We start from the raw sequence: 71,152 nt of genomic DNA, 5'->3' as shown, positions 1-71,152 counted from the left end.
GTAGTGATCTATTTAGACCAGAGGGACTGAACTAGTGGTGTCTGGTATAGGGGGATAGAACTAGTGGTGTATAGTATAGGGGGATAGAACTAGTGGTGTATAGTATAGGGGGATAGAACTAGTGGTGTCTGGTATAGGGGGATATAACTAGTGGTGTCTGGCATAGGGGGATAGAACTAGTGGTGTCTAGTATAGGGGGATATAACTAGTGGTGTCTGGCATAGGGGGATAGAACGAGTGGTGTATAGGGGGATAGAACGAGTGGTGTCTAGTATAGGGGGATAGAACTAGTGGTGTCTGGTATAGGGGGATAGAACTAGTGGTGTCTGGTATAGGGGGATAGAACTAGTGGTGTCTAGTATAGGGGGATAGAACTAGTGGTGTCTGGTATAGGGGGATAGAACTAGTGGTGTCTAGTATAGGGGGATATAACTAGTGGTGTCTGGCATAGGGGGATAGAACGAGTGGTTTATAGGGGGATAGAACTAGTGGTGTCTAGTATAGGGGGATAGAACTAGTGGTGTCTGGCATAGGGGGATAGAACTAGTGGTGTCTAGTATAGGGGGATATAACTAGTGGTGTCTGGTATAGGGGGATAGAACTAGTGGTGTCTAGTATAGGGGGATAGAACTAGTGGTGTCTGGTATAGGGGGATAGAACTAGTGGTGTCTGGTATAGGGGGATAGAACTAGTGGTGTCTGGTGTAGGGGGATAGAACTAGTGGTGTCTGGTGTAGGGGGATAGAACTAGTGGTGTCTGGTGTAGGGGGATAGAACTAGTGGTGTCTGGTGTAGGGGGACTGAACTAGTGGTGTCTGGTATAGGGGGATAGAACTAGTGGTGTCTGGTGTAGGGGGATAGAACTAGTGGTGTATAGGGGGATAGAACTAGTGATGTATAGGGGGATAGAACTAGTGGTGTATAGGGGGATAGAACTAGTGATGTATAGGGGGATAGAAGTAGTGGTGTCTGGTATAGGGGGATAGAACGAGTGGTGTCTGGTATAGGGGGATAGAACTATTGGTGTCTGGTTTAGGGGGATAGAACTAGTGGAGTCTAAGGGGATAGAACTAGTGGCGTATAGTGGGATAGAACTGGTGGTGTCTGGTATAGGGGGATAGAACTAGTGGTGTCTGGTATAGGGGGATAGAACTAGTGGTGTATAGGGGGATAGAACTATTGGTGTCTGGTATAGGGGGATAGAACTAGTGGTGTCTGGTATAGGGGGATAGAACTAGTGGTGTCTGGTGTAGGGGGATAGAACTAGTGGTGTCTGGTATAGGGGGATAGAACGAGTGATGTATAGGGGGATAGAACTAGTGGTGTCTGGTATAGGGGGATAGAACTAGTGGTGTATAGGGGGATAGAACTATTGGTGTCTGGTATAGGGGGATAGAACTAGTGGTGTCTGGTATAGGGGGATAGAACTAGTGGTGTCTGGTGTAGGGGGATAGAACTAGTGGTGTCTGGTATAGGGGGATAGAACGAGTGATGTATAGGGGGATAGAACTAGTGGTGTATAGGGGAATAGAACTAGTGGTGTATAGGGGGATAGAACTAGTGGTGTCTGGTATAGCGGGATAGAACTAGTGGTGTCTGGTATAGGGGGACAGAACTAGTGGTGTCTAGTATAGGGGGACAGAACTAGTGGTGTCTAGTATAGGGGGATAGAACTAGTAGTGTCTGGTATAGGGGGATAGAACTAGTGGTGTCTAGTATAGGGGGATAGAACTAGTGGTGTCTGGTATAGGGGGATAGAACTAGTGGTGTCTGGTATAGGGGATAGAACTAGTAGTGTCTGGTATAGGGGGATAGAACTAGTAGTGTCTGGTATAGGGGGATAGAACTAGTGGTGTCTAGTATAGGGGGATAGAACTAGTGGTGTCTGGTATAGGGGGATAGAACGAGTGGTGTATAGGGGGATAGAACTAGTGGTGTCTGGTATAGCGGGATAGAACTAGTGGTGTCTGGTATAGGGGGATAGAACTAGTGGTGTCTGGTATAGCGGGATAGAACTAGTAGTGTCTGGTATAGGGGGATAGAACTAGTGGTGTCTGGTATAGGGGGATAGAACTAGTGGTGTCTGGTATAGGGGGATAGAACTCGTGGTGTCTGGTATAGGGGGATAGAACTATTGGTGTCTGGTATAGGGGGACAGAACAAGTAGTGTCTGGTATACGGGGATAGAACTAGTGGTGTCTGGTATAGGGGGATAGAACTATTGGTGTCTGGTATAGGGGGATAGAACTAGTGGTGTCTGGTATAGGGGGACAGAACTAGTGGTGTCTGGTATAGGGGGATAGAACTAGTGGTGTCTGGTATAGGGGGATAGAACTAGTGGTGTCTGGTATAGGGGGATAGAACTAGTGGTGTCTGGTATAGGTTGATAGAACTAGTGGTGCCTGGTATAGGGGGATAGAACTAGTGGTGTATAGGGGGACAGAACTAGAGGAGTCTGGTATAGGGGGATAGAACTAGTGGTGTCTAGTATAGGGGGATAGAACTAGTGGTGTCTAGTATAGGGGGATAGAACTAGTGGTGTCTGGTATAGGGGGATAGAACTAGTGGTGTATAGGGGGATAGAACTAGTGGTGTCTGGTATAGGGGGATAGAACTAGTGGTGTCTAGTATAGGGGGATATAACTAGTGGTGTCTGGTTTAGGGGGATAGAACTAGTGGGGTCTGGTGTAGGGGGATAGAACTAGTGGTGTATAGGGGGATAGAACTAGTGGTGTCTGGTGTAGGGGGATAGAACTTGTGGTGTCTGGTATAGGGGGATAGAACTAGTGGTGTATAGGGGGATAGAACTAGTGGTGTATAGGGGGATAGAACGAGTGGTGTATAGGGGGATAGAACTAGTGGTGTCTGGTATAGGGGGATAGAACTCGTGGTGTATGGTATAGGGGGATAGAACTACTGGTGTCATGTATAGGGGGATAGAATTAGTGGTGTCTGGTATAGGGGGATAGAACTAGTGGTGTCTGGTATAGGGGGATAGAACTTGTGGTGTCTGGTATAGGGGGATAGAACTTGTGGTGTCTGGTATAGGGGGATAGAACTAGTGGTGTATAGGGGGATAGAACGAGTGGTGTATAGGGGGATAGAACTAGTGGTGTCTAGTATAGGGGGATAGAACTAGTTGTGTATGGTATAGGGGTATAGAACTAGTGGTGTATAGGGGGATAGAACTGGTGGTGTCTGGTATAGGGGGATAGAACGAGTGGTGTATAGGGGGATAGAACTAGTGGTGTCTGGTATAGGGGGATAGAACGAGTGGTGTATAGGGGGATAGAACTAGTGGTGTCTAGTATAGGGGGATAGAACTAGTTGTGTATGGTATAGTAGGATAGAACTAGTGGTGTATAGGGGGATAGAACTGGTGGTGTCTGGTATAGGGGGATAGAACTAGTGGTGTCTGGTATAGGGGGATAGAACTAGTGGTGTCTGGTATAGGGGGACAGAACTAGTGGTGTCTGGTATAGGGGGATAGAACTAGTGGTGTATAGGAGGACAGAACTAGTGGTGTCTAGTATAGGGGACAGAACTAGTGGTGTATTGGGGGATAGAACTAGTGGTGTCTAGTATAGGGGGACAGAACTAGTGGTGCATTGGGGGATAGAACTAGTAGTGTCTGGTATAGTGGGATAGAACTAGTGGTGTCTAGTATAAGGGGATAGAACTAGTGGTGTCTGGTATAGGGGGATAGAACTCGTGGTGTCTAGTCTAGGGGGATAGAACTAGTGGTGTCTGGTATAGGGGGATAGAACTAGTGGTGTCTTGTATAGGGGGATAGAACTAGTGGTGTCTGGTATTGGGGGATAGAACAAGTCGTGTCTGGTATAGGGGGATAGAACTAGTGGTGTCTGGTATAGGGGATAGAACTAGTGGTGTCTGGTATTGGGGGATAGAACTAGTGGTGTCTGGTATAGGCGGATAGAACTAGTGGTGTCTGGTATAGGGGGATAGAACTAGTGGTGTCTGGTATAGGCGGATAGAACTAGTGGTGTCTGGTATATGGGATGGAACTAGTGGTGTCTATTATAGGGGGATAGAACTAGTGGTGTCTGGTATAGGCGGATAGAACTAGTGGTGTCTGGTATAGGGGGATAGAACTAGTGGTGTCTGGTATAAGGGGAGTGAACTAGTGATGTCTGGTATAGGGGTATATAACTAGTGGTGTATAGGGGGATAGAACTGGTGGTGTCTGGTATAGGGGGATAGAACTAGTGGTGTATAGGGGGATAGAACTAGTGGTGTCTGGTATAGGCGGATAGAACTAGTGGTGTCTGGTATAGGGGGATAGAACTAGTGGTGTATAGGGGGATAGAACTAGTGGTGTCTGGTATAGGCGGATAGAACTAGTGGTGTCTGGTATAGCGGGATAGAACTAGTGGTGTCTGGTATAGGGGGATAGAACTAGTGGTGTCTGGTGTAGGGGGATAGAACTAGTGGTGTCTGGTATAGGGGGATAGAACTAGTGGTGTCTGGTATAGGCGGATAGAACTAGTGGTGTCTGGTATAGGGGGATAGAACTAGTGGTGTATAGGGGGATAGAACTAGTGGTGTCTGGTATAGGCGGATAGAACTAGTGGTGTCTGGTATAGCGGGATAGAACTAGTGGTGTCTGGTATAGGGGGATAGAACTAGTGGTGTCTGGTATAGGGGGATAGAACTAGTGGTGTATAGGGGGATAGAACTAGTGGTGTATAGGGGGATAGAACTAGTGGCGTATAGTGGGATAGAACTGGTGGTGTCTGGTATAGGGGGATAGAACGAGTGGTGTCTGGTATAGGGGGACAGAACTAGTGGTGTCTAGTATAGGGGGACAGAACTAGTGGTGTCTAGTATAGGGGGATAGAACTAGTAGTGTCTGGTATAGGGGGATAGAACTAGTGGTGTCTAGTATAGGGGGATAGAACTAGTGGTGTCTGGTATAGGGGGATAGAACTAGTGGTGTCTGGTATAGGGGGATAGAACTAGTGGTGTCTGGTATAGGCGGATAGAACTAGTGGTGTCTGGTATAGGGGGATAGAACTAGTGGTGTATAGGGGGATAGAACTAGTGGTGTCTGGTATAGGGGGATAGAACTAGTGGTGTATAGGGGGATAGAACTAGTGGTGTATAGGGGGATAGAACTAGTGGCGTATAGTGGGATAGAACTGGTGGTGTCTGGTATAGGGGGATAGAACGAGTGGTGTCTGGTATAGGGGGACAGAACTAGTGGTGTCTAGTATAGGGGGATAGAACTAGTAGTGTCTGGTATAGGGGGATAGAACTAGTGGTGTCTAGTATAGGGGGATAGAACTAGTGGTGTCTGGTATAGGGGGATAGAACTAGTGGTGTCTGGTATAGGGGGATAGAACTAGTAGTGTCTGGTATAGGGGGATAGAACTAGTGGTGTCTGGTATAGGGGGATAGAACGAGTGGTGTATAGGGGGATAGAACTAGTGGTGTCTGGTATAGCGGGATAGAACTAGTGGTGTATAGGGGGATAGAACTATTGGTGTCTGGTATAGGGGGACAGAACAAGTAGTGTCTGGTATAGGGGGATAGAACTAGTGGTGTCTGGTATAGGGGGATAGAACTATTGGTGTCTGGTATAGGGGGATAGAACTAGTGGTGTCTGGTATAGGGGGACAGAACTAGTGGTGTCTGGTATAGGGGGATAGAACTAGTGGTGTCTGGTATAGGGGGATAGAACTAGTGGTGTCTGGTATAGGGGGATAGAACTAGTGGTGTCTGGTATAGGGGGATAGAACTAGTGGTGTCTGGTATAGGTTGATAGAACTAGTGGTGCCTGGTATAGGGGGATAGAACTAGTGGTGTATAGGGGGACAGAACTAGAGGAGTCTGGTATAGGGGGATAGAACTAGTGGTGTCTAGTATAGGGGGATAGAACTAGTGGTGTCTAGTATAGGGGGATAGAACTAGTGGTGTCTGGTATAGGGGGATAGAACTAGTGGTGTATAGGGGGATAGAACTAGTGGTGTCTGGTATAGGGGGATAGAACTAGTGGTGTCTGGTTTAGGGGGATAGAACTAGTGGGGTCTGGTGTAGGGGGATAGAACTAGTGGTGTATAGGGGGATAGAACTAGTGGTGTCTGGTGTAGGGGGATAGAACTTGTGGTGTCTGGTATAGGGGGATAGAACTAGTGGTGTATAGGGGGATAGAACTAGTGGTGTATAGGGGGATAGAACGAGTGGTGTATAGGGGGATAGAACTAGTGGTGTCTGGTATAGGGGGATAGAACTCGTGGTGTATGGTATAGGGGGATAGAACTACTGGTGTCATGTATAGGGGGATAGAACGAGTGGTGTATAGGGGGATAGAACTAGTGGTGTCTGGTATAGAGGGATAGAACTAGTGGTGTCTGGTATAGGGGGATAGAACTAGTGGTGTCTGGTATAGGGGGATAGAACTAGTGGTGTCTAGTATAGGGGGATATAACTAGTGGTGTCTGGTATAGGGGGATAGAACTAGTGGTGTCTGGTATAGGGGGATAGAACTTGTGGTGTCTGGTATAGGGGGATAGAACTAGTGGTGTATAGGGGGATAGAACTAGTGGTGTATAGGGGGATAGAACTAGTGGTGTCTGGTATAGGGGGATAGAACTAGTTGTGTCTGGTATAGGGTGACTGAACTAGTTGTGTCTGGTATAGGGGGATAGAACTAGTGGTGTATTGAGGGATAGAACTAGTTGTGTCTGGTATAGGGGGATAGAACTAGTGGTGTATAGGGGGACAGAACTAGTGGTGTCTGGTATAGGGGGATAGAACTAGTGGTGTCTGGTATAGGTTGATAGAACTAGTGGTGCCTGGTATAGGGGGATAGAACTAGTGGTGTATAGGGGGACAGAACTAGAGGAGTCTGGTATAGGGGGATAGAACTAGTGGTGTCTAGTATAGGGGGATAGAACTAGTGGTGTCTAGTATAGGGGGATAGAACTAGTGGTGTCTGGTATAGGGGGATAGAACTAGTGGTGTATAGGGGGATAGAACTAGTGGTGTCTGGTATAGGGGGATAGAACTAGTGGTGTCTAGTATAGGGGGACAGAACTAGTGGTGTATAGGAGGACAGAACTGGTGGTGTCTGGTATAGGGGGATAGAACTAGTTGTGTATGGTATAGTAGGATAGAACTAGTGGTGTATAGGGGGATAGAACTGGTGGTGTCTGGTATAGGGGGATAGAACTAGTGGTGTCTGGTATAGGGGGATAGAACTAGTGGTGTCTGGTATAGGGGGACAGAACTAGTGGTGTCTGGTATAGGGGGATAGAACTAGTGGTGTATAGGAGGACAGAACTAGTGGTGTCTAGTATAGGGGGACAGAACTAGTGGTGTATTGGGGGATAGAACTAGTGGTGTCTAGTATAGGGGGACAGAACTAGTGGTGCATTGGGGGATAGAACTAGTAGTGTCTGGTATAGTGGGATAGAACTAGTGGTGTCTAGTATAAGGGGATAGAACTAGTGGTGTCTGGTATAGGGGGATAGAACTCGTGGTGTCTAGTATAGGGGGATAGAACTAGTGGTGTCTGGTATAGGAGGATAGAACTAGTGGTGTCTTGTATAGGGGATAGAACTAGTGGTGTCTGGTATTGGGGGATAGAACAAGTCGTGTCTGGTATAGGGGGATAGAACTAGTGGTGTCTGGTATAGGGGGATAGAACTAGTGGTGTCTGGTATTGGGGGATAGAACTAGTGGTGTCTGGTATAGGCGGATAGAACTAGTGGTGTCTGGTATAGGGGGATAGAACTAGTGGTGTCTGGTATAGGCGGATAGAACTAGTGGTGTCTGGTATATGGGATGGAACTAGTGGTGTCTATTATAGGGGGATAGAACTAGTGGTGTCTGGTATAGGCGGATAGAACTAGTGGTGTCTGGTATAGGGGGATAGAACTAGTGGTGTATAGGGGGATAGAACTAGTGGTGTCTGGTATAGGGGGATAGAACTAGTGGTGTCTAGTATAGGGGGACAGAACTAGTGGTGTATAGGAGGACAGAACTGGTGGTGTCTGGTATAGGGGGATAGAACTAGTTGTGTATGGTATAGTAGGATAGAACTAGTGGTGTATAGGGGGATAGAACTGGTGGTGTCTGGTATAGGGGATAGAACTAGTGGTGTCTGGTATAGGGGGATAGAACTAGTGGTGTCTGGTATAGGGGGACAGAACTAGTGGTGTCTGGTATAGGGGGATAGAACTAGTGGTGTATAGGAGGACAGAACTAGTGGTGTCTAGTATAGGGGGACAGAACTAGTGGTGTATTGGGGGATAGAACTAGTGGTGTCTAGTATAGGGGGACAGAACTAGTGGTGCATTGGGGGATAGAACTAGTAGTGTCTGGTATAGTGGGATAGAACTAGTGGTGTCTAGTATAAGGGGATAGAACTAGTGGTGTCTGGTATAGGGGGATAGAACTCGTGGTGTCTAGTCTAGGGGGATAGAACTAGTGGTGTCTGGTATAGGGGGATAGAACTAGTGGTGTCTTGTATAGGGGGATAGAACTAGTGGTGTCTGGTATTGGGGGATAGAACAAGTCGTGTCTGGTATAGGGGGATAGAACTAGTGGTGTCTGGTATAGGGGGATAGAACTAGTGGTGTCTGGTATTGGGGGATAGAACTAGTGGTGTCTGGTATAGGCGGATAGAACTAGTGGTGTCTGGTATAGGGGGATAGAACTAGTGGTGTCTGGTATAGGCGGATAGAACTAGTGGTGTCTGGTATATGGGATGGAACTAGTGGTGTCTATTATAGGGGATAGAACTAGTGGTGTCTGGTATAGGTGGATAGAACTAGTGGTGTCTGGTATAGGGGGATAGAACTAGTGGTGTCTGGTATAAGGGGAGTGAACTAGTGATGTCTGGTATAGGGGTATATAACTAGTGGTGTATAGGGGGATAGAACTGGTGGTGTCTGGTATAGGGGGATAGAACTAGTGGTGTATAGGGGGATAGAACTAGTGGTGTCTGGTATAGGCGGATAGAACTAGTGGTGTCTGGTATAGGGGGATAGAACTAGTGGTGTATAGGGGGATAGAACTAGTGGTGTCTGGTATAGGCGGATAGAACTAGTGGTGTCTGGTATAGCGGGATAGAACTAGTGGTGTCTGGTATAGGGGGATAGAACTAGTGGTGTCTGGTGTAGGGGGATAGAACTAGTGGTGTCTGGTATAGGGGGATAGAACTAGTGGTGTCTGGTATAGGCGGATAGAACTAGTGGTGTCTGGTATAGGGGGATAGAACTAGTGGTGTATAGGGGGATAGAACTAGTGGTGTCTGGTATAGCGGGATAGAACTAGTGGTGTCTGGTATAGGGGTATAGAACTAGTGGTGTCTGGTGTAGGGGGATAGAACTAGTGGTGTCTGGTATAGGGGGATAGAACTAGTGGTGTATAGGGGGATAGAACTAGTGGTGTCTGGTATAGGCGGATAGAACTAGTGGTGTCTGGTATAGGGGGATAGAACTAGTGGTGTATAGGGGGATAGAACTAGTGGTGTCTGGTATAGGGGGATAGAACTAGTGGTGTATAGGGGGATAGAACTAGTGGTGTATAGGGGGATAGAACTAGTGGTGTCTGGTATAGGGGGATAGAACTAGTGGTGTATAGGGGGATAGAACTAGTGGTGTCTGGTATAGGCGGATAGAACTAGTGGTGTCTGGTATAGGGGATAGAACTAGTGGTGTATAGGGGATAGAACTAGTGGTGTCTGGTATAGGCGGATAGAACTAGTGGTGTCTGGTATAGGGGGATAGAACTAGTGGTGTATAGGGGGATAGAACTAGTGGTGTCTGGTATAGGCGGATAGAACTAGTGGTGTCTGGTATAGGGGGATAGAACTAGTGGTGTCTGGTATAGGGGATAGAACTAGTGGTGTCTGGTGTAGGGGGACTGAACTAGTGGTGTCTGGTATAGGGGGATAGAACTAGTGGTGTATAGGCGGATAGAACTAGTGGTGTCTGGTATAGGCGGATAGAACTAGTGGTGTCTGGTATAGGGGGATAGAACTAGTGGTGTCTGGTATAGGGGGATAGAACTAGTGGTGTCTGGTGTAGGGGGATAGAACTAGTGGTGTCTGGTATAGGGGAACTTAACTAGTGGCGTCTGGTATAGGGGGATAGAACTAGTGGTGTCTGGTATAGGGGGATAGAACTAGTGGTGTCTAGTATAGGGGGATATAACTAGTGGTGTCTGGTATAGGGGGATATAACTAGTGGTGTCTAGTATAGGGGGATAGAACTAGTGGTGTCTGGTATAGGGGAACTTAACTAGTGGTGTCTGGTATAGGGGGATAGAACTAGTGGTGTCTGGTATAGGGGGATAGAACTAGTGGTGTCTGGTATAGGGGGATAGAACTAGTGGTGTCTGGTATAGGGGGATAGAACTAGTGGTGTCTGGTATAGGCGGATAGAACTAGTGGTGTCTGGTATAGGGGGATAGAACTAGTGGTGTCTGGTATAGGGGGATAGAACTAGTGGTGTCTGGTATAGGGGGATAGAACTAGTGGTGTCTGGTATAGGCGGATAGAACTAGTGGTGTCTTGTATAGGGGGATAGAACTAGTGGTGTCTGGTATAGGGGAACTTAACTAGTGGTGTCTAGTATAGGGGGGCAGAACTAGTGGTGTCTGGTATAGGGGGACAGAACTAGTGGTGTCTGGTATAGGGGAACTTAACTAGTGGTGTCTAGTATAGGGGGGCAGAACTAGCGGTGTCTGGTATAGGGGGATAGAACTAGTGGTGTCTGGTATAGGGGGACAGAACTAGTGGTGTCTGGTATAGGGGAACTTAGCTAGTGGTGTCTAGTATAGGGGGGCAGAACTAGTGGTGTCTGGTATAGGGGGATAGAACTAGTGATGTCTGGTATAGGGGGATAGAACTAGTGGTGTTTGTGGTATAGGGGGATAGAACTAGTGGTGTCTGGTATAGGGGGATAGAACTAGTGGTGTCTGGTATTGGGGGATAGAACAAGTCGTGTCTGGTATAGGCGGCTAGAACTAGTGGTGTCTGGTATAGGGGGATAGAACTAGTGGTGTCTGGTATAGGCGGATAGAACTAGTGGTGTCTGGTATATGGGATGGAACTAGTGGTGTCTGGTATAGGGGGATAGAACTAGTGGTGTCTGGTATAGGCGGATAGAACTAGTGGTGTCTGGTATAGGGGGATAGAACTAGTGGTGTCTGGTATAGGGGGACTGAACTAGTGATGTCTGGCATAGGGGGATAGAACTGGTGGTGTCTGGTATAGGGGGATAGAACTAGTGGTGTCTGGTATAGGGGGATAGAACTAGTGGTGTATAGGGGGATAGAACTAGTGGTGTCTGGTATAGGCGGATAGAACTAGTGGTGTCTGGTATAGGGGGATAGAACTAGTGGTGTATAGGGGGATAGAACTAGTGGTGTCTGGTATAGGCGGATAGAACTAGTGGTGTCTGGTATAGCGGGATAGAACTAGTGGTGTCTGGTATAGGGGGATAGAACTAGTGGTGTCTGGTGTAGGGGGATAGAACTAGTGGTGTATAGGGGGATAGAACTAGTGGTGTCTGGTATAGGCGGATAGAACTAGTGGTGTCTGGTATAGGGGGATAGAACTAGTGGTGTATAGGGGGATAGAACTAGTGGTGTCTGGTATAGGGGGATAGAACTAGTGGTGTCTGGTATAGGGGGATAGAACTAGTGGTGTATAGGGGGATAGAACTAGTGGTGTCTGGTATAGGCGGATAGAACTAGTGGTGTCTGGTATAGGGGGATAGAACTAGTGGTGTATAGGGGGATAGAACTAGTGGTGTCTGGTATAGGCGGATAGAACTAGTGGTGTCTGGTATAGGGGGATAGAACTAGTGGTGTCTGGTATAGGGGGATAGAACTAGTGGTGTCTGGTGTAGGGGGACTGAACTAGTGGTGTCTGGTATAGGGGGATAGAACTAGTGGTGTATAGGCGGATAGAACTAGTGGTGTCTGGTATAGGCGGATAGAACTAGTGGTGTCTGGTATAGGGGGATAGAACTAGTGGTGTCTGGTATAGGGGGATAGAATTAGTGGTGTCTGGTATAGGGGGATAGAACTAGTGGTGTCTAGTATAGGGGGATAGAACTAGTGGTGTCTGGTGTAGGGGGATAGAACTAGTGGTGTCTGGTATAGGGGAACTTAACTAGTGGTGTCTGGTATAGGGGGATAGAACTAGTGGTGTCTGGTATAGGGGGATAGAACTAGTGGTGTCTGGTATAGGGGGATAGAACTAGTGGTGTCTGGTATAGGCGGATAGAACTAGTGGTGTCTTGTATAGGGGGATAGAACTAGTGGTGTCTGGTATAGGGGAACTTAACTAGTGGTGTCTAGTATAGGGGGGCAGAACTAGTGGTGTCTGGTATAGTGGGACAGAACTAGTGGTGTCTGGTATAGGGGAACTTAACTAGTGGTGTCTAGTATAGGGGGGCAGAACTAGTGGTGTCTGGTATAGTGGGACAGAACTAGTGATGTCTGGTATAGGGGGATAGAACTAGTGGTGTTTGTGGTATAGGGGGATAGAACTAGTGGTGTCTGGTATAGGGGGATAGAACTAGTGGTGTCTGGTATAGGGGGATAGAACTAGTGGTGTCTGGTATAGGGGGATAGAACGTGTGGTGCCTGGTATAGAGGGATAGAACTAGTGGTGTCTAGTATAGGGAGACTGAACTAGTGGTGTCTGGTATAGGGGGACTGAACTAGTGATGTCTGGTATAGGGGTATATAACTAGTGGTGTATAGTGGGATAGAACTAGTGGTGTCTGGTATAGTGGGATAGAACTAGTGGTGTCTGGTATAGGGGTATATAACTAGTGGTGTATAGTGGGATAGAACTAGTGGTGTCTGGTATAGTGGGATAGAACTAGTGGTGTCTGGTATAGGGGGATAGATTTAGTGGTGTATAGTGGGATAGAACTAGTAGTGTCTGGTATAGTGGGATAGAACTAGTGGTGTCTGGTATAGGGGGATAGAACTAGTGGTGTCTGGTATAGGGGGACTGAACTAGTGGTGTCTGGTATAGGGGGATAGATTTGGTATGGTCATCCCAAACCCACCAATGATAGATCATCTTTCACTGTTGAACACTCCCCCATACTGTTAAACCACGCCCCAGACGTAATAAGTCAATCAGTCAGAGTCCATCTCTATATCGTTTCCACACACACGCTCACACCCTCTGACGTCAATGGCGCAGTGACAATGAAACAGAGTTAAGCGTTTGGGTTTGACTCCACCTGTTGCTTAGCGATGCTCAACGGTCCGAGACATCTTCACACCCGCTTCACATATCAGGCGTAACATGGGGCAGGGAAACGGAAGTTAGATTGATAAAGCTGTGTCCCTGAAAACCAGAAACATCCTCTTTCACCATGAAGCCACGAAGGGTGTGTATTGGGCGGCTGTAGGGGGGTCGTAAGAAGATGGATGAATTCAATCTGACAGTCCAAGTAGAAGGGGAGGAGACGGGTTAAAGAAGGATTTTTAAGCCTTGAGACAATTGAGACATGGATTGTGTGTGTGCCATTCAGAGGGTGAATGGGCAAGACAAAATATTTAAGGCCATTTGAACGGGGTATGGTAGTAGGTGTCAGGTCCAATGGTTGAGTGTCAAGAACTGCAACGCTGCTGGGTTTTATTCATACTCAACAGTTTCCTGTGTTTATCAAGAATGGTCCACCACCCAAAGGACATCCAGCCAATTTGGCAACTGTGGGAAGCATTGGAGTCAACATGGGCCAGCATCCCTGGAGTCAACATGGGCCAGCATCCCTGGAGTCAACATGGGCCAGCATCCCTGGAGTCAACATGGACCAGCATCCCTGGAGTCAACATGGGCCGGCATCCCTGGAGTCAACATGGACCAGCATCCCTGGAGTCAACATGGGCCGGCATCCCTGGAGTCAACATGGACCAGCATCCCTGGAGTCAACATGGGCCGGCATCCCTGGAGTCAACATGACTCCAATCTATGTGTGTGTGTATGTCAGTCAGTAGTTGACAGGGTGTGTGTTCTCCCAGGGTGTGTGTTCTCCCAGGGACGGTGTGTGTTCTCCCAGGGTGTGTGTTCTCCCAGGGACAGGGTGTGTGTTCTCCCAGGGTGTGTGTTCTCCCAGGGACGGTGTGTGTTCTCCCAGGGTGTGTGTTCTCCCAGGGACGGTGTGTGTTCTCCCAGGGTGTGTGTTCTCCCAGGGTGTGTTCTCCCAGGGTGTGTGTTCTCCCAGGGTGTGTGTTCTCCCAGGGTGTGTTCTCCCAGGGTGTGTGTTCTCCCAGGGTGTGTGTTCTCCCAGGGACGGTGTGTGTTCTCCCAAGGTGTGTGTTCTCCCAGGGACGGTGTGTGTTCTCCCAGGGTGTGTGTTCTCCCAGGGTGTGTGTTCTCCCAGGGTGTGTGTTCTCCCAGGGACGGTGTGTGTTCTCCCAGGGACGGTGTGTGTTCTCCCAGGGTGTGTGTTCTCCCAGGGTGTGTGTTCTCCCAGGGACGGTGTGTGTTCTCCCAGGGTGTGTGTTCTCCCAGGGTGTGTGTTCTCCCAGGGACGGTGTGTGTTCTCCCAGGGTGTGTGTTCTCCCAGGGTGTGTTCTCCCAGGGTGTGTTCTCCCAGGGACGGTGTGTGTTCTCCCAGGGTGTGTGTTCTCCCAGGGTGTGTTCTCCCAGGGTGTGTGTTCTCCCAGGGTGTGTGTTCTCCCAGGGACAGGGTGTGTATTCTCCCAGGGACAGGGTGTGTATTCTCCCAGGGACAGGGTGTGTGTTCTCCCAGGGACAGGGTGTGTTCTCCCAGGGTGTGTGTTCTCCCAGGGTGTGTTCTCCCAGGGTGTGTGTTCTCCCAGGGTGTGTGTTCTCCCAGGGTGTGTGTTCTCCCAGGGTGTGTTCTCCCAGGGTGTGTTCTCCCAGGGTGTGTGTTCTCCCAGGGTGTGCAGTATGCAGTGTGCGTCAGAGTAGCAGGGTACTGATCCAGACAGTGAGACGGCTCATCCATCACCAGGTCTGGGGCTAACGAGGGGTGAAAACTACACACACACACACACACACACACACACACACACACACACACACACACCACCCCTCTCCATCCCCACAGTCTCCCCCATTCAGTAAGGTCCTCTGACGTCAACACCGACGCAAGCAACACACACACACAGACACACACGTTGTCCAAGCACACAGCCTCTGAGCTCAACTCGTGGGTTATAGTCTAGTAGAGCGTATTGAAACTAGGCAGGAGGTAGAAAGGACTGTTTCTATTTTAGCTTGTTTTAAACTGTTTACTGCAGAGATACACGCTCCTTAACCCCTACAAACCAAAACACAGTCTCTCTCTCTCGCTCTCTCTATCCATCTCCCTGTTCTCTCTCTCTACGTTAGGGGTCTCACCTATCCTATCACCATGGTGACAGCAGTGTGTGTGTAACCCTGTGGCCACTCCCCCTCAGGAGGAAATAATTCCGCAGACGACAGAGTTTCCCAGGGAACACTTTACAAGGGGCGGAACCAAGAAGGTCAGGGGTCACTAGGGCTTGGGGGTGTTTATAGATGGTTTTCCTACTGAGAGGTTTGTAGTGAGCTCTGTCTTTATTAGGGTCAGAACCCAGGATGGACAGAAGAGAAAGGAGAGGGCAGCGACAGACTACGAACTGACCTATGGTGCTCTGTCTAAAACATGCTGCCACTCTGGTCAGATGAGTAAATAAGGGAGTGTTGTACCGGCCAGAATGGCCCATACGGCAGGTAATGACCCTATCTCCTGTTTCTGTAGAGAGACAGCTTGATGTACAGGACACCCCCTGGACAGGACACTAGTATATCTCCTGTTTCTGTATGGGCCTGTCCACGGGCCTGGTAACAGTCCATAATGTAAAGAGAAGGATGTAGTCTAGGTAACGGTGGTGACCTGTTAACAGTCCATAATGTAAAGAGAAGCATGTAGTCTAGGTAACGGTGGTGACCTGGTAACAGTCCATAATGTAAAGAGAAGGATGTAGTCTAGGTAACGGTGGGGACCTGTTAACAGTCCATAATGTAAAGAGAAGGATGTAGTCTAGGTAACGGTGGTGACCTGTTAACAGTCCATAATGTAAAGAGAAGGATGTAGTCTAGGTAACGGTGGGGACCTGTTAACAGTCCATAATGTAAAGAGAAGGATGTAGTCTAGGTAACGGTGGTGACCTGTTAACAGTCCATAATGTAAAGAGAAGGATGTAGTCTAGGTAACGGTGGGGACCTGTTAACAGTCCATAATGTAAAGAGAAGGATGTAGTCTAGGTAACGGTGGGGACCTGTTAACAGTCCATAATGTAAAGAGAAGGATGTAGTCTAGGTAACGGTGGTGGCCTGTTAACAGTCCATAATGTAAAGAGAAGGATGTAGTCTAGGTAACGGTGGTGACCTGTTAACAGTCCATAATGTAAAGAGAAGGATGTAGTCTAGGTAACGGTGGGGACCTGTTAACAGTCCATAATGTAAAGAGAAGGATGTAGTCTAGGTAACGGTGGGGACCTGTTAACAGTCCATAATGTAAAGAGAAGGATGTAGTCTAGGTAACGGTGGGGACCTGTTAACAGTCCATAATGTAAAGAGAAGGATGTAGTCTAGGTAACGGTGGTGACCTGTTAACAGTCCATAATGTAAAGAGAAGGATGTAGTCTAGGTAACGGTGGGGACCTGTTAACAGTCCATAATGTAAAGAGAAGGATGTAGGCTAGGTAACGGTGGTGACCTGTTAACAGTCCATAATGTAAAGAGAAGGATGTAGTCTAGGTAACGGTGGTGACCTGTTAACAGTCCATAATGTAAAGAGAAGGATGTAGTCTAGGTAACGGTGGTGACCTGTTAACAGTCCATAATGTAAAGAGAAGGATGTAGTCTAGGTAACGGTGGTGACCTGTTAACAGTCCATAATGTAAAGAGAAGGATGTAGTCTAGGTAACGGTGGTGACCTGTTAACAGTCCATAATGTAAAGAGAAGGATGTAGTCTAGGTAACGGTGGGGACCTGTTAACAGTCCATAATGTAAAGAGAAGGATGTAGTCTAGGTAACGGTGGTGACCTGTTAACAGTCCATAATGTAAAGAGAAGGATGTAGTCTAGGTAACGGTGGGGACCTGTTAACAGTCCATAATGTAAAGAGAAGGATGTAGTCTAGGTAACGGTGGTGACCTGTTAACAGTCCATAATGTAAAGAGAAGGATGTAGTCTAGGTAACGGTGGTGACCTGTTAACAGTCCATAACGTAAAGAGAAGGATGTAGTCTAGGTAACGGTGGTGACCTGTTAACAGTCCATAATGTAAAGAGAAGGATGTAGTCTAGGTAACGGTGGTGACCTGTTAACAGTCCATAATGTAAAGAGAAGGATGTAGTCTAGGTAACGGTGGGGACCTGTTAATTAACAGTCCATAATGTAAAGAGAAGGATGTAGTCTAGGTAACGGTGGGGACCTGTTAACAGTCCATAATGTAAAGAGAAGGATGTAGTCTAGGTAACGGTGGTGACCTGTTAACAGTCCATAATGTAAAGAGAAGGATGTAGTCTAGGTAACGGTGGGGACCTGTTAACAGTCCATAATGTAAAGAGAAGGATGTAGTCTAGGTAACGGTGGTGACCTGTTAACAAAACATAATGTAAAGAGAAGGATGTAGTCTAGTTAACGGTGGTGGCCTGTTAACAGTCCATAATGTAAAGAGAAGGATGTAGGCTAGGTAACGGTGGTGACCTGTTAACAAAACATAATGTAAAGAGAAGGATGTAGTCTAGGTAACGGTGGGGACCTGTTAACAGTCCATAATGTAAAGAGAAGGATGTAGTCTAGGTAACGGTGGTGACCTGTTAACAGTCCATAATGTAAAGAGAAGGATGTAGTCTAGGTAACGGTGGGGACCTGTTAATTAACAGTCCATAATGTAAAGAGAAGGATGTAGTCTAGGTAACGGTGGTGAAGGGGTGTGTCGTGTCATTTCGGGGTTCCTCGTCTCCAGGGGTAACGCAGCAGAATGTGTGACATCACAGCGTTCTTGTTTATAACCTAATCCCTGCTCAGTTCACATACAGACACATCCTGACTCTTCAGGATAAAGAAGAGATCTTAGACGAACCAAGAAAACAACATTAAAAGATCCTAATTACTACTTTAAAACAACTTTTAGGAAAAAGTAACCGGTTGGATTACTACTCGAAGAGACAAGGAATTGTTTTTCCTACGGATTCCACTCAGTATTATTATTATTATCTATTCTCCTGAAGAACAATATCATTTATTATTTTGACCTTTTTTGTTTTTTTACTTTTTCTTCTCAAACAAAGATGGCTGCTTCATCTTCTTCTTCCACCCGTACCCTTCTCCTCCTCATCCTCCTCTCCTCTCTGTCACTGAGTGTGGAGTCTCGACTCTCGTCCCAACCCTTGCCCCGACCATCACCTCGGAAACACGACACACAGGTAAGTGCCTTTACCAACACCCGAGGGCCCGTCAAAGAGGATCTGATCCTACTCTGAGATGCTTTGTGAATATGGACCCAGGGAGGATGTACCAGTGTTGTGTTAAGTTACACTGTCTCATGTTGGTTCAAGGCCAGACAACACAACAGGACCTTAGTAGAGCTGAGAGGGAGAGAGAGAATGCTGGGTGAAATATGTGCAGGGCACATGTCCTACAGTGGAGGTGTTTGAGAACCAGGTGAGATGCTAGGGGGACAGAGAGACTCCTTTACAGTGGAGGTGTTTGAGAAAAAGGTGAGATGCTAGGGGGACAGAGAGACTCCTTTACAGTGGAGGTGTTTGAGAACCAGGTGAGATGCTAGGGGGACAGAGAGACTCCTTTACAGTGGAGGTGTTTGAGAACCAGGTGAGATGCTAGGGGGACAGAGAGACTCCTTTACAGTGGAGGTGTTTGAGAACCAGGTGAGATGCTAGGGGGACAGAGAGACTCCTTTACAGTGGTGGAAAAAGTACCCAATTGTCATACTTGAGTAAAAGTAAAGATACCGTAATAGAAAATGACTCAAGTAAAAGTGAAAGTCACCCAGTAAAATACTACTTGAGTAAAAGTCTAAAAGTATTTCGTTTTAAATATATTTAGTGTATCAAAAGTCAAAGTGTAAATAATTTAAAATTCCTTATATTGAGCAAAGTAGACAATTGTCTTGTTTTATTAATTACAGAAAGCCAGGGGCATGCTCCAACACTCAGACATCATTTACAAACGAAGCATGTGTTTAGTGAGTCCTCCAGATCAGAGGCAAGTAGGGATGAACAGGGTTGTTATCTGTTTAGTGAGCCCACCAGATCAGAGGCAGTAGGGATGACCAGGGATGTTCTCTTGATAAGTGAGTCCTCCTATTCAGAGGCATAAGAATGACCAGGGATGTTCTCTGTTTAGTGAGTCCTCCAGATCAGAGACAGTAGAGACGACCAGGGATGTTCTCTGTTTAGTGAGTCCTCCAGATCAGAGACAGTAGAGACGACCAGGGATGTTCTCTGTTTAGTGAGTCCTCCTATTCAGAGGCAGTAAGAATGACCAGGGATGTTCTCTGTTTAGTGAGTCCTCCAGATCAGAGACAGTAGAGACGACCAGGGATGTTCTCTGTTTAGTGAGTCCTCCAGATCAGAGACAGTAGGGATGACCAGGGATGTTCTCTGTTTAGTGAGTCCTCCAGATCAGAGACAGTCGGGATGACCAGGGATGTTCTCTTGATAAGTGAGTCCTCCAGATCAGAGACAGTAGGGATGACCAGGGATGTTCTCTTGATAAGTGAGTAATCCTATTCAGAGGCAGTAAGAATGACCAGGGATGTTCTCTGTTTAGTGAGTCCTCCAGATCAGAGACAGTGGAGACGACCAGGGATGTTCTCTGTTTAGTGAATCCTCCAGATCAGAGGCAAGTAGGGATGACCAGGGATGTTCTATGTTTTGTGAGTACTCCAGATCAGAGACAGTAGGGATGACCAGGGTTGTTCTCTGTTTAGTGAGCCCACCAGATCAGAGGCAGTAGGGATGACCAGGTATGTTCTATGTTTTGTGAGTCCTCCAGATCAGAGACAGTAGGGATGACCAGGGTTGTTCTCTGTTTAGTGAGCCCACCAGATCAGAGGCAGTAGGGATGACCAGGTATGTTCTCTTGATAAGTGAGTCCTCCAGATCAGAGACAGTAGGAATGACCAGGGATGTTCTCTGTTTAGTGAGTCCTCCAGATCAGAGGCAAGTAGGGATGACCAGGGATGTTCTATGTTTTGTGAGTCCTCCAGATCAGAGACAGTAGGGATGACCAGGGATGTTCTCTGTTTAGTGAGTCTTCAAGATCAGAGACAGTAGAGACGACCAGGGATGTTCTCTGTTTAGTGAGTCCTCCAGATCATAGACAGTAGGGATGACCAGGGATGTTCTCTGTTTAGTGAGTCCTCCAGATAAGAGGCAGTAGGGATGACCAGGGATGTTCTCTGTTTAGTGAGTCCTCCAGATCAGATGCAGTAGGGATGACCAGGGATGTTCTCTGTTTAGTGAGTCCTCCAAATCAGAGGCAGTAGGGATGACCAGGGATGTTCTCTGTTTAGTGAGTTCTCCAGATCAGTGACAGTCGGGATGACCAGGGATGTTCTCTGTTTAGTGAGTCCTCCAGATCAGAGACCGTAGGGATGACCAGGGATGTTCTCTTGATAATTCAGTCCTCCAGATCAGAGAGAGTAGGAACGACCAGGGATGTTCTCTTGATAAGTGAGTCATCCAGATCAGAGACAGTAGGGATGACCAGGGATGTTCTCTGTTTAGTGAGTCCTCCAGATCAGAGGCAGTAGGGATGACCAGGGATGTTCTCTGTTTTGTGAGTCCTCCAGATCGGTGACAGTCGGGATGACCAGGGATGTTCTCTGTTTAGTGAGTCCTCCAGATCAGAGACAGTAGAGACGACCAGGGATGTTCTCTGTTTTGTGAGTCCTCCAGATCAGAGACAGTAGGGACGACCAGGGATGTTCTCTGTTTAGTGAGTCCTCCAGATCAGAGACAGTAGGGACGACCAGGGATGTTCTCTGTTTAGTGAGTCCTCCAGATCAGAGGCAGTAGGGATGACCAGGGATGTTCTCTGTTTAGTGAGTCCTCCAGATCAGAGACAGTAGGGATAACCAGGGATGTTCTCTGTTTAGTGAATCCTCCAGATCAGAGACAGTATTGATGACCAGGGATGTTCTCTTGATAAGTGAGTCCTCCAGATAGGAGACAGTAGGTTTGACCAGAGATGTTCTCTGTTTAGTGAGTCCTCCAGATCAGAGGGAGTAGGGATGACCAGGGATGTTCTATGTTTTGTGAGTCCTCCAGATCAGAGACAGTGGAGACGACCAGGGATGTTCTCTGTTTAGTGAATCCTCCAGATCAGAGGCAAGTAGGGATGACCAGGGATGTTCTATGTTTTGTGAGTACTCCAGATCAGAGACAGTAGGGATGACCAGGGTTGTTCTCTGTTTAGTGAGCCCACCAGATCAGAGGCAGTAGGGATGACCAGGTATGTTCTATGTTTTGTGAGTCCTCCAGATCAGAGACAGTAGGGATGACCAGGGTTGTTCTCTGTTTAGTGAGCCCACCAGATCAGATGCAGTAGGGATGACCAGGTATGTTCTCTTGATAAGTGAGTCCTCCAGATCAGAGACAGTAGGAATGACCAGGGATGTTCTCTGTTTAGTGAGTCCTCCAGATCAGAGGCAAGTAGGGATGACCAGGGATGTTCTATGTTTTGTGAGTCCTCCAGATCAGAGACAGTAGGGATGACCAGGGATGTTCTCTGTTTAGTGAGTCTTCAAGATCAGAGACAGTAGAGACGACCAGGGATGTTCTCTGTTTAGTGAGTCCTCCAGATCACAGACAGTAGGGATGACCAGGGATGTTCTCTGTTTAGTGAGTCCTCCAGATAAGAGGCAGTAGGGATGACCAGGGATGTTCTCTGTTTAGTGAGTCCTCCAGATCAGATACAGTAGGGATGACCAGGGATGTTCTCTGTTTAGTGAGTCCTCCAGATCAGAGGCAGTAGGGATGACCAGGGATGTTCTCTGTTTAGTGAGTTCTCCAGATCAGTGACAGTCGGGATGACCAGGGATGTTCTCTGTTTAGTGAGTCCTCCAGATCAGAGACCGTAGGGATGACCAGGGATGTTCTCTTGATAATTCAGTCCTCCAGATCAGAGAGAGTAGGAACGACCAGGGATGTTCTCTTGATAAGTGATTCATCCAGATCAGAGACAGTAGGGATGACCAGGGATGTTCTCTGTTTAGTGAGTCCTCCAGATCAGAGGCAGTAGCGATGACCAGGGATGTTCTCTGTTTAGTGAGTCCTCCAGATCAGAGGCAGTAGGGATGACCAGGGATGTTCTCTTGATAAGTGAGTCCTCCAGATCAAAGACAGCAGGGATGAACAGGGATGTTCTCTGTTTAGTGAGTCCTCCAGATCAGAGACAGTAGAGACGACCAGGGATGTTCTCTGTTTTGTGAGTCCTCCAGATCAGAGACAGTAGGGACGACCAGGGATGTTCTCTGTTTAGTGAGTCCTCCAGATCAGAGACAGTAGGGACGACCAGGGATGTTCTCTGTTTAGTGAGTCCTCCAGATCAGAGGCAGTAGGGATGACCAGGGATGTTCTCTGTTTAGTGAGTCCTCCAGATCAGAGACAGTAGGGATAACCAGGGATGTTCTCTGTTTAGTGAATCCTCCAGATCAGAGACAGTATTGATGACCAGGGATGTTCTCTTGATACGTGAGTCCTCCAGATAGGAGACAGTAGGTTTGACCAGAGATGTTCTCTGTTTAGTGAGTCCTCCAGATCAGAGGGAGTAGGGATGACCAGGGATGTTCTCTGTTTAGTGAGTCCTCCAGATCAGAGGCAGTAGGGATGACCAGGGATGTTCTCTGTTAAGTGAGTCCTCCAGATCAGAGGCAGTAGCGATGACCAGGGACGTTCTCCGTTTAGTGAGTCCTCCAGATCAGAGGCAGTAGGGATGACCAGGGATGTTCTCTGTTTAGTGAGTCCTCCAGATCAGAGGCAGTAGGTATGACCAGGGATGTTCCCTGTTTAGTGAGTCCTCCAGATCAGAGGCATTAGCGATGACCAGGGATGTTCTCTGTTTAGTGAGTCCTCCAGATCAGAGGCATTAGTGATGACCAGGGATGTTCTCTTGATGAGTGAGTCTTCCAGATCAGAGACAGTAGGGATGACCAGGGATGTTCTCTTGGTAAATTAGTCCTCCAGATCAGAGACAGTAGGGATGACCAGGGATGTTCTCTTGATAAGTGAGTCCTCCAGATAAGAGACAGTAGGGATGACCAGGGATGTTCTCTGTTTTGTGAGTCCTCCAGATCAGAGGCAGTAGGGATGACCAGGGATGTTCTCTTTTTAGTGAGTCCTCCAGATCAGAGGCAGTAGGGATGACCAGGGATGTTCTCTTGATAAGTGAGTCCTCCAGATCAGAGACAGTAGGGATGACCAGGGATGTTCTCTGTTTAGTGAGTCCTCCAGATCAGAGGGAGTAGGGATGACCAGGGATGTTCTCTGTTTAGTGAGTCCTCCAGATCAGAGGCAGTAGGGATGACCAGGGATGTTCTCTGTTTAGTGAGTCCTCCAGATCAGAGGGAGTAGGGATGACCAGGGATGTTCTCTGTTTAGTGAGTCCTCCAGATCAGAGGCAGTAGGGATGACCAGGGATGTTCTCTGTTAAGTGAGTCCTCCAGATCAGAGGCAGTAGCGATGACCAGGGATGTTCTCTGTTTAGTGAGTCCTCCAGATCAGAGGCAGTAGGGATGACCAGGGATGTTCTCTTGATAAGTGAGTCCTCCAGATCAGAGACAGTAGAAACGACATGGGGTGTTCTCTGTTTAGTGAGTCCTCCAGATCAGAGGGAGTAGGGATGACCAGGGATGTTCTCTGTTTAGTGAGTCCTCCAGATCAGAGGCAGTAGGGATGACCAGGGATGTTCTCCGTTTAGTGAGTCCTCCAGATCAGAGGCAGTTGTGATGACCAGGGATGTTCTCTGTTTAGTGAGTCCTCCAGATCAGAGACAGTAGAAACGACATGGGGTGTTCTCTGTTTAGTGAGTCCTCCAGATCAGAGACAGTAGAGACGACCAGGGATGTTCTCTTGATAAGTGAGTCCTCTAGATCAGAGGCAGTAGGGACGACCAGGGAGTTTCTCTGTTTAGTGAGTCCTCCAGATCAGAGACAGTAGAGACAACCAGGGATGTTCTCTGTTTAGTGAGTCCTCCAGATCAGAGACAGTAGGGACGACCTGGGAAGTTCTCTGTTTAGTGAGTCCTCCAGATCAGAGGCAGTAGGGACGACCAGGGATGTTCTCTGTTTAGTGAGTCCTCCAGATCAGAGGCAGAAGGGATGACCAGGGATGTTTTCTGTTTAGTGAGTCCTCCAGATCAGAGGCAGTAGGGATGACCAGTTATGTTCTCTTGATAAGTGAGTCCTCCAAATCAGAGACAGTAGGGATGACCAAGGATGTTCTCTTGATAAGTGAGTCCTCCAGATAAGTGACAGTAGGGATAACCAGGGATGTTCTCTGTTTAGTGAGTCCTCCAGATCAGAGGCAGTAGGGATGACCAGGGATGTTCTCTTTTAGTGAGTCCTCCAGATCAGAGGCAATAGGGATGACCAGGGATGTTCTCTTGATAAGTGAGTCCTCCAGATCAGAGACAGTAGGGATGACCAGGGATGTTCTCTTGATAAGTGAGTCCTCCAGTTAAGAGACAGTAGGGATGACCAGGGATGTTCTCTGTTTAGTGAGTCCTCCAGATCAGAGGCAGTAGGGATGACCAGGGATGTTCTATGTTTAGTGAGTCCTCCAGATCAGAGACAGTAGAGATGACCAGGGATGTTCTCTGTTTAGTGAGTCCTCCAGATCAGAGACAGTTGGGACGACCAGATATGTTCTCTTGGTAAATGAGTCCTCCAGATCAGAGACAGTAGGGATGACCAGGGATGTTCTCTTGATAAGTGAGTCCTCCAGATAAGAGACAGTAGGGATGACCAGGGATGTTCTCTGTTTTGTGAGTCCTCCAGATCAGAGGCAGTAGGGATGACCAGGGATGTTCTCTTTTTAGTGAGTCCTCCAGATCAGAGGCAGTAGGGATGACCAGGGATGTTCTCTTGATAAGTGAGTCCTCCAGATAAGAGACAGTAGGGATGACCAGGGATGTTCTCTGTTTTGTGAGTCCTCCAGATCAGAGGCAGTAGGGATGACCAGGGATGTTCTCTTTTAGTGAGTCCTCCAGATCAGAGGCAGTAGGGATGACCAGGGATGTTCTCTTGATAAGTGAGTCCTCCAGATCAGAGACAGTAGGGATGACCAGGGATGTTCTCTGTTAAGTGAGTCCTCCAGATCAGAGGCAGTAGGGATGACCAGGGATGTTCTCTTTTAGTGAGTCCTCCAGATCAGAGGCAGTAGGGATGACCAGGAATGTTCTCTGTTTAGTGAGTCATCCAGATCAGAGGCATTAGCGATGACCAGGGATGTTCTCTGTTTAGTGAGTCCTCCAGATCAGAGGCAGTAGGGATGACCAGGGATGTTCTCTGTTTAGTGATTCCTCCAGATCAGTAACAGTAGAGATGACCAGGGATTTTCTTTGTTTAGTGAGTCCTCCAGATCAGAGGAAGTAGGGACGAACAGGGATGTTCTCTTGATAAGTGAGTCCTCCAGATCAGAGACAGTAGGGACGACCAGAGATGTTCTCTGTTTAGTGAGTCCTCCAGATCAGAGACAGTAGGGATGACCAGGGATGTTCTCTGTTTAGTGAGTCCTCCAGATCAGAGGCAGTAGGGATGACCAGGGATGTTCTCTGTTTAGTGAGTCCTCCAGATCAGAGGCAGTAGGGATGACCAGTTATGTTCTCTTGATAAGTGAGTCCTCCAAATCAGAGACAGTAGGGATGACCAAGGATGTTCTCTTGATAAGTGAGTCCTCCAGATAAGTGACAGTAGGGATAACCAGGGATGTTCTCTGTTTAGTGAGTCCTCCAGATCAGAGGCAGTAGGGATGACCAGGGATGTTCTCTTTTTAGTGAGTCCTCCAGATCAGAGGCAAAAAGGATGACCAGGGATGTTCTCTTGATAAGTGAGTCCTCCAGATCAGAGACAGTAGGGATGACCAGGGATGTTCTCTTGATAAGTGAGTCCTCCAGTTAAGAGACAGTAGGGATGACCAGGGATGTTCTCTGTTTAGTGAGTCCTCCAGATCAGAGGCAGTAGGGATGACCAGGGATGTTCTCTGTTTAGTGAGTCCTCCAGATCAGAGGCATTAGCGATGACCAGGGATGTTCTCTGTTTAGTGAGTCCTCCAGATCAGAGGCAGTAAGGATGACCAGGGATGTTCTCTGTTAAGTGAGTCCTCCAGATCAGAGGCAGTAGCGATGACCAGGGACGTTCTCCGTTTAGTGAGTCCTCCAGATCAGAGGCAGTAGGGATGACCAGGGATGTTCTCTGTTTAGTGAGTCCTCCAGATCAGAGGCAGTAGGTATGACCAGGGATGTTCCCTGTTTAGTGAGTCCTCCAGATCAGAGGCATTAGCGATGACCAGGGATGTTCTCTGTTTAGTGAGTCCTCCAGATCAGAGGCATTAGTGATGACCAGGGATGTTCTCTTGATAAGTGAGTCTTCCAGATCAGAGACAGTAGGGATGACCAGGGATGTTCTCTTGGTAAATTAGTCCTCCAGATCAGAGACAGTAGGGATGACCAGGGATGTTCTCTTGATAAGTGAGTCCTCCAGATAAGAGACAGTAGGGATGACCAGGGATGTTCTCTGTTTTGTGAGTCCTCCAGATCAGAGGCAGTAGGGATGACCAGGGATGTTCTCTTTTTAGTGAGTCCTCCAGATCAGAGGCAGTAGGGATGACCAGGGATGTTCTCTTGATAAGTGAGTCCTCCAGATCAGAGGCAGTAGGGATGACCAGGGATGTTCTCTGTTTAGTGAGTCCTCCAGATCAGAGGCAGTAGGGATGACCAGGGATGTTCTCTGTTTAGTGAGTCCTCCAGATCAGAGGGAGTAGGGATGACCAGGGATGTTCTCTGTTTAGTGAGTCCTCCAGATCAGAGGCAGTAGGGATGACCAGGGATGTTCTCTGTTAAGTGAGTCCTCCAGATCAGAGGCAGTAGCGATGACCAGGGATGTTCTCCGTTTAGTGAGTCCTCCAGATCAGAGGCAGTAGGGATGACCAGGGATGTTCTCTGTTTAGTGAGTCCTCCAGATCAGAGACAGTAGAAACGACATGGGGTGTTCTCTGTTTAGTGAGTCCTCCAGATCAGAGACAGTAGAGACGACCAGGGATGTTCTCTTGATAAGTGAGTCCTCTAGATCAGAGGCAGTAGGGGCGACCAGGGAGTTTCTCTGTTTAGTGAGTCCTCCAGATCAGAGACAGTAGAGACAACCAGGGATGTTCTCTGTTTAGTGAGTCCTCCAGATCAGAGACAGTAGGGACGACCTGGGAAGTTCTCTGTTTAGTGAGTCCTCCAGATCAGAGGCAGTAGGGACGACCAGGGATGTTCTCTGTTTAGTGAGTCCTCCAGATCAGAGGCAGTAGGGATGACCAGGGATGTTTTCTGTGTAGTGAGTCCTCCAGATCAGAGGCAGTAGGGATGACCAGTTATGTTCTCTTGATAAGTGAGTCCTCCAAATCAGAGACAGTAGGGATGACCAAGGATGTTCTCTTGATAAGTGAGTCCTCCAGATAAGTGACAGTAGGGATAACCAGGGATGTTCTCTGTTTAGTGAGTCCTCCAGATCAGAGGCAGTAGGGATGACCAGGGATGTTCTCTTTTTAGTGAGTCCTCCAGATCAGAGGCAATAGGGATGACCAGGGATGTTCTCTTGATAAGTGAGTCCTCCAGATCAGAGACAGTAGGGATGACCAGGGATGTTCTCTTGATAAGTGAGTCCTCCAGTTAAGAGACAGTAGGGATGACCAGGGATGTTCTCTGTTTAGTTAGTCCTCCAGATCAGAGGCAGTAGGGATGACCAGGGATGTTCTATGTTTAGTGAGTCCTCCAGATCAGAGACAGTAGAGATGACCAGGGATGTTCTCTGTTTAGTGAGTCCTCCAGATCAGAGACAGTTGGGACGACCAGATATGTTCTCTTGGTAAATGAGTCCTCCAGATCAGAGACAGTAGGGATGACCAGGGATGTTCTCTTGATAAGTGAGTCCTCCAGATAAGAGACAGTAGGGATGACCAGGGATGTTCTCTGTTTTGTGAGTCCTCCAGATCAGAGACAGTAGGGATGACCAGGGATGTTCTCTTTTTAGTGAGTCCTCCAGATCAGAGGCAGTAGGGACGACCAGGGATGTTCTCTGTTTAGTGAGTCCTCCAGATCAGAGGCAGAAGGGATGACCAGGGATGTTTTCTGTTTAGTGAGTCCTCCAGATCAGAGGCAGTAGGGATGACCAGTTATGTTCTCTTGATAAGTGAGTCCTCCAAATCAGAGACAGTAGGGATGACCAAGGATGTTCTCTTGATAAGTGAGTCCTCCAGATAAGTGACAGTAGGGATAACCAGGGATGTTCTCTTTTTAGTGAGTCCTCCAGATCAGAGGCAGTAGGGATGACCAGGAATGTTCTCTGTTTAGTGAGTCATCCAGATCAGAGGCATTAGCGATGACCAGGGATGTTCTCTGTTTAGTGAGTCCTCCAGATCAGAGGCAGTAGGGATGACCAGGGATGTTCTCTGTTTAGTGATTCCTCCAGATCAGAGGAAGTAGGGACGAACAGGGATGTTCTCTTGATAAGTGAGTCCTCCAGATCAGAGACAGTAGGGACGACCAGAGATGTTCTCTGTTTAGTGAGTCCTCCAGATCAGAGACAGTAGGGATGACCAGGGATGTTCTCTGTTTAGTGAGTCCTCCAGATCAGAGGCAGTAGGGATGACCAGGGATGTTCTCTGTTTAGTGAGTCCTCCAGATCAGAGGCAATAGGGACGACCTGGGAAGTTCTCTGTTTAGTGAGTCCTCCAGATCAGAGGCAGTAGGGACGACCAGGGATGTTCTCTGTTTAGTGAGTCCTCCAGATCAGAGGCAGAAGGGATGACCAGGGATGTTTTCTGTTTAGTGAGTCCTCCAGATCAGAGGCAGTAGGGATGACCAGTTATGTTCTCTTGATAAGTGAGTCCTCCAAATCAGAGACAGTAGGGATGACCAAGGATGTTCTCTTGATAAGTGAGTCCTCCAGATAAGTGACAGTAGGGATAACCAGGGATGTTCTCTGTTTAGTGAGTCCTCCAGATCAGAGGCAGTAGGGATGACCAGGGATGTTCTCTTTTTAGTGAGTCCTCCAGATCAGAGGCAATAGGGATGACCAGGGATGTTCTCTTGATAAGTGAGTCCTCCAGATCAGAGACAGTAGGGATGACCAGGGATGTTCTCTTGATAAGTGAGTCCTCCAGTTAAGAGACAGTAGGGATGACCAGGGATGTTCTCTGTTTAGTTAGTCCTCCAGATCAGAGGCAGTAGGGATGACCAGGGATGTTCTATGTTTAGTGAGTCCTCCAGATCAGAGACAGTAGAGATGACCAGGGATGTTCTCTGTTTAGTGAGTCCTCCAGATCAGAGACAGTTGGGACGACCAGATATGTTCTCTTGGTAAATGAGTCCTCCAGATCAGAGACAGTAGGGATGACCAGGGATGTTCTCTTGATAAGTGAGTCCTCCAGATAAGAGACAGTAGGGATGACCAGGGATGTTCTCTGTTTTGTGAGTCCTCCAGATCAGAGACAGTAGGGATGACCAGGGATGTTCTCTTTTAGTGAGTCCTCCAGATCAGAGGCAGTAGGGACGACCAGGGATGTTCTCTGTTTAGTGAGTCCTCCAGATCAGAGGCAGAAGGGATGACCAGGGATGTTTTCTGTTTAGTGAGTCCTCCAGATCAGAGGCAGTAGGGATGACCAGTTATGTTCTCTTGATAAGTGAGTCCTCCAAATCAGAGACAGTAGGGATGACCAAGGATGTTCTCTTGATAAGTGAGTCCTCCAGATAAGTGACAGTAGGGATAACCAGGGATGTTCTCTTTTTAGTGAGTCCTCCAGATCAGAGGCAGTAGGGATGACCAGGAATGTTCTCTGTTTAGTGAGTCATCCAGATCAGAGGCATTAGCGATGACCAGGGATGTTCTCTGTTTAGTGAGTCCTCCAGATCAGAGGCAGTAGGGATGACCAGGGATGTTCTCTGTTTAGTGATTCCTCCAGATCAGAGGAAGTAGGGACGAACAGGGATGTTCTCTTGATAAGTGAGTCCTCCAGATCAGAGACAGTAGGGACGACCAGGGATGTTCTCTGTTTAGTGAGTCCTCCAGATCAGAGACAGTAGGGATGACCAGGGATGTTCTCTGTTTAGTGAGTCCTCCAGATCAGAGGCAGTAGGGATGACCAGGGATGTTCTCTGTTTAGTGAGTCCTCCAGATCAGAGGCAGTAGGGACGACCTGGGAAGTTCTCTGTTTAGTGAGTCCTCCAGATCAGAGGCAGTAGGGACGACCAGGGATGTTCTCTGTTTAGTGAGTCCTCCAGATCAGAGGCAGAAGGGATGACCAGGGATGTTTTCTGTTTAGTGAGTCCTCCAGATCAGAGGCAGTAGGGATGACCAGTTATGTTCTCTTGATAAGTGAGTCCTCCAAATCAGAGACAGTAGGGATGACCAAGGATGTTCTCTTGATAAGTGAGTCCTCCAGATAAGTGACAGTAGGGATAACCAGGGATGTTCTCTGTTTAGTGAGTCCTCCAGATCAGAGGCAGTAGGGATGACCAGGGATGTTCTCTTTTTAGTGAGTCCTCCAGATCAGAGGCAATAGGGATGACCAGGGATGTTCTCTTGATAAGTGAGTCCTCCAGATCAGAGACAGTAGGGATGACCAGGGATGTTCTCTTGATAAGTGAGTCCTCCAGTTAAGAGACAGTAGGGATGACCAGGGATGTTCTCTGTTTAGTTAGTCCTCCAGATCAGAGGCAGTAGGGATGACCAGGGATGTTCTATGTTTAGTGAGTCCTCCAGATCAGAGACAGTAGAGATGACCAGGGATGTTCTCTGTTTAGTGAGTCCTCCAGATCAGAGACAGTTGGGACGACCAGATATGTTCTCTTGGTAAATGAGTCCTCCAGATCAGAGACAGTAGGGATGACCAGGGATGTTCTCTTGATAAGTGAGTCCTCCAGATAAGAGACAGTAGGGATGACCAGGGATGTTCTCTGTTTTGTGAGTCCTCCAGATCAGAGACAGTAGGGATGACCAGGGATGTTCTCTTTTAGTGAGTCCTCCAGATCAGAGGCAGTAGGGACGACCAGGGATGTTCTCTGTTTAGTGAGTCCTCCAGATCAGAGGCAGAAGGGATGACCAGGGATGTTTTCTGTTTAGTGAGTCCTCCAGATCAGAGGCAGTAGGGATGACCAGTTTGTTCTCTTGATAAGTGAGTCCTCCAAATCAGAGACAGTAGGGATGACCAAGGATGTTCTCTTGATAAGTGAGTCCTCCAGATAAGTGACAGTAGGGATAACCAGGGATGTTCTCTTTTTAGTGAGTCCTCCAGATCAGAGGCAGTAGGGATGACCAGGAATGTTCTCTGTTTAGTGAGTCATCCAGATCAGAGGCATTAGCGATGACCAGGGATGTTCTCTGTTTAGTGAGTCCTCCAGATCAGAGGCAGTAGGGATGACCAGGGATGTTCTCTGTTTAGTGATTCCTCCAGATCAGAGGAAGTAGGGATGAACAGGGATGTTCTCTTGATAAGTGAGTCCTCCAGATCAGAGACAGTAGGGACGACCAGAGATGTTCTCTGTTTAGTGAGTCCTCCAGATCAGAGACAGTAGGGATGACCAGGGATGTTCTCTGTTTAGTGAGTCCTCAGATCAGAGGCAGTAGGGATGACCAGGGATGTTCTCTGTTTAGTGAGTCCTCCAGATCAGAGGCAGTAGGGATGACCAGTTATGTTCTCTTGATAAGTGAGTCCTCCAAATCAGAGACAGTAGGGATGACCAAGGATGTTCTCTTGATAAGTGAGTCCTCCAGATAAGTGACAGTAGGGATAACCAGGGATGTTCTCTGTTTAGTGAGTCCTCCAGATCAGAGGCAGTAGGGATGACCAGGGATGTTCTCTTTTTAGTGAGTCCTCCAGATCAGAGGCAATAGGGATGACCAGGGATGTTCTCTTGATAAGTGAGTCCTCCAGATCAGAGACAGTAGGGATGACCAGGGATGTTCTCTTGATAAGTGAGTCCTCCAGTTAAGAGACAGTAGGGATGACCAGGGATGTTCTCTGTTTAGTGAGTCCTCCAGATCAGAGGCAGTAGGGATGACCAGGGATGTTCTCTGTTTAGTGAGTCCTCCAGATCAGAGGCATTAGCGATGACCAGGGATGTTCTCTGTTTAGTGAGTCCTCCAGATCAGAGGCAGTAAGGATGACCAGGGATGTTCTCTGTTTCGTGAGCCCTCCAGATCAGAGGCAGTAGGGATGACCAGGGATGTTCTATGTTTAGTGAGTCCTCCAGATCAGAGACAGTAGAGATGACCAGGGATGTTCTCTGTTTAGTGAGTCCTCCAGATCAGAGACAGCATGGGCGACCAGTTATGTTCTCTTGATAAGTGAGTCCTCCAGATCAGAGACAGTAGGGATGACCAGGGATGTTCTCTTGATAAGTGAGTCCTCCAGATAAGAAACAGTAGGGATGACCAGGGATGTTCTCTGTTTAGTGAGTCCTCCAGATCAGAGTCAGTAGGGATGACCAGGGATGTTCTCTTTTTAGTGAGTCCTCCAGATCAGAGGCAGTAGGGATGACCAGGGATGTTCTCTGTTTAGTTAGTCCTCCAGATCAGAGGCAGTAGGGATGACCAGGGATGTTCTCTTGATAAGTGAGTCCTCCAGATCAGAGACATTAGGGATGACCAGGGATGTTCTCTTGATAAGTGAGTCCTCCAGATAAGAGACAGTAGGGATGACCAGGGATGTTCTCTGTTTAGTGAGTCCTCCAGATCAGAGGCAGTAAGGATGACCAGGGAGGTTCTCTGTTTCGTGAGTCCTCCAGATCAGAGACAGTAGGGATGACCAGGGATGTTCTCTGTTTAGTGAGTCCTCCAGATCAGAGGCAGTAGGTATGACCAGGGATGTTCTCTGTTTAGTGAGTCCTCCAGATCAGAGGCAGTAGTGATGACCAGGGATGTTCTCTTGATAAGTGAGTCTTCCAGATCAGAGACAGTAGGGATGACCAGGGATGTTCTCTGTTTAGTGAGTCCTCCAGATCAGAGGCAGTAGGGATGACCAGGGATGTTCTATGTTTAGTGAGTCCTCCAGATCAGAGACAGTAGAGATGACCAGAGATGTTCTCTGTTTAGTGAGTCCTCCAGATCAGAGACAGTTGGGACGACCAGTTATGTTCTCTTGGTAAATGAGTCCTCCAGATCAGAGACAGTAGGGATGACCAGGGATGTTCTCTTGATAAGTGAGTCCTCCAGATAAGAGACAGTAGGGATGACCAGGGATGTTCTCTGTTTTGTGAGTCCTCCAGATCAGAGGCAGTAGGGATGACCAGGGATGTTCTCTTTTTAGTGAGTCCTCCAGATCAGAGGCAGTAGGGATGACCAGGGATGTTCTCTTGATAAGTGAGTCCTCCAGATCAGAGACAGTAGGGATGACCAGGGATGTTCTCTGTTAAGTGAGTCCTCCAGATCAGAGGCAGTAGGGATGACCAGGGATGTTCTCTTTTTAGTGAGTCCTCCAGATCAGAGGCAATAGGGATGACCAGGGATGTTCTCTTGATAAGTGAGTCCTCCAGATCAGAGACAGTAGGGATGACCAGGGATGTTCTCTTGATAAGTGAGTCCTCCAGTTAAGAGACAGTAGGGATGACCAGGGATGTTCTCTGTTTAGTTAGTCCTCCAGATCAGAGGCAGTAGGGATGACCAGGGATGTTCTATGTTTAGTGAGTCCTCCAGATCAGAGACAGTAGAGATGACCAGGGATGTTCTCTGTTTAGTGAGTCCTCCAGATCAGAGACAGTTGGGACGACCAGATATGTTCTCTTGGTAAATGAGTCCTCCAGATCAGAGACAGTAGGGATGACCAGGGATGTTCTCTTGATAAGTGAGTCCTCCAGATAAGAGACAGTAGGGATGACCAGGGATGTTCTCTGTTTTGTGAGTCCTCCAGATCAGAGACAGTAGGGATGACCAGGGATGTTCTCTTTTAGTGAGTCCTCCAGATCAGAGGCAGTAGGGACGACCAGGGATGTTCTCTGTTTAGTGAGTCCTCCAGATCAGAGGCAGAAGGGATGACCAGGGATGTTTTCTGTTTAGTGAGTCCTCCAGATCAGAGGCAGTAGGGATGACCAGTTATGTTCTCTTGATAAGTGAGTCCTCCAAATCAGAGACAGTAGGGATGACCAAGGATGTTCTCTTGATAAGTGAGTCCTCCAGATAAGTGACAGTAGGGATAACCAGGGATGTTCTCTTTTAGTGAGTCCTCCAGATCAGAGGCAGTAGGGATGACCAGGAATGTTCTCTGTTTAGTGAGTCATCCAGATCAGAGGCATTAGCGATGACCAGGGATGTTCTCTGTTTAGTGAGTCCTCCAGATCAGAGGCAGTAGGGATGACCAGGGATGTTCTCTGTTTAGTGATTCCTCCAGATCAGAGGAAGTAGGGACGAACAGGGATGTTCTCTTGATAAGTGAGTCCTCCAGATCAGAGACAGTAGGGACGACCAGAGATGTTCTCTGTTTAGTGAGTCCTCCAGATCAGAGACAGTAGGGATGACCAGGGATGTTCTCTGTTTAGTGAGTCCTCCAGATCAGAGGCAGTAGGGATGACCAGGGATGTTCTCTGTTTAGTGAGTCCTCCAGATCAGAGGCAGTAGGGATGACCAGTTATGTTCTCTTGATAAGTGAGTCCTCCAAATCAGACAGTAGGGATGACCAAGGATGTTCTCTTGATAAGTGAGTCCTCCAGATAAGTGACAGTAGGGATAACCAGGGATGTTCTCTGTTTAGTGAGTCCTCCAGATCAGAGGCAGTAGGGATGACCAGGGATGTTCTCTTTTTAGTGAGTCCTCCAGATCAGAGGCAATAGGGATGACCAGGGATGTTCTCTTTTAAGTGAGTCCTCCAGATCAGAGACAGTAGGGATGACCAGGGATGTTCTCTTGATAAGTGAGTCCTCCAGTTAAGAGACAGTAGGGATGACCAGGGATGTTCTCTGTTTAGTGAGTCCTCCAGATCAGAGGCAGTAGGGATGACCAGGGATGTTCTCTGTTTAGTGAGTCCTCCAGATCAGAGGCATTAGCGATGACCAGGGATGTTCTCTGTTTAGTGAGTCCTCCAGATCAGAGGCAGTAAGGATGACCAGGGATGTTCTCTGTTTCGTGAGCCCTCCAGATCAGAGGCAGTAGGGATGACCAGGGATGTTCTATGTTTAGTGAGTCCTCCAGATCAGAGACAGTAGAGATGACCAGGGATGTTCTCTGTTTAGTGAGTCCTCCAGATCAGAGACAGCATGGGCGACCAGTTATGTTCTCTTGATAAGTGAGTCCTCCAGATCAGAGACAGTAGGGATGACCAGGGATGTTCTCTTGATAAGTGAGTCCTCCAGATAAGAAACAGTAGGGATGACCAGGGATGTTCTCTGTTTAGTGAGTCCTCCAGATCAGAGTCAGTAGGGATGACCAGGGATGTTCTCTTTTAGTGAGTCCTCCAGATCAGAGGCAGTAGGGATGACCAGGGATGTTCTCTGTTTAGTTAGTCCTCCAGATCAGAGGCAGTAGGGATGACCAGGGATGTTCTCTTGATAAGTGAGTCCTCCAGATCAGAGACATTAGGGATGACCAGGGATGTTCTCTTGATAAGTGAGTCCTCCAGATAAGAGACAGTAGGGATGACCAGGGATGTTCTCTGTTTAGTGAGTCCTCCAGATCAGAGGCAGTAAGGATGACCAGGGAGGTTCTCTGTTTCGTGAGTCCTCCAGATCAGAGACAGTAGGGATGACCAGGGATGTTCTCTGTTTAGTGAGTCCTCCAGATCAGAGGCAGTAGGTATGACCAGGGATGTTCTCTGTTTAGTGAGTCCTCCAGATCAGAGGCAGTAGTGATGACCAGGGATGTTCTCTTGATAAGTGAGTCTTCCAGATCAGAGACAGTAGGGATGACCAGGGATGTTCTCTGTTTAGTGAGTCCTCCAGATCAGAGGCAGTAGGGATGACCAGGGATGTTCTATGTTTAGTGAGTCCTCCAGATCAGAGACAGTAGAGATGACCAGGGATGTTCTCTGTTTAGTGAGTCCTCCAGATCAGAGACAGCATGGGCGACCAGTTATGTTCTCTTGATAAGTGAGTCCTCCAGATCAGAGACAGTAGGGATGACCAGGGATGTTCTCTTGATAGGTGAGTCCTCCAGATAAGAAACAGTAGAGATGACCAGGGATGTTCTCTGTTTAGTGAGTCCTCCAGATCAGAGACAGCATGGGCGACCAGTTATGTTCTCTTGATAAGTGAGTCCTCCAGATCAGAGACAGTAGGGATGACCAGGGATGTTCTCTTGATAAGTGAGTCCTCCAGATAAGAAACAGTAGGGATGACCAGGGATGTTCTCTGTTTAGTGAGTCCTCCAGATCAGAGTCAGTAGGGATGACCAGGGATGTTCTCTTTTTAGTGAGTCCTCCAGATCAGAGGCAGTAGGGATGACCAGGGATGTTCTCTGTTTAGTTAGTCCTCCAGATCAGAGGCAGTAGGGATGACCAGGGATGTTCTCTTGATAAGTGAGTCCTCCAGATCAGAGACAGTAGGGATGACCAGGGATGTTCTCTGTTTAGTGAGTCCTCCAGATCAGAGTCAGTAAGGATGACCAGGGAGGTTCTCTGTTTTGTGAGTCCTCCAGATCAGAGACAGTAGGGATGACCAGGGATGTTCTCTGTTTAGTGAGTCCTCCAGATCAGAGGCAGTAGGTATGACCAGGGATGTTCTCTGTTTAGTGAGTCCTCCAGATCAGAGGCAGTAGTGATGACCAGGGATGTTCTCTTGATAAGTGAGTCTTCCAGATCAGAGACAGTAGGGATGACCAGGGATGTTCTCTGTTTAGTGAGTCCTCCAGATCAGAGGCAGTAGGGATGACCAGGGATGTTCTATGTTTAGTGAGTCCTCCAGATCAGAGACAGTAGAGATGACCAGAGATGTTCTCTGTTTAGTGAGTCCTCCAGATCAGAGACAGTTGGGACGACCAGTTATGTTCTCTTGGTAAATGAGTCCTCCAGATCAGAGACAGTAGGGATGACCAGGGATGTTCTCTTGATAAGTGAGTCCTCCAGATAAGAGACAGTAGGGATGACCAGGGATGTTCTCTGTTTTGTGAGTCCTCCAGATCAGAGGCAGTAGGGATGACCAGGGATGTTCTCTTTTAGTGAGTCGTCCAGATCAGAGGCAGTAGGGATGACCAGGGATGTTCTCTTGATAAGTGAGTCCTCCAGATAAGAAACAGTAGGGATGACCAGGGATGTTCTCTGTTAAGTGAGTCCTCCAGATCAGAGGCAGTAGGGATGACCAGGGATGTTCTCTTTTTAGTGAGTCCTCCAGATCAGAGGCAGTAGGGATGACCAGGAATGTTCTCTGTTTAGTGAGTCATCCAGATCAGAGGCAGTAGCGATGACCAGGGATGTTCTCTGTTTAGTGAGTCCTCCAGATCAGAGGCAGTAGGGATGACCAGGAATGTTCTCTGTTTAGTGATTCCTCCAGATCAGAAACAGTAGAGATGACCAGGGATTTTCTCTGTTTAGTGAGTCCTCCAGATCAGAGGAAGTAGGGACGACCAGGGATGTTCTCTTGATAAGTGAGTCCTACAGATCAGAGACAGTAGGGACGACCAGGGATGTTCTCTGTTTAGTGAGTCCTCCAGATCAGAGACAGTAGGGATGACCAGGGATGTTCTCTGTTTAGTTAGTCCTCCAGATCAGAGGCAGTAGGGATGACCAGGGATGTTCTCTGTTTAGTGAGTCCTCCAGATCAGAGGCAGTAGGGATGACCAGTTATGTTCTCTTGATAAGTGAGTCCTCCAAATCAGAGACAGTAGGGATGACCAGGGATGTTCTCTTGATAAGTGAGTCCTCCAGATAAGTGACAGTAGGGATAACCAGGGATGTTCTCTGTTTAGTGAGTCCTCCAGATCAGAGGCAGTAGGGATGACCAGGGATGTTCTCTGTTTAGTGAGTCCTCCAGATCAGAGACAGTAGAAACGACATGGGGTGTTCTCTGTTTAGTGAGTCCTCCAGATCAGAGACAGTAGAGACGACCAGGGATGTTCTCTTGATAAGTGAGTCCTCTAGATCAGAGGCAGTAGGGGCGACCAGGGAGTTTCTCTGTTTAGTGAGTCCTCCAGATCAGAGGCAGTAGGGATGACCAGGGATGTTCTCTGTTTAGTGAGTCCTCCAGATCAGAGACAGTAGAAACGACATGGGGTGTTCTCTGTTTAGTGAGTCCTCCAGATCAGAGACAGTAGAGACGACCAGGGATGTTCTCTTGATAAGTGAGTCCTCTAGATCAGAGGCAGTAGGGGCGACCAGGGAGTTTCTCTGTTTAGTGAGTCCTCCAGATCAGAGACAGTAGAGACAACCAGGGATGTTCTCTGTTTAGTGAGTCCTCCAGATCAGAGACAGTAGGGACGACCTGGGAAGTTCTCTGTTTAGTGAGTCCTCCAGATCAGAGGCAGTAGGGACGACCAGGGATGTTCTCTGTTTAGTGAGTCCTCCAGATCAGAGGCAGAAGGGATGACCAGGGATGTTTTCTGTTTAGTGAGTCCTCCAGATCAGAGGCAGTAGGGATGACCAGTTATGTTCTCTTGATAAGTGAGTCCTCCAAATCAGAGACAGTAGGGATGACCAAGGATGTTCTCTTGATAAGTGAGTCCTCCAGATAAGTGACAGTAGGGATAACCAGGGATGTTCTCTGTTTAGTGAGTCCTCCAGATCAGAGGCAGTAGGGATGACCAGGGATGTTCTCTTTTAGTGAGTCCTCCAGATCAGAGGCAATAGGGATGACCAGGGATGTTCTCTTGATAAGTGAGTCCTCCAGATCAGAGACAGTAGGGATGACCAGGGATGTTCTCTTGATAAGTGAGTCCTCCAGTTAAGAGACAGTAGGGATGACCAGGGATGTTCTCTGTTTAGTTAGTCCTCCAGATCAGAGGCAGTAGGGATGACCAGGGATGTTCTATGTTTAGTGAGTCCTCCAGATCAGAGACAGTAGAGATGACCAGGGATGTTCTCTGTTTAGTGAGTCCTCCAGATCAGAGACAGTTGGGACGACCAGATATGTTCTCTTGGTAAATGAGTCCTCCAGATCAGAGACAGTAGGGATGACCAGGGATGTTCTCTTGATAAGTGAGTCCTCCAGATAAGAGACAGTAGGGATGACCAGGGATGTTCTCTGTTTTGTGAGTCCTCCAGATCAGAGACAGTAGGGATGACCAGGGATGTTCTCTTTTAGTGAGTCCTCCAGATCAGAGGCAGTAGGGACGACCAGGGATGTTCTCTGTTTAGTGAGTCCTCCAGATCAGAGGCAGAAGGGATGACCAGGGATGTTTTCTGTTTAGTGAGTCCTCCAGATCAGAGGCAGTAGGGATGACCAGTTATGTTCTCTTGATAAGTGAGTCCTCCAAATCAGAGACAGTAGGGATGACCAAGGATGTTCTCTTGATAAGTGAGTCCTCCAGATAAGTGACAGTAGGGATAACCAGGGATGTTCTCTTTTTAGTGAGTCCTCCAGATCAGAGGCAGTAGGGATGACCAGGAATGTTCTCTGTTTAGTGAGTCATCCAGATCAGAGGCATTAGCGATGACCAGGGATGTTCTCTGTTTAGTGAGTCCTCCAGATCAGAGGCAGTAGGGATGACCAGGGATGTTCTATGTTTAGTGAGTCCTCCAGATCAGAGACAGTAGAGATGACCAGAGATGTTCTCTGTTTAGTGAGTCCTCCAGATCAGAGACAGTTGGGACGACCAGTTATGTTCTCTTGGTAAATGAGTCCTCCAGATCAGAGACAGTAGGGATGACCAGGGATGTTCTCTTGATAAGTGAGTCCTCCAGATAAGAGACAGTAGGGATGACCAGGGATGTTCTCTGTTTTGTGAGTCCTCCAGATCAGAGGCAGTAGGGATGACCAGGGATGTTCTCTTTTTAGTGAGTCGTCCAGATCAGAGGCAGTAGGGATGACCAGGGATGTTCTCTTGATAAGTGAGTCCTCCAGATAAGAAACAGTAGGGATGACCAGGGATGTTCTCTGTTAAGTGAGTCCTCCAGATCAGAGGCAGTAGGGATGACCAGGGATGTTCTCTTTTTAGTGAGTCCTCCAGATCAGAGGCAGTAGGGATGACCAGGAATGTTCTCTGTTTAGTGAGTCATCCAGATCAGAGGCAGTAGCGATGACCAGGGATGTTCTCTGTTTAGTGAGTCCTCCAGATCAGAGGCAGTAGGGATGACCAGGAATGTTCTCTGTTTAGTGATTCCTCCAGATCAGAAACAGTAGAGATGACCAGGGATTTTCTCTGTTTAGTGAGTCCTCCAGATCAGAGGAAGTAGGGACGACCAGGGATGTTCTCTTGATAAGTGAGTCCTACAGATCAGAGACAGTAGGGACGACCAGGGATGTTCTCTGTTTAGTGAGTCCTCCAGATCAGAGACAGTAGGGATGACCAGGGATGTTCTCTGTTTAGTTAGTCCTCCAGATCAGAGGCAGTAGGGATGACCAGGGATGTTCTCTGTTTAGTGAGTCCTCCAGATCAGAGGCAGTAGGGATGACCAGTTATGTTCTCTTGATAAGTGAGTCCTCCAAATCAGAGACAGTAGGGATGACCAGGGATGTTCTCTTGATAAGTGAGTCCTCCAGATAAGTGACAGTAGGGATAACCAGGGATGTTCTCTGTTTAGTGAGTCCTCCAGATCAGAGGCAGTAGGGATGACCAGGGATGTTCTCTGTTTAGTGAGTCCTCCAGATCAGAGACAGTAGAAACGACATGGGGTGTTCTCTGTTTAGTGAGTCCTCCAGATCAGAGACAGTAGAGACGACCAGGGATGTTCTCTTGATAAGTGAGTCCTCTAGATCAGAGGCAGTAGGGGCGACCAGGGAGTTTCTCTGTTTAGTGAGTCCTCCAGATCAGAGGCAGTAGGGATGACCAGGGATGTTCTCTGTTTAGTGAGTCCTCCAGATCAGAGACAGTAGAAACGACATGGGGTGTTCTCTGTTTAGTGAGTCCTCCAGATCAGAGACAGTAGAGACGACCAGGGATGTTCTCTTGATAAGTGAGTCCTCTAGATCAGAGGCAGTAGGGGCGACCAGGGAGTTTCTCTGTTTAGTGAGTCCTCCAGATCAGAGACAGTAGAGACAACCAGGGATGTTCTCTGTTTAGTGAGTCCTCCAGATCAGAGACAGTAGGGACGACCTGGGAAGTTCTCTGTTTAGTGAGTCCTCCAGATCAGAGGCAGTAGGGACGACCAGGGATGTTCTCTGTTTAGTGAGTCCTCCAGATCAGAGGCAGAAGGGATGACCAGGGATGTTTTCTGTTTAGTGAGTCCTCCAGATCAGAGGCAGTAGGGATGACCAGTTATGTTCTCTTGATAAGTGAGTCCTCCAAATCAGAGACAGTAGGGATGACCAAGGATGTTCTCTTGATAAGTGAGTCCTCCAGATAAGTGACAGTAGGGATAACCAGGGATGTTCTCTGTTTAGTGAGTCCTCCAGATCAGAGGCAGTAGGGATGACCAGGGATGTTCTCTTTTTAGTGAGTCCTCCAGATCAGAGGCAATAGGGATGACCAGGGATGTTCTCTTGATAAGTGAGTCCTCCAGATCAGAGACAGTAGGGATGACCAGGGATGTTCTCTTGATAAGTGAGTCCTCCAGTTAAGAGACAGTAGGGATGACCAGGGATGTTCTCTGTTTAGTTAGTCCTCCAGATCAGAGGCAGTAGGGATGACCAGGGATGTTCTATGTTTAGTGAGTCCTCCAGATCAGAGACAGTAGAGATGACCAGGGATGTTCTCTGTTTAGTGAGTCCTCCAGATCAGAGACAGTTGGGACGACCAGATATGTTCTCTTGGTAAATGAGTCCTCCAGATCAGAGACAGTAGGGATGACCAGGGATGTTCTCTTGATAAGTGAGTCCTCCAGATAAGAGACAGTAGGGATGACCAGGGATGTTCTCTGTTTTGTGAGTCCTCCAGATCAGAGACAGTAGGGATGACCAGGGATGTTCTCTTTTAGTGAGTCCTCCAGATCAGAGGCAGTAGGGACGACCAGGGATGTTCTCTGTTTAGTGAGTCCTCCAGATCAGAGGCAGAAGGGATGACCAGGGATGTTTTCTGTTTAGTGAGTCCTCCAGATCAGAGGCAGTAGGGATGACCAGTTATGTTCTCTTGATAAGTGAGTCCTCCAAATCAGAGACAGTAGGGATGACCAAGGATGTTCTCTTGATAAGTGAGTCCTCCAGATAAGTGACAGTAGGGATAACCAGGGATGTTCTCTTTTTAGTGAGTCCTCCAGATCAGAGGCAGTAGGGATGACCAGGAATGTTCTCTGTTTAGTGAGTCATCCAGATCAGAGGCATTAGCGATGACCAGGGATGTTCTCTGTTTAGTGAGTCCTCCAGATCAGAGACAGTAGGGATGACCAGGGATGTTCTCTGTTTAGTGAGTCCTCCAGATCAGAGGCAGTAGGGATGACCAGGGATGTTCTCTGTTTAGTGAGTCCTCCAGATCAGAGGCAGTAGGGATGACCAGTTATGTTCTCTTGATAAGTGAGTCCTCCAAATCAGAGACAGTAGGGATGACCAAGGATGTTCTCTTGATAAGTGAGTCCTCCAGATAAGTGACAGTAGGGATAACCAGGGATGTTCTCTGTTTAGTGAGTCCTCCAGATCAGAGGCAGTAGGGATGACCAGGGATGTTCTCTTTTTAGTGAGTCCTCCAGATCAGAGGCAATAGGGATGACCAGGGATGTTCTCTTGATAAGTGAGTCCTCCAGATCAGAGACAGTAGGGATGACCAGGGATGTTCTCTTGATAAGTGAGTCCTCCAGTTAAGAGACAGTAGGGATGACCAGGGATGTTCTCTGTTTAGTGAGTCCTCCAGATCAGAGGCAGTAGGGATGACCAGGGATGTTCTCTGTTTAGTGAGTCCTCCAGATCAGAGGCATTAGCGATGACCAGGGATGTTCTCTGTTTAGTGAGTCCTCCAGATCAGAGGCAGTAAGGATGACCAGGGATGTTCTCTGTTTCGTGAGCCCTCCAGATCAGAGGCAGTAGGGATGACCAGGGATGTTCTATGTTTAGTGAGTCCTCCAGATCAGAGACAGTAGAGATGACCAGGGATGTTCTCTGTTTAGTGAGTCTTCCAGATCAGAGACAGCATGGGCGACCAGTTATGTTCTCTTGATAAGTGAGTCCTCCAGATCAGAGACAGTAGGGATGACCAGGGATGTTCTCTTGATAAGTGAGTCCTCCAGATAAGAAACAGTAGGGATGACCAGGGATGTTCTCTGTTTAGTGAGTCCTCCAGATCAGAGTCAGTAGGGATGACCAGGGATGTTCTCTTTTTAGTGAGTCCTCCAGATCAGAGGCAGTAGGGATGACCAGGGATGTTCTCTGTTTAGTTAGTCCTCCAGATCAGAGGCAGTAGGGATGACCAGGGATGTTCTCTTGATAAGTGAGTCCTCCAGATCAGAGACATTAGGGATGACCAGGGATGTTCTCTTGATAAGTGAGTCCTCCAGATAAGAGACAGTAGGGATGACCAGGGATGTTCTCTGTTTAGTGAGTCCTCCAGATCAGAGGCAGTAGGGATGACCAGGGATGTTCTCTTTTTAGTGAGTCCTCCAGATCAGAGGCAATAGGGATGACCAGGGATGTTCTCTTGATAAGTGAGTCCTCCAGATCAGAGACAGTAGGGATGACCAGGGATGTTCTCTTGATAAGTGAGTCCTCCAGTTAAGAGACAGTAGGGATGACCAGGGATGTTCTCTGTTTAGTGAGTCCTCCAGATCAGAGGCAGCAGGGATGACCAGGGATGTTCTCTGTTTAGTGAGTCCTCCAGATCAGAGGCATTAGCGATGACCAGGGATGTTCTCTGTTTAGTGAGTCCTCCAGATCAGAGGCAGTAAGGATGACCAGGGATGTTCTCTGTTTCGTGAGCCCTCCAGATCAGAGGCAGTAGGGATGACCAGGGATGTTCTATGTTTAGTGAGTCCTCCAGATCAGAGACAGTAGAGATGACCAGGGATGTTCTCTGTTTAGTGAGTCCTCCAGATCAGAGACAGCATGGGCGACCAGTTATGTTCTCTTGATAAGTGAGTCCTCCAGATCAGAGACAGTAGGGATGACCAGGGATGTTCTCTTGATAAGTGAGTCCTCCAGATAAGAAACAGTAGGGATGAGCAGGGATGTTCTCTGTTTAGTGAGTCCTCCAGATCAGAGTCAGTAGGGATGACCAGGGATGTTCTCTTTTTAGTGAGTCCTCCAGATCAGAGGCAGTAGGGATGACCAGGGATGTTCTCTGTTTAGTTAGTCCTCCAGATCAGAGGCAGTAGGGATGACCAGGGATGTTCTCTTGATAAGTGAGTCCTCCAGATCAGAGACATTAGGGATGACCAGGGATGTTCTCTTGATAAGTGAGTCCTCCAGATAAGAGACAGTAGGGATGACCAGGGATGTTCTCTGTTTAGTGAGTCCTCCAGATCAGAGGCAGTAAGGATGACCAGGGAGGTTCTCTGTTTCGTGAGTCCTCCAGATCAGAGACAGTAGGGATGACCAGGGATGTTCTCTGTTTAGTGAGTCCTCCAGATCAGAGGCAGTAGGTATGACCAGGGATGTTCTCTGTTTAGTGAGTCCTCCAGATCAGAGGCAGTAGTGATGACCAGGGATGTTCTCTTGATAAGTGAGTCTTCCAGATCAGAGACAGTAGGGATGACCAGGGATGTTCTCTGTTTAGTGAGTCCTCCAGATCAGAGGCAGTAGGGATGACCAGGGATGTTCTATGTTTAGTGAGTCCTCCAGATCAGAGACAGTAGAGATGACCAGAGATGTTCTCTGTTTAGTGAGTCCTCCAGATCAGAGACAGTTGGGACGACCAGTTATGTTCTCTTGGTAAATGAGTCCTCCAGATCAGAGACAGTAGGGATGACGAGGGATGTTCTCTTGATAAGTGAGTCCTCCAGATAAGAGACAGTAGGGATGACCAGGGATGTTCTCTGTTTTGTGAGTCCTCCAGATCAGAGGCAGTAGGGATGACCAGGGATGTTCTCTTTTTAGTGAGTCCTCCAGATCAGAGGCAGTAGGGATGACCAGGGATGTTCTCTTGATAAGTGAGTCCTCCAGATCAGAGACAGTAGGGATGACCAGGGATGTTCTCTGTTAAGTGAGTCCTCCAGATCAGAGGCAGTAGGGATGACCAGGGATGTTCTCTTTTTAGTGAGTCCTCCAGATCAGAGGCAGTAGGGATGACCAGGAATGTTCTCTGTTTAGTGAGTCATCCAGATCAGAGGCAGTAGCGATGACCAGGGATGTTCTCTGTTTAGTGAGTCCTCCAGATCAGAGGCAGTAGGGATGACCAGGAATGTTCTCTGTTTAGTGATTCCTCCAGATCAGAAACAGTAGAGATGACCAGGGATTTTCTCTGTTTAGTGAGTCCTCCAGATCAGAGGAAGTAGGGACGACCAGGGATGTTCTCTTGATAAGTGAGTCCTACAGATCAGAGACAGTAGGGACGACCAGGGATGTTCTCTGTTTAGTGAGTCCTCCAGATCAGAGACAGTAGGGATGACCAGGGATGTTCTCTGTTTAGTTAGTCCTCCAGATCAGAGGCAGTAGGGATGACCAGGGATGTTCTCTGTTTAGTGAGTCCTCCAGATCAGAGGCAGTAGGGATGACCAGTTATGTTCTCTTGATAAGTGAGTCCTCCAAATCAGAGACAGTAGGGATGACCAGGGATGTTCTCTTGATAAGTGAGTCCTCCAGATAAGTGACAGTAGGGATAACCAGGGATGTTCTCTGTTTAGTGAGTCCTCCAGATCAGAGGCAGTAGGGATGACCAGGGATGTTCTCTTTTTAGTGAGTCCTCCAGATCAGAGGCAATTGGGATGACCAGGGATGTTCTCTTGATAAGTGAGTCCTCCAGATCAGAGACAGTAGGGATGACCAGGGATGTTCTCTTGATAAGTGAGTCCTCCAGATAAGAGACAGTAGGGATGACCAGGGATGTTCTCTGTTTAGTGAGTCCTCCAGATCAGAGGCAGTAGAGATGACCAGTGATGTTCTCTGTTTAGTGAGTCCTCCAGATCAGAGGCATTAGCGATGACCAGGGATGTTCTCTGTTTAGTGAGTCCTCCAGATCAGAGACAGTAGGGATGACTAGGGATGTTCTCTGTTTAGTGAGTCCTCCAGATCAGAGGCAGTAGGGATGACCAGTTATGTTCTCTTGATAAGTGAGTCCTCCAAATCAGAGACAGTAGGGATGACCAAGGATGTTCTCTTGATAAGTGAGTCCTCCAGATAAGTGACAGTAGGGATGACCAGGGATGTTCTCTGTTTAGTTAGTCCTCCAGATCAGAGGCAGTAGGGATGACCAGGGATGTTCTATGTTTAGTGAGTCCTCCAGATCAGAGACAATAGAGATGACCAGGGATGTTCTCTGTTTAGTGAGTCCTCCAGATCAGAGACAGTTGGGACGACCAGATATGTTCTCTTGGTAAATGAGTCCTCCAGATCAGAGACAGTAGGGATGACCAGGGATGTTCTCTTGATAAGTGAGTCCTCCAGATAAGAGACAGTAGGGATGACCAGGGATGTTCTCTGTTTTGTGAGTCCTCCAGATCAGAGACAGTAGGGATGACCAGGGATGTTCTCTTTTTAGTGAGTCCTCCAGATCAGAGGCAGTAGGGACGACCAGGGATGTTCTCTGTTTAGTGAGTCCTCCAGATCAGAGGCAGAAGGGATGACCAGGGATGTTTTCTGTTTAGTGAGTCCTCCAGATCAGAGGCAGTAGGGATGACCAGGGATGTTCTCTTGATAAGTGAGTCCTCCAAATCAGAGACAGTAGGGATGACCAAGGATGTTCTCTTGATAAGTGAGTCCTCCAGATAAGTGACAGTAGGGATAACCAGGGATGTTCTCTGTTTAGTGAGTCATCCAGATCAGAGGCATTAGCGATGACCAGGGATGTTCTCTGTTTAGTGAGTCCTCCAGATCAGAGGCAGTAGGGATGACCAGGGATGTTCTCTGTTTAGTGATTCCTCCAGATCAGAGGAAGTAGGGACGAACAGGGATGTTCTCTTGATAAGTGAGTCCTCCAGATCAGAGACAGTAGGGACGACCAGAGATGTTCTCTGTTTAGTGAGTCCTCCAGATCAGAGACAGTAGGGATGACCAGGGATGTTCTCTGTTTAGTGAGTCCTCCAGATCAGAGGCAGTAGGGATGACCAGGGATGTTCTCTGTTTAGTGAGTCCTCCAGATCAGAGGCAGTAGGGATGACCAGTTATGTTCTCTTGATAAGTGAGTCCTCCAAATCAGAGACAGTAGGGATGACCAAGGATGTTCTCTTGATAAGTGAGTCCTCCAGATAAGTGACAGTAGGGATAACCAGGGATGTTCTCTGTTTAGTGAGTCCTCCAGATCAGAGGCAGTAGGGATGACCAGGGATGTTCTCTTTTTAGTGAGTCCTCCAGATCAGAGGCAATAGGGATGACCAGGGATGTTCTCTTGATAAGTGAGTCCTCCAGATCAGAGACAGTAGGGATGACCAGGGATGTTCTCTTGATAAGTGAGTCCTCCAGTTAAGAGACAGTAGGGATGACCAGGGATGTTCTCTGTTTAGTGAGTCCTCCAGATCAGAGGCAGTAGGGATGACCAGGGATGTTCTCTGTTTAGTGAGTCCTCCAGATCAGAGGCATTAGCGATGACCAGGGATGTTCTCTGTTTAGTGAGTCCTCCAGATCAGAGGCAGTAAGGATGACCAGGGATGTTCTCTGTTTCGTGAGCCCTCCAGATCAGAGGCAGTAGGGATGACCAGGGATGTTCTATGTTTAGTGAGTCCTCCAGATCAGAGACAGTAGAGATGACCAGGGATGTTCTCTGTTTAGTGAGTCCTCCAGATCAGAGACAGCATGGGCGACCAGTTATGTTCTCTTGATAAGTGAGTCCTCCAGATCAGAGACAGTAGGGATGACCAGGGATGTTCTCTTGATAAGTGAGTCCTCCAGATAAGAAACAGTAGGGATGACCAGGGATGTTCTCTGTTTAGTGAGTCCTCCAGATCAGAGTCAGTAGGGATGACCAGGGATGTTCTCTTTTAGTGAGTCCTCCAGATCAGAGGCAGTAGGGATGACCAGGGATGTTCTCTGTTTAGTTAGTCCTCCAGATCAGAGGCAGTAGGGATGACCAGGGATGTTCTCTTGATAAGTGAGTCCTCCAGATCAGAGACATTAGGGATGACCAGGGATGTTCTCTTGATAAGTGAGTCCTCCAGATAAGAGACAGTAGGGATGACCAGGGATGTTCTCTGTTTAGTGAGTCCTCCAGATCAGAGGCAGTAAGGATGACCAGGGAGGTTCTCTGTTTCGTGAGTCCTCCAGATCAGAGACAGTAGGGATGACCAGGGATGTTCTCTGTTTAGTGAGTCCTCCAGATCAGAGGCAGTAGGTATGACCAGGGATGTTCTCTGTTTAGTGAGTCCTCCAGATCAGAGGCAGTAGTGATGACCAGGGATGTTCTCTTGATAAGTGAGTCTTCCAGATCAGAGACAGTAGGGATGACCAGGGATGTTCTCTGTTTAGTGAGTCCTCCAGATCAGAGGCAGTAGGGATGACCAGGGATGTTCTATGTTTAGTGAGTCCTCCAGATCAGAGACAGTAGAGATGACCAGAGATGTTCTCTGTTTAGTGAGTCCTCCAGATCAGAGACAGTTGGGACGACCAGTTATGTTCTCTTGGTAAATGAGTCCTCCAGATCAGAGACAGTAGGGATGACCAGGGATGTTCTCTTGATAAGTGAGTCCTCCAGATAAGAGACAGTAGGGATGACCAGGGATGTTCTCTGTTTTGTGAGTCCTCCAGATCAGAGGCAGTAGGGATGACCAGGGATGTTCTCTTTTTAGTGAGTCCTCCAGATCAGAGGCAGTAGGGATGACCAGGGATGTTCTCTTGATAAGTGAGTCCTCCAGATCAGAGACAGTAGGGATGACCAGGGATGTTCTCTGTTAAGTGAGTCCTCCAGATCAGAGGCAGTAGGGATGACCAGGGATGTTCTCTTTTTAGTGAGTCCTCCAGATCAGAGGCAGTAGGGATGACCAGGAATGTTCTCTGTTTAGTGAGTCATCCAGATCAGAGGCAGTAGCGATGACCAGGGATGTTCTCTGTTTAGTGAGTCCTCCAGATCAGAGGCAGTAGGGATGACCAGGAATGTTCTCTGTTTAGTGATTCCTCCAGATCAGAAACAGTAGAGATGACCAGGGATTTTCTCTGTTTAGTGAGTCCTCCAGATCAGAGGAAGTAGGGACGACCAGGGATGTTCTCTTGATAAGTGAGTCCTACAGATCAGAGACAGTAGGGACGACCAGGGATGTTCTCTGTTTAGTGAGTCCTCCAGATCAGAGACAGTAGGGATGACCAGGGATGTTCTCTGTTTAGTTAGTCCTCCAGATCAGAGGCAGTAGGGATGACCAGGGATGTTCTCTGTTTAGTGAGTCCTCCAGATCAGAGGCAGTAGGGATGACCAGTTATGTTCTCTTGATAAGTGAGTCCTCCAAATCAGAGACAGTAGGGATGACCAGGGATGTTCTCTTGATAAGTGAGTCCTCCAGATAAGTGACAGTAGGGATAACCAGGGATGTTCTCTGTTTAGTGAGTCCTCCAGATCAGAGGCAGTAGGGATGACCAGGGATGTTCTCTTTTTAGTGAGTCCTCCAGATCAGAGGCAATTGGGATGACCAGGGATGTTCTCTTGATAAGTGAGTCCTCCAGATCAGAGACAGTAGGGATGACCAGGGATGTTCTCTTGATAAGTGAGTCCTCCAGATAAGAGACAGTAGGGATGACCAGGGATGTTCTCTGTTTAGTGAGTCCTCCAGATCAGAGGCAGTAGAGATGACCAGGGATGTTCTCTGTTTAGTGAGTCCTCCAGATCAGAGGCATTAGCGATGACCAGGGATGTTCTCTGTTTAGTGAGTCCTCCAGATCAGAGACAGTAGGGATGACTAGAGATGTTCTCTGTTTAGTGAGTCCTCCAGATCAGAGGCAGTAGGGATGACCAGGAATGTTCTCTGTTTCGTGAGTCCTCCAGATCAGAGGCAATAGGGATGACCAGGGATGTTCTCTTTTTAGTGAGTCCTCCAGATCAGAGGCAGTAGCGATGACCAGGGATGTTCTCTGTTAACCTCTTGATGCTCTTGGGGCGCTATTTCATTTTTGGATGAAAAACGTTCCCGTTTTAAACAAGATATTTTCTCACAAAAAGATGCTCGACTATGCATATAATTGATAGCTTTCGAAAGAAAACACTCTGACGTGTCCAGAACTACCAAGATATTTTCTGTGCGTGCCCTAGAACGTGAGCTTCAGGCAAAACCAAGATGAGACGGCATCCAGGAAATGAGCAGGATTTTTGAGGTTCTGTTTTCCATTGTCTCCTTATATGGCTGTGAATGCGAGAGGAGTAAGTCTGCCCTTTCTGTCGTTTCCCCAAGGTGTCTGCAGCATTGTGACGTATTTGTAGGCAGATCATTGGAAGATTGACCGTAAGAGACCACATTTACCACGTGTCCGCCCGGTGTCCTGCGCCGAAATTGGTGTGCAAAAGTCAGCTGCAAGTATTTTTCCATGGGATTCAGAGAGGAAAGCAAGCTTCCACGAACGATATATCAATGAAGAGATATGTGAAAAAACACCTTGAGGATTGATTCCAAACAACGTTTGCCATGTTTCGGTCGATATTATGGAGTTAATTCGGAAAAAGTTTGACGTTGTAGGTGACTGAGTTTTCGGTTCGTATCGGTAGCCAGATGCGATGTACAAAACGGAACGATTTCTCCTACACACAGACGCTTTCAGGAAAAACTGCGCATTTGGTATGTAACTGAGAGTCTCCTCATTGAAAACATCCGAAGCTCTTCAAAGAGACAGTAGGGATGACCAGGGATGTTCTCTGTTTAGTGAGTCCTCCAGATCAGAGACAGTAGGAATGACCAGGGATGTTCTCTGTTAAGTGAGTCCTCCAGATCAGAGGCAGTAGCGATGACCAGGGATGTTCTCTGTTTAGTAAGTCCTCCAGATCAGAGGCAGTAGGGATGACCAAGGATGTTTTCTGTTTAGTGAGTCCTCCAGATCAGAGACAGTAGAGATGACCAGGGATGTTCTCTGTTTAGTGAGTCCTCCAGATCAGAGGCATTAGCGATGACCAGGGATGTTCTCTGTTTAGTGAGTCCTCCAGATCAGAGGCAGTTGGGACGACCAGGGATGTTCTCTTGATAAGTGAGTCCTCCAGATCAGAGGCAGTAGGGATGACCAGGGATGTTCTCTTGATAAGTGAGTCCTCCAGATCAGAGGCAGTAGGGATGACCAGGGATGTTCTCTTGATATGTGAGTGACTTCGACCATTTTCCTTTCCTGTTAAGCATTCGAAAGGTAACCAGTACTTTTGGATGAATGGAGTAAAAAGTACATTATTTTCTTTAGGAATATGGCGAAGTAAAAGTAAAAGTATTAAAAAATATTAATAGTAAAGTACAGATAGCCCAAAAAGTAGTACTGAAGTAGTACTTTAAAGTATTTCTACTTCAGTACTTTACTCCACTATTCATTTATTATACTGGAATAAAATATGAATGCAACAATGCAAAATATGTTTTTAAAGATTTTACTGAGTCACAGTTCATATCAAGAAATTAGTCAATAGAAATGAATTATCTTTACATCTATGGATTTCACATGACTGGGAGTACAGATATGCATCTGTTGGTTACAAATACCTTATAAAAAAGGTACGGGCGTGGATCAGAAAACCAGTCAGTATCTGGTGTGACCATTTGCCTCATGCAGCGCAACACATCTCCTTCACATAGAGTTGATCAGTCTGTTGATTGTGGCCTTTTGAATGTTGTCCCACTCCTCTTCAATGGCTGTGTGAAGTTGCTGGATATTGGACTGGAACACGCTGTCATACACGTTGATCCAGAGCATCCCAAACATGCTCAATGGGTGACAAGTCTGGTGAGTATGCAGGCCTTGGAAAAAGCAGGACATTTTCAGCTTCCAGGAATTGTGTGCAGATCCTTGTGACATCCTTGTGACGTGCATTATCATGCTGAAACATGAGGTGATGGCGGTGGATGAATGGCACGACAATGGGCCTCAGGATCTCGTCACGGTATCTCTGTGCATTCACATTGCCATCAATAAAATGCAATTGCTTTCACTGTCTGTAGCTTATGCCTGCCCATACCATAACCCCACCATGGGGCACTCTGTTTACAAAGTTAACATCAGCAAACTGCTCGCCCACACGAAGCCATACACGTGGTCTGCGGTTGTGAGGCCAAACTGCCAAATTCTCTAAAACAACGTTGTAGGCGGCTGATGGTAGAGAAATTAACATTAAATTATCTGGCAACAGCTCTGGTGGACATTCCTCTCGTCAGCATGCCAATTGCACACTCCCTCAAAACTTGAGACATCTGTGATATTTTAACATTTTAGAGTGGCCGTTTATTGTCCCCAGCACAAGGTGCACCTGTGTAATGATCATGCTGTTTAATCAGCTTCTTGATACGCCACACCTGTCAGGTGGATGGATTATCTTGGCAAAGGACAAATGCTCACTAACAGGGATGTTAGCAAGTTTGTGCATCTAATGAGAAAAATTATATTTTTGTGCGTATGGAACATTTCTCTGATTTGTTTATTTTTACACATGAAACATGGGACTTTTCATGTTGCGTTTATATTTCTGTTCAGTGTACATAGAAACTATTCTAAAATACTAGTTATGAATGGTATTTAGAATGTTCGTACGTATAGAAAAAGTGTGATTTATCAATAATACGAGCATTATACACACATCAGTATGACATAACCATTGATGAATACCAATTGGTCTCAGCTTCAGTGCCAGTGCACGACCTTGGCTATTTGCATTGTGAAACGCCCCTAATTATGGTAAAAAATCATCACTTTAAATCACTTTAAATCTGATGCGTGCAATGAAATACGGCATTGCCAAAAAAAAGCCAACAAAAACCACCTTTCCAAAACTGAAATAGAGGTGCTCGTGTCAAAGGTTGAGTACAACCAAAAGGTTTGATTTGATTGTCTCAGTTGTGGCTTGTCCAGTAAAAATAAAAACATACTGGAGCTTCAAAGACATGAGGACAATTAGGACAATTCAAGTTGCTTTAGCAAATATACTTCAAATGAGTAGGCAACACTCACCAGTCATCCATCCATCCTCACCAGTCATCCATCCATCCTCACCAGTCATCCATCCTCACCAGTCATCCATCCATCCTCACCAGTCATCCATCATCACCAGTCATCCATCCATCCTCACCAGTCATCCATCCTCACCAGTCATCCATCTATCCTCACCAGTCATCCATCCTCACCGGTCATCCAGTCATCCATCCATCCTCACCAGTCATCCATCCATCCTCACCAGTCATCCATCCTCACCAGTCATCCATCCTCACCAGCCATCCATCCTCACCAGTCATCCATCCATCCTCACCAGTCATCCATCCATCCATCCTCACCAGTCATCCATCCATCCTCACCAGTCATCCCATCCATCCATTCTCACCAGTCATCCATCCATCCTCAACAGCTCCCTCCTGTAGGCGTTATAGGCCAACATTGCTGTTCTGCAGAATAAACGAGTCGGGAGTTTCTCCTGGCCACCTGATTCAGCAGTCCTTTGATCATGGTACACACAGCATAACCAATCACCTGGCCAATAAGAGCCTTTTCTGTTCACATAGTTGGACTGGTTTTGGTTTGGTGCTTTTATGGCGATCTGGTGGCAGTCTATTGTTCTGTTCCCATTTGGGAACCCATTGGTGACAAAGAAACCCCTCTTGATAAGTTACTGTTCATTTAGCTGATGATTGTATCCAAAACAGCAACTCATCGAGGGATGTGAGACGCTGAAATGCTCCCACTGAAAAGTGACCGTTGCCTTTCTTAAGTCCTATAATAGATGTTATACTGCATCTGATGAGCCAGTCTTCAGGCTTCAGTCTTTAACCACTTTCTGCAAAAAAGTCACACGTCTCAAAAAAGGCGCTCTCTAAGAAATGTGGTGTGTGCAAAATCTTCCAACCAATCAAATGTATTTATGAAGCCCTTCTTACATCAGCTGATGCCACAAAGTGCTGTACAGAAACTCAGCATTAAACCCCAAACAGCAAGCAATGCAGGTGTAGAAGATACGGTGGCTAGGAAAAACTCCCTAGAAAGGCCAGAACCAAGGTCCTCTACTGGCTGAACTGGGTAGACCAGAGGAACCAGGCTCCGAGGGGTGGTCAGTCCTCTACTGGCTGTACTGGGTAGAGAGGAACCAGGCTCTGAGGGGTGACCAGTCCTCTTCTGGCTGTACTGGGTAGACCAGAGGAACTAGGCTCTGAGGGGTGACCAGTCCTCTTCTGGCTGTACTGGGTAGACCATAGGAACTAGGCTCTGAGGGGTGGCCAGTCCTCTTCTGGAATGTACTGGGTAGACCAGAGGAACTAGGCTCTGAGGGGTGGCCAGTCCTCTTCTGGCTGTACTGGGTAGACCAGAGGAACTAGGCTCTGAGGGGTGGCCAGTCCTCTTCTGGCTGTACTGGGTAGACCAGAGGAACTAGGCTCTGAGGGGTGGCCAGTCCTCTTCTGGCTGTACTGGGTAGACCAGAGGAACTAGGCTCTGAGGGGTGACCAGTCCTCTTCTGGCTGTACTGGGTAGACCAGAGGAACTAGGCTCTGAGGGGTGGCCAGTCCTCTACTGGTTGTACTGGGTAGAGAGGAACTAGGCTCTGAGGGGTGGCCAGTCCTCTACTGGCTGTACTGGGTAGACCAGAGGAACTAGGCTCTGAGGGGTGGCCAGTCCTCTTCTGGCTGTACTGGGTAGACCAGAGGAACTAGGCTCTGAGGGGTGGCCAGTCCTCTTCTGGCTGTACTGGGTAGACCAGAGGAACTAGGCTCTGAGGGGTGGCCAGTCCTCTTCTGGCTGTACTGGGTAGACCAGAGGAACTAGGCTCTGAGGGGTGGCCAGTCCTCTTCTGGCTGTACTGGGTAGACCAGAGGAACTAGGCTCTGAGGGGTGACCAGTCCTCTTCTGGCTGTACTGGCTAGACCAGAGGAACTAGGCTCTGAGGGGTGGCCAGTCCTCTTCTGGCTGTACTGGGTAGACCAGAGGAACCAGGCTCTGAGGGGTGGCCAGTCCTCCTCTGGCTGTACTGGCTAGATCAGAGGAACCAGGCTCTGAGGAGGTACCAGTCCTCTAACGGCGTACTGGGTAGACCAGAGGAACCAGGCTCTGAGGGCTGACCAGTCCTCTACTGGCTGTACTGGGTAGACCAGAGGAACTAGGCTCTGAGGGGTGGCCAGTCCTCTTCTGGCTGTACTGGGTAGACCAGAGGAACCAGGCTCTGGGGGGTGGCCAGTCCTCTTCTGGCTGTACTTGGTAGACCAGAGGAATTAGGCTCTGAGTGGTGACCAGTCCTCTACTGGCTGTACTGGGTAGAGAGGAACTAGGCTCTGAGGGGTGGCCAGTCCTCTACTGGCTGTACTGGGTAGACCAGAGGAACTAGGCTCTGAGGGGTGGCCAGTCCTCTACTGGCTGTACTGGGTAGACCAGAGGAACTAGGCTCTGAGGGGTGGCCAGTCCTCTTCTGGCTGTACAGGGTAGACCAGAGGAACCAGGCTCTGGGGGGTGGCCAGTCCTCTTCTGGCTGTACTTGGTAGACCAGAGGAACTAGGCTCTGAGGGGTGGCCAGTCCTCTACTGGTGTACTGGGTAGAGAGGAACTAGGCTCTGAGGGGTGGCCAGTCCTCTACTGGCTGTACTGGGTAGACCAGAGGAACTAGGCTCTGAGGGGTGGCCAGTCCTCTTCTGGCTGTACTGGGTAGACCAGAGGAACTAGGCTCTGAGGGGTGACCAGTCCTCTTCTGGCTGTACTGGATAGACCAGAGGAACTAGGCTCTGAGGGGTGGCCAGTCCTCTTCTGGCTGTACTGAGTAGACCAGAGGAACCAGGCTCTGAGGGGTGGCCAGTCCTCCTCTGGCTGTACTGGCTAGATCAGAGGAACCAGGCTCTGAGGAGGTACCAGTCCTCTAACGGCGTACTGGGTAGACCAGAGGAACCAGGCTCTGAGGGCTGACCAGTCCTCTACTGGCTGTACCGGGTAGAGAGGAACCAGGCTCTGAGGGGTGACCAGTCCTCTTCTGGCTGTACTGGGTAGACCAGAGGAATTAGGCTCTGAGTGGTGACCAGTCCTCTACTGGCTGTACTGGGTAGAGAGGAACTAGGCTCTGAGGGGTGGCCAGTCCTCTACTGGCTGTACTGGGTAGACCAGAGGAACTAGGCTCTGAGGGGTGGCCAGTCCTCTACTGGCCTTACTGGGTAGACCAGAGGAACTAGGCTCTGAGGGGTGGCCAGTCCTCTTCTGGCTGTACTGGGTAGACCAGAGGAACCAGGCTCTGGGGGGTGGCCAGTCCTCTTCTGGCTGTACTTGGTAGACCAGAGGAATTAGGCTCTGAGTGGTGACCAGTCCTCTACTGGCTGTACTGGGTAGAGAGGAACTAGGCTCTGAGGGGTGGCCAGTCCTCTACTGGCTGTACTGGGTAGACCAGAGGAACTAGGCTCTGAGGGGTGGCCAGTCCTCTACTGGCTGTACTGGCTAGATCAGAGGAACCAGGCTCTGAGGAGGTACCAGTCCTCTAACGGCGTACTGGGTAGACCATAGGAACCAGGCTCTGAGGGCTGACCAGTCCTCTACTGGCTGTACCGGGTAGACCATAGGAACTAGGCTCTGAGGGGTGGCCAGTCCTCTTCTGGCTGTACTTGGTAGACCAGAGGAACTAGGCTCTGAGGGGTGGCCAGTCCTCTACTGGTGTACTGGGTAGAGAGGAACTAGGCTCTGAGGGGTGGCCAGTCCTCTACTGGTGTACTGGGTAGAGAGGAACTAGGCTCTGAGGGGTGGCCAGTCCTCTACTGGCTGTACTGGGTAGACCAGAGGAACTAGGCTCTGAGGGGTGGCCAGTCCTCTTCTGGCAGTACTGGGTAGACCAGAGGGATTAGGCTCTGAGGGGTGGCCAGTCCTCTTCTGGCTGTACTGGGTAGACCAGAGGAACTAGGCTCTGAGGGGTGGCCAGTCCTCTTCTGGCTGTACTGGGTAGACCAGAGGAACTAGGCTCTGAGGAGGTACCAGTCCTCTACTGGCTGTACTGGGTAGAGAGGAACCAGGCTCTGAGGAGGTACCAGTCCTCTACTGGCTGTACTGGGTAGACCAGAGGAACTAGGCTCTGAGGGCTGACCAGTCCTCAACTGGCTGTACTGGGTAGAGAGGAACCAGGCTCTGAGGAGGTACCAGTCCTCTACTGGCTGTACTGAGTAGAGAGGAACCAGGCTCTGAGGAGGTACCAGTCCTCTACTGACTGTACTGGGTAGAGAGGAACCAGGCTCTGAGGAGGTACCAGTCCTCTACTGACTGTACTGGGTAGAGAAGAACCAGGCTCTGAGGAGGTACCAGTCCTCTTCTGGCTGTACTGGGTAGAGAGGAACCAGGCTCTGAGGGCTGACCAATCATCTTCTGGCTGTACTGGGTAGAGAGGAACCAGGCTCTGAGGGCTGACCAATCATCTTCTGGCTGTAATGGGTAGAGAGGAACCAGGCTCTGAGGGCTGACCAATCATCTTCTGGCTGTACTGGGTAGAGAGGAACCAGGCTCTGAGGGCTGACCAATCATCTTCTGGCTGTCCCAGATGGAGATTATAACATCAGCCTCGCTCATTGGATTTCCATTATCTCAGTCGTTTAAAGGATTCACACAATGGTTTACCGTTCACACGTACAGTACCTGTAATTTAACAAATGACTACTTTATATGAATTATCATGACAAATGCACTGATGCCTCTTCTCCTTCCCTCTTCCTTCCCCCCTTCCTCTTCCCCCCTTTCCCCTTCCCTCTTCCTCTTCCGCTTCCCCTTCCCCTCTTCCCTCTTCCCCTTCCCTTTCCCCCTTTCCATCTTCCCTCTTCCCCCCTTCCCTCTTCGCCCCTTCCCTTCCCCCCTTCCCTCTTCCCCTTCCCCCCTTTCCCCTTCCCCTTTCCCCCTTCCCTCTTCCCCCCTTCCCCCTTCCCTCTTCCTCTTCCCCTTCCTCTTCCTCTTCCCCCCTTCCCTCTTCCCTCTTCCCTCTTCCCCTTCCCCCCGTCCAGGTACTAGATAATCTCTTCAGTGCTCAGCTCCGCTCTCTGATCCTCAACCAACCAGACATCACCTCTGAAGGTTCCACTTCTGGCCCCTCCCATTCCTACCGTCCTCCCTCCCAGGGATTGGCTGGTCGCGGCATGGGGGCGGGTCCTGTGGTTCCCAGGTTGTTCCTAGACTTTCTGCGCCAACAGAGGATGTTCCGTGGGCGGAGCAGGAAGAGCGCCACCGCCAGGGGATGCTTTGGCATGAAGGTGGACCGCATCGGATCTATCAGCGGTCTGGGATGCTGATTGGACAACCGCCAGTGGCCTTGTGTTCTGATTGGCTACCTTTCACCCCACTACTTCCTGGGTGTGTCAGAGACTGAGGGAAGGCTGGGAGATCTCTAACTGACAGACAGACGGATGTAACATTCCCACCCCTTGATATCTAACCGCTGAACTATGAACTGTGATCCTGTGTGACTGTAGAGGTCATCTCCCAAAACCCCAAGTGACCTATAGGTGTTCTGAGGCTTCCATGTGAGAGCTGATACTAATGACCTTTGACCTCTAACCACTGGCTCTGTTACAGCCAGTACAACTAACCCATGGGGTGTGTGTTTGTGTATAATGTGTGTGTGTATGTATATAATGTGGGTGTATAATGTTTGTCATTCCATTGTATCCATGTATAACCTGACAGGCCTTCTGTTGTGTAAACTTGCAAGTGAAACTGAGACCAACATGTGTCAAACATGTTTACATCTTCCCTGTAACACGCTACCAGTAACACGCTACCAGGACCTGCTGTGTGTTCTACTGTCTGTTCTCTGTAACATGTTAACTGTGTATTAGTCTGATATGGTTTACATATATCACTGTCAGTGGATCAGGACTGGGCTCAAATCAGACTTCAATACACTGAATTATTTAATGAATCCATCATTCTGGTACTGAAAGCTGAATTGGCCCCAACCCTGAGTCCATATGGATGAAGAGAAGTGTTTATATCTACATGCTGGAAGTCAAAGAACTTGTACTAGACTAAATGAGTTCCTGTTTCTCTGAAATAATAAAACAGCTCTGGTCCTCCTGTTTCCAAACTGAACATCTGTCTACCTTTTATCATCAAACAAAAAAATGTTTGTTGACTAAATGGAAATTGAAAACCTGTTACGGTGATCGATACATGGTACGTGTCCGCCCTCTTGTGGATTTATGTGGTATGACATGTGTTGACAATTTACTGAAGTAACGGCACATTTTGGCTCTATTTCTAGTTGGTTAAACAGAAGTAAAAAAAATCTTAAAATGTAGTCACACAAGATCTGTCAAGATAAACCAGGGACTCGTAAAAGACAGGACAATCTATTTTTGAAAATATTTTTCTTAATATTAACCTTTGAAATATATACAGTATCAAATAAAATGTTATCACAAGCACCGAATACATCTGGTGTTCTAAAATATATCCCATTTAGCAGACGCTTTTGTCCAAAGCGACTTACAAGTCGGCTGGGGCCACTACTTTTACATATGGGTGGTCCCAGCGGGAATCGAACCCACGACGCTTGGCGTTGCAAGCGCCATGCTCTACCGACTGAGCCACACAGGACCCGTGTGTTCTCTTTACAGCGACATACTGGTTCAGAATGATGCAGAGATAAAAAAACGGCAACTAACCAAAGCCCCATATACCACCCACCACTGCGAACACTATGCTCTCGTTGGCTTGTAATTACTTCAAATCAAATCAAATTTTATTTGTCACATACACATGGTTAGCAGATGTTAATGCGAATGTGGCGAAATGCTTGTGCTTCTAGTTCCGACAATGCAGTAATAACCAACCAGTAATCTAACTAACAATTCCAAAACTACTGTCTTATACACAAGTGTAAGGGGATAAGAATATGTACATAAAGATATATGAATGAGTGATGGTACAGAGCAGCATAGGCAAGATACAGTAGATGGTATCGAGTACAGTATATACATGTGAGATGAGTATGTAAACAAAGTGGCATAGTTAAAGTGGCTAGTGATACATGTATTACATAAGGATGCAGTCGATGATATAGAGTACAGTATATACGTATGCATATGAGATGAATAATGTAGGGTAAGTAACATTATATAAGGTAGCATTGTTTAAAGTGGCTAGTGATATATTTACATCATTTCCCATCAATTCCCATTATTAAAGTGGCTGGAGTTGAGTCAGTGTCAGTGTGACGGCAGCAGCCACTCAATGTTAGTGGTGTAAGTCGCTCTGGATAAGAGCGTCTGCTAAATGACTTAAATGTAAATGTGACTGTTTAACAGTCTGATGGCCTTGAGATAGAAGCTGTTTTTCAGTCTCTCGGTCCCAGCTTTGATGCACCTGTACTGACCTCGCCTTCTGGATGATAGCGGGGTGAACAGGCAGTGGCTCGGGTGGTTGATGTCCTTGATGATCTTTATGGCCTTCCTGTAACATCGGGTGGTGTAGGTGTCCTGGAGGGCAGATAGTTTGCCCCCGGTGATGCGTTGTGCAGACCTCACTAACCTCTGGAGAGCCTTACGGTTGAGGGCGGAGCAGTTGCCGTACCAGGCGGTGATACAGCCCGCCAGGATGCTCTCGATTGTGCATCTGTAGAAGTTTGTGAGTGCTTTTGGTGACAAGTCGAATTTCTTCAGCCTCCTGAGGTTGAAGAGGCGCTGCTGCGCCTTCTTCACGATGCTGTCTGTGTGAGTGGACCAATTCAGTTTGTCTGTGATGTGTATGCCGAGGAACTTAAAACTTGCTACTCTCCACTACTGTTCCATCGATGTGGATAGGGGGGTGTTCCCTCTGCTGTTTCCTGAAGTCCACAATCATCTCCTTAGTTTTGTTGACATTGAGTGTGAGGTTATTTTCCTGACATCACACTCCGAGGGCCCTCACCTCCTCCCTGTAGGCCGTCTCGTCGTTGTTGGTAATCAAGCCTACCACTGTTGTGTCGTCCGCAAACTTGATGATTGAGTTGGAGGCGTGCGTGGCCACGCAGTCGTGGGTGAACAGGGAGTACAGGAGAGGGCTCAGAACGCACCCTTGTGGGGCCCCAGTGTTGAGGATCAGCGGGGAGGAGATGTTGTTACCTACCCTCACCACCTGGGGGCGGCCCGTCAGGAAGTCCAGTACCCAGTTGCACAGGGCGGGGTCGAGACCCAGGGTCTCGAGCTTGATGACGAGCTTGGAGGGTACTATGGTGTTGAATGCCGAGCTGTAGTCGATGAACAGCATTCTCACATAGGTATTCCTCTTGTCCAGATGGGTTAGGGCAGTGTGCAGTGTGGTTGAGATTGCATCGTCTGTGGACCTATTTGGGCGGTAAGCAAATTGGAGTGGGTCTAGGGTGTCAGGTTGGGTGGAGGTGATATGGTCCTTGACTAGTCTCTCAAAGCACTTCATGATGACGGAAGTGAGTGCTACGGGGCAGTAGTCGTTTAGCTCAGTTACCTTAGCTTTCTTGGGAACAGGAACAATGGTGGTCCTCTTGAAGCATGTGGGAGACTGCAGACTGGTATAGGGATTGATTGAATATGTCCGTAAACACACCAGCCAGCTGGTCTGCGCATGCTCTGAGGGCGCGGCTGGGGATGCCGTCTGGGCCTGCAACCTTGCGAGGGTTAACACGTTTAAATGTTTTACTCACCTCGGCTGCAGTGAAGGAGAGACCGCATGTTTTCGTTGCAGGCCGTGTCAGTGGCACTGTATTGTCCTCAAAGCGGGCAAAAAAGTTATTTAGTCTGCCTGGGAGCAAGACATCCTGGTCCGTGACTGGGCTGGATTTCTTCCTGTAGTCCGTGATTGACTGTAGACCCTGCCACATGCCTCTTGTGTCTGAGCCGTTGAATTGAGATTCTACTTTGTCTCTGTACTGACGCTTAGCTTGTTTGATAGCCTTGCGGAGGGAATAGCTGCACTGTTTGTATTCGGTCATGTTACCAGACACCTTGCCCTGATTAAAAGCAGTGGTTCGCGCTTTCAGTTTCACGCGAATGCTGCCATCAATCCACGGTTTCTGGTTAGGGAATGTTTTAATCGTTGCTATGGGAACGACATCTTCAACGCACGTTCTAATGAACTCGCACACCGAATCAGCGTATTTGTCAATGTTGTTCTCTGACGCAATACGAAACATGTCCCAGTCCACGTGATGGAAGCAGTCTTGGAGTGTGGAGTCAGCTTGGTCGGACCAGCGTTGGACAGACCTCAGCGTGGGAGCCTCTAGTTTTAGTTTCTGTCTGTAGGCAGGGATCAGCAAAATGGAGTCGTGGTCAGCTTTTCCGAAAGGGGGGCGGGGCAGGGCCTTATATGCGTTGCGGAAGTTAGAGTAACAATGATCCAAGGATTTTCCACCCCTGGTTGCGCAATCGATATGCTGATAAAATTTAGGGAGTCTTGTTTTCAGATTAGCCTTGTTAAAATCCCCAGCTACAATGAATGCAGCCTCCGGATAAATGGTTTCCAGTTTGCAAAGAGTTAAATAAAGTTCGTTCAGAGCCATCGATGTGTCTGCTTGGGGGGGGGGATATATACGGCTGTGATTATAATCTAAGAGAATTCTCTTGGTAGATAATGTGGTCTACATTTGATTGTGAGGAATTCTAAATCTGGTGGACAGAAGGATTTGAGTTCCTGTATGTTTCTTTCATCGCACCATGTCTCGTTAGCCATAAGGCATACGCCCCCACCCCTCTTCTTACCAGAAAGGTGTTTGTTTCTGTCGGCGCGATGCGTGGAGAAACCCGCTGGCTGCACCGCCACCGAGAGCGTCTCTCCAGTGAGCCATGTTTCCGTGAAGCACAGAACGTTACAGTCTCTGATGTCCCTCTAGAATGCTACCCTTGCTCGGATTTCATCAACCTTGTTGTCAAGAGACTGGACATTGGCAAGAAGAATGCTAGGAAGTGGGGCACGATGTGCCCGTCTCCGTAGTCTAACCAGAAGACCGCTACGTTTCCCTCTTTTTCGGAGTCGTTTTTTTGGGTCGCTGCATGCGATCCATTCCGTTGTCCTGTTTGTAAGGCAGAACACAGGATCCACGTCGCGAAAAACATATTCTTGGTCGTACTGATGGTGAGTTGACGCTGATCTTATATTCAGTAGTTCTTCTCGACTGTATGTAATGAAACCTAAGATGACCTGGGGTACTAATGTAAGAAATAACACGTAAAAAAACAAAAAACTGCATAGTTTCCTAGGAACGCGAAGCGAGGCGGCCATCTCTGTCGGCGCCGGAAGTAAAGTAACTACTATGACCTCCTCACACCATTTGCACACACTGTATATAGACTTTTTCTATTGTATTGACTGTATGTTTGTTTATGTGTAACTCTATGTTGTTGTTTGTGTCGCACTGCTTTGCTTTGTCTTTGCCAGGTCGCAGTTATAAATGAGAACTGGTTCTCAACTAGCAAATAAAGGTGAAATAAAAATGGCTCCGGAGGGGGTAAGCGGGGCTCTTGGGGAGCCGGGGTAGGCTGTACAAACCCACCACTGATAGTAGGCAGGTTATTGGGTGGTCTCGGAGGTGGCGGGCTGCCTATGAGCTAACTCACTGATTCGCTCCATGATAGCCCTGAACCCTTGGTCGTGACGTTCCGTCAGAGAACGAAGCCCTTCCAGAAGGTCCTGTAGTAGCTCCTCATGTCTCCTAATTGTGGCTCCCTGCAAGGAGACAGCGTGGCAGAGCTGGTCCAAGTCTACTGGGTCTGTCATGGCCAGTTCATACTATAAGGGCACAAGGCGAGACCCAGATGCAGACACGGGAGGCAGCTGGTTGACTTGGAACATACAAGACGAACTGGCACAGAGAGACATGAAACACAGGGATATATACACCAGGAAAAATAAGAGACACCTGGAGGGGGTGGAGACAATAACAAGGACAGGTGAAACTGATCAGGGTGAGACAGAAACCAAAAAAGTGATTTCATTTTTACATTTATTGTCTAAAAAGTGTTTAAAAGCCTTGATTGTTTCACTCTAATATTAGATTATTAAAATATGTAATACAAATCTCCAAACTTCTATTTATTTTATAGTGCTATATAAATGTTGGCATGATTTCAGATTCAGAACATAAAACATCTATAAAGCAAGCATTATCCCTTAGGTCTGGCTCAGCAAGTAAATCAATATTTATTTATTTCGTAATTGCATTCTTTTTACTTTTAGATGTGTGTATTGTTGTAAATAGTTAAATAATACTGCACTGTTGGAGCTGGGAACACAAGGGTTTCTCTACACCCGCAATAACATCTGATATTTGTGTGTGTGACCAATACATTTAATTTGACTTTGAATAGTTTAAGCATGTGTTGCAGAACAGTGATCCAAATATTTCAGAATATTGACATAAATGATTGATCTTAAGGGGGTTAGACATCACTGACAGAGTTGACAACAAAATACTCAAAACAGACTCTTTTTGCCTCTGAAAATTAGGCAAATAGAAATGTAATATATAAAAAATATTTTTTCAATTCCAAAAGCAAATCTTACCCTTATAAAACTCCCCTAAATTGTATTTTTAAGCTTATAAGGCAACAAAATATATTTGTTCAACTATTAAATAGTTTCCTTGCAGAGATCTTCCCGACTCAAGAGTCCCTGAAATAAGACTAAAATACTGGTATGGTCGAGGCATGGTACGCGTGCGCCCTCTTCTGGATCCGTGCGGAATGACGTGCATGCACTGCTATAACCAACGGCGTTGCTTCAAGTTGTTAGCTATAAACTTTCCAGTCCCCAGAAGACAAGGTTCAGGAAAAAAACGTGTATTTCGTTTGCGCTGCAAAATGTATGAAAATATGGATGTGAGACAGAGAAAAATGTTCAAACTGCCGACCAACACAGAGAAGTATCGTGAAGCACATCCCAACGACGGTTACATCGGCGAGGATCACGACGAAACGGACGAGTTTAGGAAGATGGTGGACAGTTACAACGAAACTGGGAGACAGAAGGTACTTGAAGGGACATGCACAGTTAAAATAAGTCCATGTAAAAGATGTTCTAACTTGGCTACGTGAATAGATATATCAAAAACACTGCTTGAAATGCAGTCGCCAGGGTTCCTGAAGACATCTCGGGCGAAAAAATTATATTAAACCAAGAAGACACCTGCTAACTATCTGATGTCATTCTCGTGCAATTTAAACTGATTCAAGGTCTATTTTTTGCGTTGTACTTCCAGCCCTATGTATTTTGGTCTAGTTTGGGGTAGATATAATAAACCGATCCTAGATCTGTCCTTAGCAAACATGTATCTCAGGACGCCTCACCCTCATCACGTGACGCGGTAGAAGCATCAGCTTCCGGTAGCCGTCCAGATGACAAAAGGCGAACCCGTTTCCTTGGTGATCTGGACGCCAGGCGACCCGTTGCCTTGGTGATCTGGACGCAAATCATGTGACTGATTTGACACCGGTTCATCACAAGACGGTGGAATAACGGAAGAAAATGGCAAACGAGAAACACAGCAGGACCCAAACGCAGCGAGGACACGTCCAGAAGACCACGGTTAACGTACTCAATTAACGTTAGCTGATTTATTTATTTTTATTATGACCATAAGAAATACAAAAAACTGATATATACAAACAATAGTAGTGTAACGACCCTGGGTTTATAAGGGCGGATATCGACTCTGCTACTTTTGTTGTGGCACAGTCGATACCGCGCTGGACTTCGGGCTAGAAGGTCAAGGGTTCGAGACCTGCTCCCTATAAAGATGAATTTTCATTTACTAATCATTTCAAAATAATATTCAAATTCTATCTTAAATAATGTGAAGAGGGGTTGTTTCTCCGTCCACTTCATTTTATGGATAACGAATCTTCCATGAAATGAAAGTTAAATCAGGGTCCATATAATTTGGATCAAAATAAAACATCATATCAGAGTCTTTCAAATTAACATTAATAGTTGTTTCTTTTCAAATCAAATCTTCAAATCTTCTGACATAAGAGCAGTCCCAAAATAAACGGACGTGTTTCTGGTTCACAACCACAAAATACACATTAGTTATCAACAGCTATTTTAAATCTGTGTATAATAAAGGTCTTTACAGGGTCGATTCTATGAATGAGTTGGTATGATACTTTGTTCACCTCATTAGATATACAATATTTACCAGACAATAATCATAATCATATCATCATATTCATATCGTACGTCATTATTCAATAATTGTTTAACCCAAATAATGTTGTTGTCAAACCAGTTCTGGAAAAACAAGACCTGTTTTTGTATTTTATGTCTTTATTATTCCAGATGGATAGGGATTTTACCCACATCAAAGTTGCATCTGAGTAAGAATTCTAGACCACTAATCTGCTGTAAAATTAAATTAGGGATTATATCCTTATTTCTTAAATAGTTTTATCATATTTAAGATTAAATAGATACATTAGAGGTTTTAAAATCCAAAGTGTTCATCCCTCCCTCACCCTGGGTGCTACATGTTAGGGTCAACCCTCCCTCACCCTGGGTGCTACATGTTAGGGTCAACCCTCCCTCACCCTGGGTGCTACATGTTAGGGTCAACCCTAACCCTCACCCTGGGTGCTACATGTTAGGGTCAACCCTAACCCTCACCCTGGGTGCTACATGTTAGGGTCAACCCTAACCCTCACCCTGGGTGCTACATGTTAGGGTCAACCCTCCCCCACCCTGGGTGCTACATGTTAGGGTCAACCCTCCCTCACCCTGGGTGCCACATGTTAGGGTCAACCCTCCCTCACCCTGGGTGCTACATGTTAGGGTCAACCTTAACCCTCACCCTGGGTGCTACATGTTAGGGTCAACCCTAACACTCACCCTGGGTGCTACATGTTAGGGTCAACCCTAACCCTCACCCTGGGTGCTACATGTTAGGTCAACCCTAACCCTCACCATGGGTGCTACATGTTAGTGTCAACCCTCCCTCACCCTGGGTGCTACATGTTAGGGTCAACCCTCCCTCACCCTGGGTGCTACATGTTAGGGTCAACCTTAACCCTCACCCTGGGTGCTACATGTTAGGGTCAACCTTAACCCTCACCCTGGGTGCTACATGTTAGGGTCAACCTTAACCCTCACCCTGGGTGCTACATGTTAGGGTCAACCCTCCCTCACCCTGGGTGCTACATGTTAGGGTCAACCCTAACCCTCACCCTGGGTGCTACATGTTAGGGTCAACCCTCCCTCACCCTGGGTGCTACATGTTAGGGTCAACCCTCCCTCACCCTGGGTGCTACATGTTAGGGTCAACCCTCCCTCACCCTGGGTGCTACATGTTAGGGTCAACCCTCCCTCACCCTGGGTGCTACATGTTAGGGTCAACCCTCCCTCACCCTGGGTGCTACATGTTAGGGTCAACCCTCCCTCACCCTGGGTGCTACATGTTAGGGTCAACCTTAACCCTCACCCTGGGTGCTACATGTTAGGGTCAACCCTCCCTCACCCTGGGTGCTACATGTTAGGGTCAACCCTCCCTCACCCTGGGTGCTACATGTTAGGGTCAACCCTCCCTCACCCTGGGTGCTACATGTTAGGGTCAACCTTAACCCTCACCCTGGGTGCTACATGTTAGGGTCAACCCTCCCTCACCCTGGGTGCTACATGTTAGGGTCAACCCTCCCTCACCCTGGGTGCTACATGTTAGGGTCAACCTTAACCCTCACCCTGGGTGCTACATGTTAGGGTCAACCCTCCCCCACCCTGGGTGCTACATGTTAGGGTCAACCCGAACCCTCACCCTGGGTGCTACATGTTAGGGTCAACCCTAACCCTCACCCTGGGTGCTGCATGTTAGGGTCAACCCTAACCCTCACCCTGGGTGCTACATGTTAGGGTAATCCTTAACCCTCATCCTGGGTGCTACATGTTAGGGTCAACCCTCCCTCACCCTGGGTGCTACATGTTAGGTCAACCCTAACCCTCACCATGGGTGCTACATGTTAGTGTCAACCCTCCCTCACCCTGGGTGCTACATGTTAGGGTCAACCCTCCCTCACCCTGGGTGCTACATGTTAGGGTCAACCTTAACCCTCACCCTGGGTGCTACATGTTAGGGTCAACCTTAACCCTCACCCTGGGTGCTACATGTTAGGGTCAACCTTAACCCTCACCCTGGGTGCTACATGTTAGGGTCAACCCTCCCTCACCCTGGGTGCTACATGTTAGGGTCAACCCTAACCCTCACCCTGGGTGCTACATGTTAGGGTCAACCCTCCCTCACCCTGGGTGCTACATGTTAGGGTCAACCCTCCCTCACCCTGGGTGCTACATGTTAGGGTCAACCTTAACCCTCACCCTGGGTGCTACATGTTAGGGTCAACCCTCCCTCACCCTGGGTGCTACATGTTAGGGTCAACCCTCCCTCACCCTGGGTGCTACATGTTAGGGTCAACCCTCCCTCACCCTGGGTGCTACATGTTAGGGTCAACCCTCCCTCACCCTGGGTGCTACATGTTAGGGTCAACCCTCCCTCACCCTGGGTGCTACATGTTAGGGTCAACCCTAACCCTCACCCTGGATGCTACATGTTAGGGTCAACCCTAACCCTCACCCTGGGTGCTACATGCTAGGGTCAACCCTAACCCTCACCCTGGGTGCTACATGTTAGGGTCAACCCTCCCTCACCCTGGGTGCTACATGTTAGGGTCAACCCTCCCTCACCCTGGGTGCTACATGTTAGGGTCAACCTTAACCCTCACCCTGGGTGCTACATGTTAGGGTCAACCCTCCCTCACCCTGGGTGCTACATGTTAGGGTCAACCCGAACCCTCACCCTGGGTGCTACATGTTAGGGTCAACCCTAACCCTCACCCTGGGTGCTGCATGTTAGGGTCAACCCTAACCCTTACCATGGGTGCTACATGTTAGGGTCAACCTTAACCCTCACCCTGGGTGCTACATGTTAGGGTCAACCTTAACCCTCACCCTGGGTGCTACATGTTAGGGTCAACCTTAACCCTCACCCTGGGTGCTACAGGTTAGGGTCAACCCTCCCTCACCCTGGGTGCTACATGTTAGGGTCAACCCTAACCCTCACCCTGGGTGCTACATGTTAGGGTCAACCCTCCCTCACCCTGGGTGCTACATGTTAGGGTCAACCTTAACCCTCACCCTGGGTGCTACATGTTAGGGTCAACCCTCCCTCACCCTGGGTGCTACATGTTAGGGTCAACCTTAACCCTCACCCTGGGTGCTACATGTTATGGTCAACCCTCCCTCACCCTGGGTGCTACATGTTAGGGTCAACCCGAACCCTCACCCTGGGTGCTACATGTTAGGGTCAACCCAAACTCTCACCCTGGGTGCTACATGTTAGGGTCAACCCTCCCTCACCCTGGGTGCTACATGTTAGGGTCAACCCTAACCCTAACCCTCACCCTGGGTGCTACATGTTAGGGTCAACCCGAACCCTCACCCTGGGTGCTACATGTTAGGGTCAACCCAAACTCTCACCCTGGGTGCTACATGTTAGGGTCAACCCTCCCTCACCCTGGGTGCTACATGTTAGGGTCAACCCTAACCCTCACCCTGGGTGCTACATGTTAGGGTCAACCCTAACCCTCACCCTGGGTGCTACATGTTAGGGTCAACCCTAACCCTCACCCTGGGTGCTACATGTTAGGGTCAACCCTCCCTCACCCTGGGTGCTACATGTTAGGGTCAACCTTAACCCTCACCCTGGGTGCTACATGTTAGGGTCAACCCTCCCTCACCCTGGGTGCTACATGTTAGGGTCAACCCGAACCCTCACCCTGGGTGCTACATGTTAGGGTCAACCCAAACTCTCACCCTGGGTGCTACATGTTAGGGTCAACCCTCCCTCACCCTGGGTGCTACATGTTAGGGTCAACCCTAACCGTCACCCTGGGTGCTACATGTTTGGGTCAACCCTAACCCTCACCTTGGGTGCTACATGTTAGGGTCAACCCTAACCCTCACCCTGGGTGCTACATGTTAGGGTCAACCTTAACCCTCACCCTGGGTGCTACATGTTAGGGTCAACCCTAACACTCACCCTGGGTGCTACATGTTAGGGTCAACCCTAACCCTCACCCTGGGTGCTACATGTTAGGGTCAACCCTTTCTCACCCTGGGTGCTACATGTTAGGGTCAACCCTAACCCTCACCCTGGGTGCTACATGTTAGGGTCAACCCTAACCCTCACCCTGGGTGCTACATGTTAGGGTCAACCCTCACTGTCTTGGTCTTGATTAGGGTAGAAATCGTCTTGATTAGGGTAGAAACCGTCTTGGTCTTGATTAGGGTAGAAACCGTCTTGATTAGGGTAGAAACCGTCTTGGTCTTGATTAGGGTAGAAACCGTCTTGGTCTTGATTAGGGTAGAAACCATCTTGATTAGAGTAGAAACCGTCTTGATTAGGGTAGAAACCGTCTTGATTAGGGTAGAAACCGTCTTGGTCTTGATTAGGGTAGAAACCGTATTGGTCTTGATTAGGGTAGAAACCGTCTTGATTAGGGTAGAAACCGTATTGGTCTTGATTAGGGTAGAAACCGTCTTGATTAGGGTAGAAACCGTCTTGGTCTTGATTAGGGTAGAAACCGTCTTGATTAGGGTAGAAACCGTCTTGGTCTTGATTAGGTTAGAAACCGTCTTGGTCTTGATTAGGGTAGAAATTGTCTTGATTAGGGTAGAAACCGTCTTGATTAGAGTAGAAACCGTCTTGATTAGGGTAGAAACCGTCTTGGTCTTGATTAGGGTAGAAACCGTCTTGGTCTTGATTA

At 48.0% G+C, this 71,152-nt stretch overlaps 1 protein-coding gene across 1 annotated transcript; it reads left to right on the top strand.

Moving 5' to 3' along the window:
- The first annotated feature begins 18,292 nt into the window (after positions 1 to 18,292).
- nppcl2 (natriuretic peptide C-like 2) lies at positions 18,293 to 59,462 on the top strand. The gene is made up of 2 exons (XM_064939075.1): positions 18,293 to 18,427; positions 58,403 to 59,462. Exons 1-2 carry the CDS (start codon positions 18,293 to 18,295, stop codon positions 58,685 to 58,687), a joined length of 420 nt encoding a protein of 139 aa, XP_064795147.1. The 3' UTR covers positions 58,688 to 59,462.
- The last annotated feature ends 11,690 nt before the right edge of the window (positions 59,463 to 71,152 follow it).

The sequence above is a fragment of the Oncorhynchus masou genome, chromosome 27 (assembly GCF_036934945.1).
Source record: "Oncorhynchus masou masou isolate Uvic2021 chromosome 27, UVic_Omas_1.1, whole genome shotgun sequence".
In the NCBI taxonomy this organism is placed as follows: domain Eukaryota; kingdom Metazoa; phylum Chordata; class Actinopteri; order Salmoniformes; family Salmonidae; genus Oncorhynchus; species Oncorhynchus masou.
Note: the sequence above shows the minus strand (reverse complement) of the source record. Positions and strands in the feature narration are given on the sequence as shown.

Excerpts from the sequence above, each read along its gene's own strand:
- nppcl2 (XM_064939075.1), top strand. The coding sequence starts at position 18,293 with ATGGCTGCTTCATCTTCTTCTTCCACCCGTACCCTTCTCCTCCTCATC. Across the intron at positions 18,428-58,402 it reads CTCGGAAACACGACACACAG|GTACTAGATAATCTCTTCAG; the intron begins GTAAGTGCCTTT and ends CCCCCCGTCCAG.